Consider the following 62,870-nt stretch of genomic DNA (forward strand, 5'->3'; position numbering starts at 1 on the left):
AAAAATTGGAAGAAGGAAAAAAAAACTAAGAAAATCAAATGCATGCAAACAACAACAAAAAGAGTAAAAATGCTATATTGTGGTTCACAATCAGTTCCCACAGTCCTCTCTCTGAGTATAGATGGCTCTCTTCATTACTGAACAAATTAACTGGTTTGCATCATCTCATTGTTGAAGAGAGCCATGTCCATCAGTATTTATCATCGTATAGTCTTCTTGTTGCCATGTATACCTGGTTCTACTCATTTCACTTAGGATCAGTTCATGTAAGTCTCTCCAGCCTCTCTGAAATCATCCTGTTTGTTATTTCCTACAAAACAATAATATTTCATAACATTCATATACCATAATTTATTCTGCTATTCTCCAACTGATGGGCATCTACTCAGTTTCCAGTTTCTTGCCACTACAAAAAGGGCTGCCACAAACATTTTTGCACATGTGGGTCCCCTTCTGTCCTTTAAAATCTCTTTGGGATATAATCCCAGTAGAAATACTGCTGGATTAAAGGATATGCACAGTTTGATAACTTTTTGAGCATAGTTCCAAATTACTCTCCAGAATGGTTGGATCATTCACAGTGCCACCAACAATGTATCAGTGCCCCAGTTTTCCCATATCCCCTCCAATATTCATCATTATCTTTTTCTGTCATCTTAGCCAATCTGAGAGGTATATAATGGTATCTCAGAGTTGTCTGAATTTGCATTTCTCTTATCAGTAGTGATTTGGAGCACCTTTTCATATGACTAGAAATAGTTTCGATTTCTTCATCTACCAAATGTCTATTCATATCCTTTTACCATTTATCAATTGGAGAATGGCTTGAATTCTTATAATCCAATGACTTGAATTAACTCTCTATATTAATTATTTCTCTCTATATTTGATAATATATATTATATGTAACATATTATGTATAACATGTTATATACATATATATAGTTAATTCTTTATATATTTTAGAAATGAGGCCTTTATCAGAATCTTTTAATGTAAAAAATGTTTTCCCAGTTTATTGCTTTAGGGCAGGATTTCTTAAACTTTTTCCATTCAATTTTTATATGACTCTGAATATACAGGTATGTAAAGCAGGGATACAAATCAAACATTTGCTGATAATAAATTATAATTCCAGGACCCCCACATTCAGTTATGAAACCCCATGTGGGATTGCAAAACACAGTTTAAGAAACTAGAGTCTAATGTACCAGAGAAAAGGGAAAATTAACATTGGAAATGGCGACCAATGACAAGATATTGAATTTGAAAGCTTTTCCAATAGTCAGTCAATTAATAAGCATTATTAAGAGCCCACATTGTGCCTAGTCCTGTGCTAAGTGATGGATATACAAAGAAAGGCAAAAGACAATCCCTGCTTTCAAGCAATGGTCAAGCAATGCAATACTGAACACAACATGTAGACAAATATATACAGGATAAATAAATAGTCCACAGAGGGAAGGCACTAGAATTAAACAGGATTAGGAAAGATTTCCTATAGAAGGTAGAATTTTAGTTGGAACTTGAAGAAAGCCAGAGAAATCAGGAGGTAGAAAAGAAGAAAGAGAATTCCAGAACTGGGGAACAACCAGTGAAAATGCCTGAATTCTGGAGACAGAATGTCTTGTTTGAGGAACACCAAGGAGGCCAGTGCTACTAGGTTACTAGATAGAAGACTATCTTAGGGGACAGAGTAGGGAATAATGGTGGGGTAAGCAGAGGAGAGGCAAAGGTATAAGAAGAGTGAAAAGGTGTGTGATTGGGGCCAGACTTTGAATATTAAAACTAGAATTTCATATTTGATTTAGGAGGTGATAGGGAGCTATTAAAGTGTACTGAATGGGGGTGGGAGTGAGAATAACATTGTTAAACCTGTACTTTGGGAAGATCACTTTGACAGCTTTGACTTGAGGATGGACTGGAGAGAGACTTGTGAGAGGCAAACTAACCCACTGGTTATTACAAAAGACTAGAAATGAGGTAATGAGGACCTGCACCAGAGTGGTGACAGTGTCAAAGTAGAGACATATTGAAGAGCTATTGCAAAAGCAAAATCTATAGGTTTTGGCACAAATTGGACAAACTACTGGATAAAGAGGATAAGAGGAATAAGGAATTTTAAAAGACATCTGTGTTGTAAGACTGAGAAATTGGATGGTGATATCCCTCAATGGCAATAGTTAAATTTGAAAGATTTCTATCTGAAACAAACAGTAGAGAGGGGCAATAATCTGGACCCAAGATTAAAAAGTTCTTACCACCAAAGCTCTTGGCATTGTCAGATGATTCAAGAGTAAGAACTGATAAAAATATTATCAATGGCTATCTCATTAAAGGAAAAGAATTAGCATTTACCTTGCCCTTGAATTCTATAGATTACAGAACCATTTCATTTGACTTGCAGCTAAAATCTTCTTTATGTATTGTATCCCCCATTAAATGGTGAACTCCTTGAGAGCAGGGACTGTCTTCCTTTCCTATTTTTAATCTTATGCACATACTAATCACTTAATAAATGAAGAACAAGCAAACTAACAACAATAACAACAATAAAAAGTGAACATTCTGTATTACATAGTTCTCTCTGGAGGTGGAAAACACTTCCATAAGTCTATTGGACTTGAATCATCTCATTGCTGAAAAGAGTCAGGTCCATCACGGTGATTATCACATAATCTTGTTGTTGTTACATATTGTATATATACAATGTTCTCTTGATTCTGCTTACTTCACTCAGCATCACTTCATGTAATTTTTTCCAGGTTTTTCTGAAATTATCCTGCTCAACATTTCTTAATTTAGAATTTTTAATAGCTTTTTATTTTTCCAAATACATGCAATAATAGTTTTTTAACATTTATCTTTGCAAAACCTTATGTTCCAAATTTTTCTCTCTCCTTCCTCCCAAACCCTCCCAAAGATAGTAAACAATCCAATATAGGTTAAATATGTGTAATTCTGCTATATTTTCATATTTGTCATACTGCACAAGAAAAATCAGATCAAAAAGTGAAAGAAAAAAAATCAGTAAAATATACAAACAAACAATAATAAAAAGTGAAAATACTATGCTTTGATCCACATTCAATCTCCATAGTTCTCTCTCTGGATGCAGATGGCACTTTCTATCATAAGACTATTGGAATTGTCTTGAATTACCTCATTGTTGAAAAGAACCAAGCCTGTCACAGTTGATCAATACAATACTTCTCTTGATTCTACTTGCTTGGCTAAGCATCAGTTCATGCAAGTCTTTCCACAGGTTTTCTGAAATCAGCCTGTTTGTCATTTCTTATAGAACAATAATATTTCATTAGAAGGCACTTAATATTTATCGACTATTGACTAATAGGTAAATGTTTATTCAATACCTATAATATAATCAAGACTGTGCTAGATGCTTTATGTGATTTTTAAAAATATAAGCAGCAGTTCCCTTCTTAAAGAAACATTGTCTAGTTGAGGAGGTAAGATGTGAAATGAGAAAAGAGTGTGAAAAAGTAAAGTCAGAAAAGTAAGAATGAATATAGATGGACTATAGCAAAGATATTTCTTCCAACAGACTCAGGGAACAACACATTGATGGAAAACAGTAGTGGAATGAAATACAGGATGGGTGTGATGTATGATGCACATGTAGCATGAATGTGTCATAGTCCAGGCCTGTCTCAAGCTGGCTTAATGGTTTATGTTTAGTATTATAATGAAATGAAATTTTTGTATATCATCTAACAATTAACAAAAGAGTTTACTTAATCATGCAAGGGAAATTCAGCAAAGATAAACTATGGATTCAGGTAGTGCTGGTAATCTGCCTCTGTATTTGCCATCATGGTAACTTGGTACTAAGGGAAGAGCTTCTGACTTACCAGGTATTGGTTTTTGTACTGAGGATACTAGGAAGTCTTAGTACACTGGATTATGTAAGTCTTGAGGAGACTTTTTTAAAGAAAAGTTTTTAAAGAAAAATTAGCCTGTTTTGCATTGGCTTAGGAAAGCTAATCCTTAGGAAAGTCTGTCTATGTGGCAGAGCCTTGTGGAAAAAGTAGGTCTGCCTATAGAGTAGGTATCCCTAGTAGATAGATACTGTTTCTTTCACACTGTGTGCTACAAAGCACCAAGTGCCTCATCTGAAAGAGGCAGGAGGAGGGGCAATCCCAGTTACATAGAGAACTATATTTTATAGGAAGCTGGTCTTTCCTGGGCTTGGCTGCATCTAGAGTTTATTTCTATTAGTTCAATATGTATGATATTTGTTTGTCTCTCTTGCATGTAGGACTTTCAAATGGGATAAAAATCTGTTTCTTCTCCCCTCTTAAACCTTATCCTTACTAGAACAGAGATGAGGCTCTAATCTTTTTAAAGGGATTAAAACATCTCCTCAAATCTCTACCTGAACAAGCATTAATTATATGAGAGAAGTATTTGACAGTAGCCAGATTTTGTTTATGATTGGACATAAGACATATGTGACAGTGAGAAGTAGAGGAACAAACCTGATTAGAAGGTCAATAGGACAAATGTGCATGGGGCAATTTGAAGACAGAGATCAGATCATCTCTTCTGTACCTTCCTCATCTAATCAAGTAGGAAGTAGGATGGGACATAGACAGTAATTAAGCACAGTTCCACATACCTGTCCTCCAGCTAAATGCTCCTAGAGCCCCAGAGAATGGGGGCAGGGGAACTGTCATCAAGAAATCTGATACAACTTGACTCTGTCACATCTACTTCTTTCCACATAGCACAGGATATAGGGTAAACTCTTCTAGTTTTCTCTTCCCTAAAGTCTGCAAAGCCAACTTAAAAAAAAAAATAATACCTAAGCTATTGAACTCTAGGACATCTATAATCTACTTCCAGAGTTTGACATTGTGATGATAAAAATTATCCCACCTAAAGTAAAAGAGACTAAAGCAGAGCTCTGAGCCAATGGCACTTTATTAAAAGGTCATCTAATGAAGTCAAACTCAGATCTTCCTCACAATCTGAGATGCGTCTTCTTTCCAGGGTTCTATTTTTATATGGCTAGATGTCTAGTCATTAAGAACAGTTATACCAAATAGAATGATTTCATTGATTATCACATGATGCATAAACCAAAATAATATGTCAGCAGGGTCACAAGTTGAATGAAGTAAGGTATATCTCCACATAAGATGAACAGGCTTCTCCTTCATCTGGGCAGGAGGAAATGGTACAAACTATCACAGTTGATGACCCAAGTGGTCATAAGATGGTCATCTGCTCCTATTGGACAAGTGATTGTTCTGGAGATACAAAGATATTTTGGAGTATTTTCCATGCAGTTGTTATTTCTGCCACACTGGGTTTGGTCACCCTCACAAGGCAAAACAAGGATGGAGGGCCTTTACACAAGGCAAAACAAGGATGGAGGGCCTTTAGTTAACTTTCTATAGTTAAGCAAAGTGAACTTAGATCTGTAGCTCACAACTCTCGGACCTCATATACAGAACTTTGATATGATTCTATCAAGTTGATTAATGCCAATTGGAATAGGGTAGGAATTCTTTCAATTGTTTTATTTTGTTGTTTGTCTTTGTTTTCAAAGAGGACCTGACATCAGAGAGGTAATGCCATGACATGCAAGAGAATTGGATTTAAAGGAGGGAAAGTTGTTCAAGGTCACCAGCTTCTTTTCCCTCCAGGGCCATCTGTGTCTGGTGGTCAGTTATAGATCAAGATGACGGGAGATGACCCTGGCTGCAAAGGGAGACCTTAGTCTTTTTAAGTTACGGTATTCAACAGGTCTCAGTTTGAATGAAGAAACACTCATTTTGTAATTAAGGCTAGGTAGCAATTGAAGCAAAGAATCTCTTCTTTCACCTAGTCAAAAAAAAAAAATCTAACTGAATAAAACTGGGAAGAGAAGACCCTCAGGTTTTCTGGTCAAAGCAGAAATGATTGCTATTTCCATTCAATCTGAGTCATTCAGGATCCAAACAATGATCAAATGGGGCTTGGCCTACCTGGAAAGCTGATTAGATCGCCTAGGTGGGGTCAGATAATAGAGAAGGCATCAAGGCAGAAGAGGTTATTTTTAATGTGGAAGGCAATAATAAGTACTTTTTAGATGATGAGGACCATATTGTTACCAGGTAGCATCTTAAATTCAACATGAGCCTAGGGCAATTAGCCTGTCAAATAAAGATGGGACTTCTGGGTTTCATAGTGTGTTCTACCTAGGCACAAAAGAGATCCCTATTTTAGTTCTTTCACTTATTACCTCTGTGATGCTGTACAGATGAATTTTCTTGGGCCTCAGTTTCCTCATTTTAAAAACAGTCTTTTCTAGATCCAAATCTGTAAAATTCTACATATAAAATATAGCTATCCCAAGGACTTTCCTTCATTCTAATCAGATTTATTAGAAGCGATTAGGTAAATTAGAGAAATGTTCATATGCTTCAATACGATTCATTAGCGTCATGGTGCTCCACTCCCCACTAATGGGGTTTAATTATTTCTAGGTTTACTATATATATCACATAGAAATTCTTAGTACCTTACAATAAGCTACATTGTAATCAGTAGACTTTCAATAAATGATTTTTTTTAATGAAGATGGTAACATGTAACAGATAAAATTACAAAGTAATAGTGATATAAAAAATAAATTTCTCATTGTGTGGGACAAAGACCACCAGTTCAAATAAATCAAGGTAAAAGCAGAAAGGAATTTTATCATCATCTCTTAAGAAAGGGCGCCTCCCTCCCAACAAACTGTCAGACAAGGAGAGGCAAGATACAGGAAGCAAAGAATGATTATAGACAGGTCTGGGGTAACACTCCTTGTAGGCTGGACTTTTGCCTAAATTATCTTATATGGGAGTTTTAATGCCAAGGTGGCCCTAACTTAAGTCTCACAAAGAAAAGGGCTGCATGATCCCATTCTTTGTAAACCATATGGTTTGTGGAGAAAGAAACTTGGATCTGGGGCACAGCTTCACTCAATTTTTAGAACATTGTCTCTATCTTGTGAGATAATTTTCACAGTTCACTTCATTCATCATCAACCATATTGAATCTTTCTGATTCTAAAGATCATAGGAGCAAAGATTTAGATCTAGAAGGAATCTCATAAGTCTACTCTATTCTCTCATTTTACAGATAAAAGAAAAAGAGTTAGCCAGAGCATTAATGCTACTTTCCCAAGACAAAACAGTAAGTGGAAGAACAGGAACACAAAACAAGGACTCCTATCTCAATCAACAAGAGTTTATTGAATGCTATGTCAGAGTTTATGGTAGGCTCTGGGGAAACAAATGCAAAAAACAAAACAAAACAAAAACAACAGAAAAGAGTTTTTTTTTTTTTTTGTTTTTTTTTTTTTTTTTTGCTGAAGCAACTAGGGGTAAGTGATTTGGCGAAGGTGACACAGCTAGGAAGTGCTAAGTGTCTGAGGCCAGATTTGAACTTAGTTCCTCCTGACTTCAGGGCTGGTGCTCTATCCACTTTACCACCTAGCTGCCCCTAAAACGGTTTCTGCTCTTAATAAACCTACATTTAAGCGGAGGGAGATAACACATATACAAAAGTAAGTTGGGGGATGACAAGGGATTCATTAGCAGTTAAAGGGATCAGAAAAGGTTTTGTATAGGAGGTGGTTTTAAATTAGCTTTAAAGTAAGGATTCTAAGAAACAGAAAGCAAGAATGAGTGCATTCCAGGCAAGAAAGCAAGTTATTTGGCCCCAAATGTTCTCTAGAAGCCTCTATATTACTCACTGAATGGGATAAACTGAGTGAAGACCTCTCATGGGAATGTGGCTTTGAATTATGCCCTAATTATGATTTGAGACTTTTCAATATCTAGTTGAGCTATAGCTAAAAAGCTACAGGTGTTCTGATTGTCTTAGGTGAACATTTCAGCTCTTGTTTCTTCCCACCTCTTTATTAGCATCTAAGTACTTCTTTTAAAGGTTGTGATGGCTTTAGGAATTCAGGAGAGAATTCTCTCATCCTGAAGAGGGAACCCCAAAACTCTGAAAATCCTTAAAGGAGAAAATCTCCTTCAATTCTACTTCAGTGAGGGGACTCCACCCGGAAGCACAGTTTCATCTTTGTTATCTGGATGGGGTTGGCTCAGTCCTGAAACCTATTGAATTCAATTCAAATTCTATCCCTAGCTGAAACCCAGAGGAGCCAACTTGGGACTCCACCCACGAGCCCCCTTCAGCTTGTAGCCAAAGCCCCTATTATAAAAGAGCCAAACTGAAGCCCTCTCTTTGCAGAGGTTCCAAATATGCCAGCCCTATGCTTGGCACATCAAGGGCCTCTGCCCACTGAAATACTGTTTCTAGTGTCATATTCTCTTTACCCTCACCTATTTCCTTAACCAGACTTTAACCTTACTTCCATCCAATGAAGGAGATGAGGTGAGATCTTTCAAAACAGTTGTGAAAATCGAGTGAGGCTTCATCTACTTCAGAGTTTGAGTAGGCCTGAAGGACTTTGAAGATTGAGTCAAGGACATACCTAAATCCCCTTCCTGCTATCCTCCCATGACATCAGCGTCTGCCTATTTCAGTCAAATATGGGCAACTATGTACTTATTGGTCAAGTTCAATTTCTTGGGTAGTTCCCTCGTTTAGAATGTAAGATCCTCAGCCAATAAGGATGAAGGTCAGTGGTGGGAGGGGGTATTTGTGTTAGGGATTAAAAGTGTTGACCCTGCCCCCAGGGTGCTTCCTTCCTTCTATCACCTGCTTAATGGGTGAGACCTTTCTCACGAGAATGTATAATAAACTTTGTTTTGCTTCTAGAGATCTCTCTAGCTTTTTCTTATTAAATGGTGACCGCTCACCATTTCTGAACCACACACCAATAATAAACTTCTTTTATCAATCTAGGTTTTCGGGTCTGTAAATTCCTTTACAGGAAACTTCTTGTGCTGCCAGAAGGAAGTTTACCCAAACTCCCTACCCTTGAGCTGAATCCACATGGATTGCAGGGGAACTCCATTTGACTTCCTGAACCCCAAACCTGCCACTAGATCTCATTTAATTCCCTGACCACCAGAAACCCTAATTTCATTTGGGTACCCCAAATCTAAACCTCATCAATCCAAGAATATCTGCTTGTACAGCAGCTTTTTAGGGAAATTTGAATTAAGAGTTTGTTATTTTTTCTTTTGTTTCTGCAATAGATTTCCATGTTTAGGGTGTAAACCTAGAACTCCCCCAAACAATGGGAGAAAAGGTTGGGGGTGGGGGTAGGGATGGGATCATGGCTTCTGTGTTTAGGCTCTATTTTATTTTGTGTTTTGCAGTTTGTTTTTTGCACCTATCTACTAACACCTTGTCTGTTAGGAGTTGCTAGTTGCTCTTTTTCTCAAGATCATAATTTTGCTTTTTACTTTGAGAATCTCTGATTTTAATTTGGGTGAGGGTCACTGTCCTACATATTAGCATTTATTAAAATTGGATTACTAACATCAGGGAGGAATAAAAAACCACATTATATTCTGAAAGACTACATTTTGAGTTGAATGGGACTAGATGAAGCTTTATCAAAAAGTTTATGAGATTAGGCCTTAATTATGTGATCCCTATTCTCAGAGGTCTGCAGAGCCAGAAGATCAGATCTGGGGCCTAGGTTGCAGGAAGTCACATGATCTCTAGCCCTAGAGGTCTCTAGAGGCTAAGACCTTAGGGTCAGTGACAGGAAGTGATGTGACCTATAGGAAGCAGACAACATTGATGACCATTGATCAGTGATGGTTACTTTCTTTTAGTCTATCCAATGAAAAGACTTGGGTCTTTTGCTATTTAACCAGCTTTACTGCTTATGGTTTGTCAGGTCAAGGACATGTTAGGTCTCCCAGGTGTGCTTGGGCCTCTCCCTGCAGGGACTAAATAAATGCTTTTTCTTTGTATATGAAGATGTCTCTGATTAGTTAATTTGGGAAAGGGGTCTAGCACCTGTCCCACACGGTTTATGAGAGTTCATCCAGGATCTGTGGCTTCCCAGAGAGATGGCTGGAATTTTGTTTCAAGGAAGGCACCAGATTGGGTTTTCTCGGACCATCCTTGAGATCAGATCCTCAGCCTCTCTCTGTGAAGTATGGGCCTAAGAGAGACATCAAGGTTAGATGAATCAAGGTGAAGAAGTTAAATTAACTCCAAAGCATTTATATACTTTGTATTTTATATCTAAATGCATATTTTACCAATCTATTTTCTTTTTTTTTTTTAGATTTAAATTTTTTTCTTTATTAAAACTTTTTATTTTTCAAAACATATGCATGGACAATTCTTCAGCATTAGCCCTTGCAAAACCTTGTGTTCCAATTTCTCTTCCCCTTCTACCCCTCCCTCCAGATGGCAAGTAGTTCAATACATGTCAAATATGGTAGAAATATATGTTAAATCCAATATATGTATACATATTTATACAATTATTGTGCTGCACAAGAAAAGTCAAATCAAACCAGTAAAAAAAAAAAAGAGAGAAGCAAAGTAAAATGCAAACAAACAACAACAAAAAGAGTAAAAATACTATGTTGGGAACCACACTCAGTTCCCACAGTCATCTCTGGGTGTAGATAGATGGCTCTCTTCATCACTGAACAACTGGAACTGGTCTGAATCATCTCATTGTTGAAGAGAGCCACATCCATCAGAATTAATCATTGTTGAACAGGACCAGGAGATCATTATATACTTCAACAACAATACTATATGATGATCAATTCTGATGGAAGGTTGGAGTTCTTCAACAATGAGATGAACCAAATCAGTTCCAATTGAACAGTAATGAATTGAACCAGCTATACCCAGTGAAAGAACTCTGGGAGATGACTATGAACCACTACATAGAATTTCCAATCCCTCTATTTTTGTCCACCTGCATTTTTTATTTCCTTCACAGGTTAATTGTACACTATTTCAAAGTCTGATTCTTTTCATACAGCAAAATAACTGTATGGACATATATACATATATTGTATTTAACTTATACTTTAACATATTTAACATGTATTGGTCAACTTGACATCTGGGGGAAGGGGTGGAGGGAAGGAGGGGAAAAATTGGAACATATCTTGTTAAAAAAAAAAGCTATAATAATAATAAAAAAAATTAATCATTATTTACTCTTATTGTTGCCATGTATAATGATATCTTGGTTCTGCTCATTTCACTTAGCATCAGTTCATGTAAGTCTCTCCAAGTTTCTCTGAAATCATCCTGCTGGTTGTTTCTTAAAGAACAATAATATTCCATAACATTCATATATCATAACTTATTCAGCCATTCTCCAATTGATGGGCATCCACTCAGTTTCCAGTTTTGCTGAATTATGGGACCCTGCCTAGAGGAAGTATTGAGACCACCTTGACCTTTGATACACAATAAATTTTCTGCCACGTTGCAGAAAAGCCCTTGTTGAGCAAGGAGCATTGATTTGTCATAGTGGGAACAAATATAAGCCAAGGGTCACAGCTTGATGCCTGAACAGGGATGCCTGAATAGGGCCTCTTGCCTGTGATCAAGCTACTGAATTGCTGGATTGGCTGTCCTCCCTTTGATAGATACCATGCATATGCAGTATCCACAAGCTGCTTCTCTGAATGATGATTGGGGATTGCCTCTTGTCCACTCGCTGATCATGCTTGCAAAAATGTATATCAGCAAGGCTGTACTAATAAACTGGAGCTCTTTTCACACCCTATGAGCTTCCTGCCCATTCATCTCACCTCTGAGATCAAAGGGCTCATATGCCATGAGCTCTTAAAAGCCAACCTGTTGGATCAAAGGGTATGCACAGTGTGATAACTTTTTGAGCACAGTTCCAAATTGCTCTCCAGAATGGTTGGATCCATTCACAGTTGCACCAATAATGTATTAGTGTCCTAGTCTTCCCACATCCCCTCCATTATCTTTTCCTGTTATTTTAGCCAATCAGATTACCAATCTATTTTCAAGGAATGTTTATAGTCATCATTTTAAAGAACTTACAAAAGAATGTTGAATTTCAGTTTATATTCTGATACAACCCTAACAAAAACTTGTCTTCTTAGCATCAATTCATGTAAGAGCTCACAATCTAATGGGGGAGAAAACAAGCAAATAACTATGTTCAGAGAAGGAAGGCACTAGAATTAAGAGGGCTTGGAAAAGGATTCCTATATAAGGTGGGATTTTAGCCCAGACTTGAAGGAAGCCAAGGAAGCCAGGAGGTGGAGACAAGTAGGAAAAGCATTCCAGGCATGAGGGACAGCTACTGGAAATCACTGTAATCTGGAGATGGAATATCTTAAGGTACAGAGGAAACCAGTTTCAACCAGTCATTGGATAGCAGGGTATGTTGGCAGGAGGGGACTACTGTAAGATATATGAAGAGGAGATAGGAGTGTGTGTGTGTATGTTTATGAAAAGATTTTCTTTCTTTTTTTTTTTTATTTCTAGTCTCTGCTTTTTCTTTCTTTCTTTCTTTCTTTCTTTCTTTCTTTCTTTCTTTCTTTCTTTCTTTCTTTCTTTCAATAGCTTTTTATTTAGAAGTTATATGCATGGGTAATTTTATAGCCTTGACAATTGCCAAACCTTTTGTTCCAATTTTTCCCCTCCTTTCCCCCACCCCCTTCCCATTTGGCAGGTTGACCAATACATGTTAAATATGTTAAAGTATAAATTAAATACAAAATAAGTATACATGTCCAAATGGTTATTTTGCTGTACAAAAAGAATCAGACTCTGAAATAGTGTACAATTAGCCTGTGAAGGAAATAAAAAATGCAGGCAGACAAAAATAAAGGAATTGGGAATTCTATGTAATGGTTCTTAATCATCTCCCAGAGTTCTTTTGTTGGGTGTAGCTGGTTCAACTCATCCCTGTTCCATTGGAACTGATTTAGTTCATCTCATTGCTGAAAATGGCCAGGTCCATCAGAATTGATCATCATATAATATTGTTGTTGAAGTATATTATGATCTCCTGGTCTAGCTCATTTTATGAAAAGATTTTATCTTTGTAGTGAAAGGAAGCCATTTGAGTTTAAAATGAAGGAAGATCACTTTAACAGCTCTAAGTTGAGGATAACACCTAGACTTTGACTGGAGAATAGACTGGAATAGGGACAGATTGTGTTAGACATGAAGTGATGAAGGCCTGCACTAGTGTGGCAGCAATGTCAGGGGAAAGAAAGGGCATATTTGAAAGATATTATCAAGATTCCCTATCTAGAAAGGGAACCATCGAGGCTGAATGTAGATCAAAAAATAGTATTCTCATCTTTGTTTGCTTTTTGTTTCTAGTAGCTTTTCCCCCTTTTGGTTTGATTTTTCTTGCAAAACATGACAAATATGTTAATATGGTTAAAAGGATTGTACATGTTTAATTATAGCAATAGCTCACTGTCTTGGGGAAAGAGGAGGTAAGAGGAGGAAGAAAAATCTGTAACACAAAGTCTTTTTTTTTTTTTTTTTGACCTTTGGGGATTTTTTTTTAATAACTTTTTATTGACAGAACACATGCCAGGTAATTTTTTTACAACATTATTCCTTGCACTCACTTCTGTTTTGATTTTTCCCCTCCCTCCCTCCACCCCCTCCCCCAGATGGCAAGCAGTCCTATACACGTTAAATAGGTTACAGTAGATCCTGGATACAATATATGTGTGCAGAACCGAACAGTTCTCTTGTTGCTCAGGGAGAATTGGATTTAGAAGGTATAAATAACCCGGGAGGAAGAACAAAAATGCAAGCAGTTTACATTCATTTCCTAGTGTTCTTTCTTTGGGTGTAGCTGCTTCTGTCCATCCTTGATCAATTGACACTAAGTTAGATCTTCTCTTTGTTGAAGAAATCCACTTCCATCAGAATACATCCTCATATAGTATCGTTGTTGAGGTATATAATGATCTCCTGGTTCTGCTCATTTCACTCAGCAGGAGTTCATGTAAGTCTCTCCAAGCCTCTCTATAGTCATCCTGCTGGTCGTTTCTTACAGAACAATAATATTCCATAACATTCATATACCACAATTTACTCAACCATTCTCCAATTGATGGGCATCCATTCATTTTCCAGCTTCTAGCCACTACAAACAGGGCTGCCACAAACATTTTGGCACATACAAGTCCCTTTCCCTTCTTTAGCATCTCTTTGGGGTATAAGCCCAGTAGAAACATTGCTGGATCAAAGGGTATGCACAGTTTGATAACTTTTTGAGCATAGTTCCAAATTGCTCTCCAGAATGGCTGGATGTGTTCACAATTCCACTAACAATGTATCAGTGTCCCTGTTTTCCCACATCCCCTCCAACATTCCGCGTTATCTTTTCCTGTCATTCTGGCCAATCTGACAGGTGTGTAGTGGTATCTCAGAGTTGTCTTAATTTGCATTTCTCTGATCAATAGTGATTTGGAACACTCTTTCATATGAGTGGTAATAGTTTTAATTTCATAACACAAAGACTTACAAAAATGAATGTTCAAAACTATCTTTACATATATTTTGAAAAAATTGAAAAATGTTATAAGGGTAAAAATTAAGTGATTTTGGCAACAGATTGGATAAAAATAAGTGAGAATGAACACATGACATCTAGGTTGTGAATCTGGGTGACTGAACTATAATAGAAATAACACAATGGTAATAAGGAAGTTTGGAAGGGGGTAGGACTTGGGGAAGTTTTGGAAATGTTGAGTTTAAGATGTCTACAAGCCCTCCAATTCAAGATGCCCTAATAGGCAGGTAAAAAATACAAGACTGGAGATCTGCAGGGAGGTTATCACAAGATAAGTAGATTTGAGAATCACCTTCATAGAGATGATAATTAATTCATGAGAGCTGATGAGATCACTAATGAAACAGTATATTGGGAGAAGAGGAGAGGACCCATGACAGAGCCAATCAATAATTAGCAAGGCATTATCTGGAAGATTCAGCAAAGGAAACAGAGGGAACAATTAGATAGACGGGAGAACCAGGAGAAAATAGTATTCCAGAAATCTAGAGAGAAGGGAGTATAAAGAAGACTTACTAGTGTAAAAGACTGCAGAAAAGTTGAAAAGGATGACGACTGAGAGAGAGCAATTTCATTTGAATAATAAACTCTGAAGGCCTAAATGTTAAGAGTTAAGAGGAGAGTGAGAGGAGAAATAGTGGAGGCAACTATTGTAGATGGGCTTTTTCAGGAGTTTAGTCACAAAGGGGAGGAAAGAAATGGGTTGATAACCAGTAGGATGGATGGATCAAATGAGGTTTCTGTTTATTTTTTGAGGATTGGGAAGAAATGAGCAGAATTGTAAGCAATAGGAAAGCAACTTAGTAGACAGGAAGACTAGTGAAAGTTTGGTTAATAAGGCAATCTGCTGGAGGAAATGGGAAGAAATTTCATCACTTGTGCAAATAGGGGGTTTCAGCCTAGCAAACTGCATGTGAGATTAAGGTGAAGGATAGTAGTAGAGGATATCTGAATAACATGAGAAAAAAGAGGGAAAAAGTGGGATCTCTTGACAAATCCCTTCAATTTTTTTCGATAAGAGACAAAGTTCCCCATTGAGAGGATGGGGACGGGGAGAAAGGGAGCCATGAGCAAGTTTGAGAAAGCATGAAAAGGTTGGGAAGACCTCCTTGGTGCAATATCAACTTAATTGTAGTTTAGTCATTTTTTTTTTTTTTTTTCCAGTGGTGTCCAACTCTTCATGATTCCTTTTTGGGGACTTCTTGGGAAAGATAGTAGGATGGTTTAGCCATTTCCTTTTCTAGTGCATTATATAGAAATTTAGGCAGAGTAAAATGACTTTTCCTGAGTCCCGCAGCTAACTAATATCTGCAGCTGCATTTGAATTCAGTTCTTAACCCGATGGGTGGAGGGAGGAGCAATGACTCAGTGCTCAATCCACTTCACCATTTAGCTTCCTAATCAAGGAGGTGTAAAATGATTGACTTTTCCAGTTAGGGTTTTGTAAAATAAATTTATAATGTATTCAATCAGAATGTTTACATGATTTTTTCCCCTTTATCTTCATTCAGCAGAAACAAAACTAGGAGTTAGTAGAAGTAATCCAAGGCTATCTTGCCAGAGCATGAGGTGATATGATAAGGGGACAAGGGAATCCGGAGAAGAGAGTAATACAGAGCTAAACTGATTCACCAATGGCTCAAGCTGGGGAAAGGAGGGGAGTGAAGTTAGTTAATGTACGTGGCAAGTCCTGGGAGAGAACTTCAGGATCAAGATAAAAGTGGAATGTGAATTAGATTGTGATCAGATAAGGGAATTTCAGAATTCAATAATCAAAGTATGAGGGTGGCAGGAGTGAGGGAAGAAAAATTTGAAAGGTGGTTGAACCAGGTGCTGAATTTATTGAAGAAGTTAGGGGAACATCTAGAAGTCTGTAGAAAAGAGCTACCAGAATTTTTATTAGGTGGTAGATACGACCTGAATGAATGTGTAAGGAAAAGTTACTTATGGTAAGGGAAGAATTTGGAAGTGGCAAGAAACTCTCTCATCTAGATAATCAATGTAGGGGTAGGGGGGAAATGAATGTAAGTGAGATCAAGAAAAGTGAATTCTGTGTCTTCAGGAGGGGGCCAGAAAGAAGTTGGAAGGAATGAGAAAGGAAAAGATTTTTAAAGTTGCTGATTTGTTTTTTTCTTTCTTTTTTCTAATCAACTTAACAAGGTTTATCTACTTTTTTTTTCTTCATAAAACCAACTCTTAATTTTATTAATTCATTAGTTTTCTTTTTTTATTAATTTTATTAATCTCTCCTTTGGTTTCAGAATTTCTAATTTGGCATTGAATTGGGAGTTTTAAATCTGTTCTTTTTCTAGTTTTTTTAGTTGCATGCCCAATTCATTGATCTTCTCTGGGAAAGGAAAAGATTAAAGATAAAAGGAAGTTTTTAGTGTGTGAAAGCTTCAGTTGCCAGTTCTAATACCACATCTTAAAACTATCCTCTCTCTTAATGCCAAAACAAAAGATGAGGCTGATCGGGACTGGCACTTGAGCATGTCACTCTAGGTACATTTCTTGACCCAAGTTGGAGAATCAAACCAGGCCTATACCTATCAAACTCTTCCCTTTTCCTTTCCCTTGCCCCTTAAGGATGGCTCCCTCGGAAGTTCCTAGGTTCCTTGCCACAGCAAAGAGGTATTCCAGGGATCCTGGTCTCCAGGAGACCCTCAGCGTCAACTGGTTTCCATGGAGGCAGGGGTGGGAGAAAGGAGGGGGACTTTTAAGTCGGCGGAGTAGGTGAAACAAGGGCGGTGCGCCCAGGATCACAAGAACGCAGGTGACTCCTAGCAAGGACGACACCTCCTAGCCCAGGCAGACTCTCACAATTCATAGCTATGCTCCGTATGCTCCGTCAGTCCCCCAAGTCTATGCGCTCTGCTACAGAGCACGCGCGCGGGTTTTAGGCGCCCTCTTTTCTCAGACCACGGGGAAAGGGGAGGGGGGCGAGGAGATGGCGGCGCCGAGAGGGTGCGCGCGCGCGCGTAGTCGCACGCCCCTAGACCCTATCGTCTTCAGCCTATCTGAAGACTAGCAAGAAGGGTGGGGTCGTCCGATTTGGGGAAATGAAGGCGGGGGGGGGGGGGGGGGGGGGGGGGTTATAAGAGGGTGGGAAATGGGCGTCCCCTCGCTACCTCGGAGTCCGCGCCGTGGACCTGCCGGAAGGGGGGGCCGCCGCCCCCGCCGCCGCGCGCTCTCGAGCCTGGGCGCGCGCGCCCGGTGGAGGGAGGGTCCGGGAAACGATCCTCTTATGCCCTCTGCAACGAGGCCGCCCTCCCCTGCTCCCTTCCGGTTCCGAAGCTGGTTGTCGGTTGAACCCGGTGTATGTGCGGTAACAACATGTCGGCGCCGCTCCCTGCCATAGTGCCCGCAGCCAGGAAGGCAAGCGCCGCGGTGAGTGCTTAGGGGCCGGAGGGGAGCGCGGCGCCCGCGGCGGAGCCCTTCCTCCGGGGTCTCCTCGGCCCGATCCGGGTGGACTTTTCTCCCGAGGGCGCCCCAGTTGCCGGGCGCAGTCCCCCGGGGACTCGGCTGCCCGGGCCCCAGGTGTCTTCTGCATTGCGGAGGCGGGCGGGACTCGGGGACAGCACCCTCTCCCCCGCGCCCACCAGCTTTGCTCTCCCCCACATGGCTACTTATTTCATTAGACCGGGGGTGAGGAGGAAGGAAGTTTTGCTGATTTCTTATTTAATTGCCCTCCCGTGACTTTCAGCGGACTCTGAGCGCACTTTGTGCCCACAACGAGGAAGTGTTGCCTCCCTCCCCCTCCCCCCCCCCCCCCCCCCCCCCCCCCCCCCCCCCCCCCCCCCCGCTCCCCCCCCCCCCCCCCCCCCCCGAGATTTCACCGAAGTTCCCTGTGAGAGCTTCCCCTCACCCCCCACGTTGCTTGTTGCAGCCTCGGGATCAGTCCGCTCTCTTCTCGGGCTCTTGTCTTTTTCCAAAAAATCTAGAGGAATCCGGGAAGGAAATGCTTCTCGTGAGACGTAGGGGTGCTGGTTTGAGGAATGCTCCTCTATTCCGGAGAGTTTAAAAACGCGAGTTGCTGAGAGGAAAGCCCTCTAAGGAATGTGAGGAGGAGAATTCTGCAGTTAGATGCGGAGATCTTTTTGACCCTGAAAACTGTGGTTAATATTTTATGAATGTACCCAGTTTAACATAGAAGCCAGAGAATTTTCTCTGTCGAATAGGTAATTTTGCATTTAAATTTTTTTTTTCTTTTGATGCGCTATATTTATCGCACTTGCAGACATAAATTAATTTTCAATACTCCAAGGATTGGCGTAGTAAGGACCGATTAGGGCCATTTTAGATGAGGCCCACGGAGCTTAATTAATTTGCTGAATGTAAAACAGTAAATTTTCAGAGGAGCTGGGAATAGGATTTTAAAAAGTCATGGTTTTATGCCATAATTAAAAAAAATACAAAAACTGTTGTGTTATTGTGATTCCCTGTGGTTTATTTAGGTGGTGTTTAATTTTAATTTTTGCTGTTTTGTTCTAGGTTATTTTTCTTCATGGATTAGGCGATACGGGGTAGGTACTAAGGAGCAATAGTAATAAAACTAGCTTACAATGTAGCTTGTTACTTTTTAAATATAGGAAACATCTATAGTCAGTGATTATACATTGTGTAAAGTTTGTTAGACGTTTTAATTGAGTAAAGTAACACATAATCCTTTCTTTGAGGCATCTGGTGATGGAGAGGGAAGAATAGTAAGCCTAGAAATGGGAAGATTTAAGTTTAAATTTGGCCTCAACAATTGCTATAGCTGTGTGACCTTAGACCAGTCATTTAACCCCTGTCTGCATTTCCTCACCCATAAAGTGGAAATATCTAATTATTGTAAGGATTAAATGGGATAATGTTTGTAAGTTCTTAGTACAGTGCCAAGGTATTGAATACATATATATGTTATTCCTTTCCCTGTCTTAATTACTTTTTTAGTTATTGGTTATATTTGATAGTTATTCAATTCAACAGTCATTAAATGCTTGAGCTTCAGAGTCTGCTTTTCAGTTTCATAATTTAGTGGAAAGAAGGGGAAAGTGCACAAAATAAGCAATGGAAGGACATGGAAATAGTAAAATTTCTGTGAGGAATTTGAATAATGAGGGGTCACTTGGAAAAAAGCATTTGAGACTTGAAGAAAGGGACAAAAGAGGTGATGTTGTACCCTTTTCAGGCATGAGAATTGGTGTATAGGAGAAAATAGAACTGAAACTAGCCTGGTTTAGGTTGAAATATAGATTATATAAAAGGAGGATGAGCTAAGACTGGAACCAGATAGAGGAGTGGCTTAAATGCCAGAACCAGAAGTTTGTTCCACTGGCAAATGGGAAGCTACTTAACATTTTTATGCAGAGAAGTGACATGATTGTAGTATAATTAACAAGGTTACTCAGATTATTTGAATGTAGATGGTGGCAAATGAGAAGTTACTTAACATTTTTGAGCAGAGAAGTGGCATGACATTGGTACAATTAACAAGGTTACTCAGGTTATTTGAATGCGGATGGTGGATTAGTGAAGGGATAGTCTGGAGGCAAGAATACGAACTAGGAAGAAGGCTGATTAAAAACTTAGGTGTAAGTTAAGAGCATTAACCACAGTGATTGCAGTGTGTATGGAGAAGGGCTACATATTAAGAGTTTGCACAGGTGGAAAGGAACGCGTTTGGTAAATTTATAGGGTTGTGAAAGAAAATTTTAAGATGGCATCAAAGTTACTAAATTAAGCATGGAAGTGCCATTAACAGAAATGAAGGGAGAGGAAAGAGTTTAGGAGAACAGATATAAATTCAGTTTTAGACCATTTGAAGTAATGGTGGGAAATCCATTGGAAAATGCATAGCAGCTAGTTGGAAATGTGATATTCAAGCTATAGGGAAGAGATTGGGATTTGGAAGTCATCTGTCCCCAAAATGGTGATTAAAGGCAGTGCAATAGATTAAGAAGGAAAGACTAAAGACAGGTGAGTTCATCTACATGTAAAGGGCAGGCTAAGGAGAGATCAGAAGGAAACCTTCAGATTAGTGTCATCATGGAAGCCAAGGAAAGGGAATTTTAAAAGAGAGGGATGATTTACTGTTACTACTACAGAAAAATTAAGAGGCTAGAAGGAAAGGCACTTGTATTTAATGATAAAAGAGATTATTTAATACTTTTGGAGATAACAGTTTTGAGTAGACTAATTGTGATAGAAGACTGATAACATCATGTTTGTCTTTTCATCCTTTTTTATCTTGAGGCTTTCGGACTTTAAAAACTTTTCCTGAAAGGAAAAAGGTGTATTAGAAGTGGTCTTTAGAAGAAAGGCTGCTTATTTAGCAGAGGCAATTTTGATCTTGCTAAGATGAATTTCTGAGCAGATAAGAAGATGGTCATAGTAATGGAATGTAGATTTGAAGAGAAGACATTAGAAACAACCTGTGACTAGAGAGATTTTAGAAATAAAATATGTGTCCAAGATTACATACCTAATAAGTGTTTAATTATTTTATGAAATCTTTTGAAACCACATGAGGAATGAGCAACAATTAGACTAGGTAGCAAAACTGCAGTCACTGAACAAAACCAAAAGGGGAAAAAATGAATAAAATTAGAAACTAAGCAGCTTCTTAATCCTAATGTCTAAAATTAAAGGTTTGAATTTTCTAACCTTTTAAGAACCTTTCCAGGTTGAAAAACTCTTGAGGTTTTAAACATTCTGATACTGCTACAAGATTAAGGATTTACATAACCTTTACATTGTCCTTTGCTTTGCTTTAGTAAAAGGTCAGCTGGATTTCTCCCAGCTAGCCAGGCACTGTTATGAAAGTGACAGGCTGCTTTGCCAAAGAGGACCTCCATTGAAAAACTAAATCTAACTAAATTTGGATAGTCAAAACGATGGGAATTTTAAAGATAGAAGGCATTTGCGGTGAAAGGATAGGATTTGGCAACTAATCTGATTTACTGAATAAAAAAATGGCAAAGATAATTCCAAGGTTTTAATCCTTGTTGAAAGTGGTGGTGCTATTAACCAAACTGGGATAAGATAGCTCACAAATTCATAATTAGAATTTCTAGACATTATGAACTGTTTTGTCAACTATAAGATCAATCATGGTCAGTGATTTGAAGAAGGAGGAAGCAGGTTTAATTAATAGCTTAAGGAATGTCTATAGTTTGAAAAAGAAGGCAGAGTCTATCTTTCCTTGGGTAAATCTGGTACATTACAACTTTGCATGGTAGATAGTTTCAGGCAAACCCCTTTCTTTATTATTACTAGAGCAAAAGGAAGACAGAGGAAAGTGGATTTAGCCAAATACTGAAAATGAAATAGTGATTCGTATTGTTAAACCTTTTACTAGTTCTACAGAATAAGCACCATCTAGTAATTTTGGAAGAGGCATCAGACATTGAAATTAGAAAAGGCAAAAGGCTACACTGGGCAATTTTGTAAAGTCTAAACAAAATATACTGACTTTTAATAGACGTAACTTCATTCTTGATTAATATCTAGTGTAAGATTTTTGAGGAAATTTTTAGTTTAAAAATTTAAAATATATGAATTATCTTGTTATCTTCAAAATGAGGCATAATTCTAAAACAATTAACTTCACATAGACTTTTTATGTAGCAGATTACTCATACATGTAAATTGAGGGTAATATAGCATCTATCCCCCAAGGTTGTCAGGATTAAATTAAATAATATTTGTCAAATGTTTTGCAAACCTTAAAATGCTATAAAATACTATATGGAGGCCTGAAGATACTTTTAGCAGGTAAAGCTTGTTTGTTAAATCAATCATGATTTTTAGTGATTTATACTAATGTTTCTTTCCATTGGAATGGGTTACTGAGAACGAACTTGTAAATCTCATAAAAACAATAGCATAATAAAGAACATTTTGTTTACAGAAATCATAGAGACCAGGCTTAGATGATGTAATGCTTAATAAAAATGAAAAATAATAAATGACACATGAAGTCTGCAAATAGATTTACAGATATTCACAACAACCTTGAAGATAGTGTTATCCCCTCACTTTCTTTTTTAAACAAATAAAGGAACTAAGGGAGGCAAGATAAGGGACTTGCCCAGGATCACATAATGAGTGTCTTGAGTTGGGATTTAGAGTTGAGTCTTTCTTATTCCAGGTCTGTCATTCTATCTACCATGCCACATATGTTGCCCAATATACACATATATAATTAATGTTAAACCAGTTCTCATTTTGTTTATTTGGAGGAAAAAAAAAAACATCCTTTAAGCTAAATCTTTATTACTGTGCCAGATACAATTTCTATTTTCAGGAATTGTGTAATATGTTATGAATGGTGAAGTTGTTGGTTGTGTTTGATAAGCAGGATAAAGCAAAGTATTCTAAGTGGAAAGAGCAGCATATAGTTCAGTATTAAAGTACAGTAACATCTCAGTTAACTGAGATGTTTGAGGAATAGTTACAATTAATTGAAATTTGGTTCATTTTTGACCTATTTTGTTGCAAATATTTCTACAAAGTATTATTAGCTTGGTTACCTTTTAAATTACTTTAATGTGATAAAATACTAGTTATATTGTATTTAACATAAATGAACCTGTGGTGTTTCAAGTTCATTATTTTGAAGCTCAGTACTTGAATAAAGCTATAAATGAGAAGCATTACAAGTTTTTACTAGATATCTTGCTGACATTCTTGACTAAATATTTTATGTGAACTTGCTTTCTTAATGTTCCATTTCTCTAAAAAGAAAGTAAAATAAAAATTTTGGATAGCAAGGAACTTTTTGGTTTGGGTTTTAGTTAATTGGGGTTTCAGTGCTTTAAAAGTTCTGCATTTCTATATTATCTATACGCAATCACTAAGAGACTTAAGGGAACCATATTTTGCCTATGTAATTGTCATACTGAATTTTTTTTAAGCATTCAGAAAGAGAAGCCGAGTAGCTTTTCATTAAAGAGTACAAGATATGCACTCTTGAGGACCTGGGTTTAAATCTCTGCTTGTACCATTTATTTCTTTGACCTTGAGTAAATTGCTTTATCTCTTTAGGCCTCAATTTCCTCATCTGCAAAATGTTTTGACTAGGTAATCTCTTAAGACTCCTTCTAACTCTAAATCTTATCATTATATGACTATATATGTTATTATAATATATAGTATATAACTTTTTTTTGTTAGCAACCAGAGTCTAGAGAGAGTTGCTGATGTATAACATTTGGTAATAATAACATTTTTGTGTTATGAGACTAGAATGCTTCATTTTGATGACAATTTGAATTTATATCATGCAGAACATTTTCAAAATCGATTTAAGATTGTTTCTACAATTTATGAGACAAGACTGTAGAGTTAAAAACCTTACAAAAATTGTTAGGATGATAGCTGTTGATCACACAAAACAGAAATTTCACTGTTTATAGTTGTTAAATGCTTTTTTTTAAAAAAAAAATTAGATTGGTGGTTTGCAACCCCTTTTTTTCTTTTTTTTCTTTGATAGTATTTTCTTTTTCCAAAAACATGCAAAGATAGTTTTCAATATTCATCTTTGCAAAAATCTTCTGTTCCAAGTTTTTCTTCCCCTCCTCCCCAAGAAAGCAAGCAATCTGATAAAGGTTAAACACGTTCACTTCTATTAAATATATTTCCATATTCGTTATGAAAAACGACAACAAGCAAACAAACAATAACAACAGAAGTGGCAAAAATGTTATGCTTTGATCCATATTCAGTCTCCGTAGTTCTCTCTGGATGTGGAAAGCTCTTTCCAACAAAAGTCAATTGGAATTGCCTTGAATCACCTCCTTGTTGAAAAGAGCCAAATGTCATAGTTTATCATCACATAGTCTTGTTGTTGCTGTGTACAATGTTCTCTTGGTTATGCTTGCTTTACATAGCATCATTTCATGTAAGTCTTTCTGGGCTTTTCTGAAATGAGCTTGCTCATCATTTCTTATAGAATAATATTCCATTACATTCATACTATAACTTATTCAGCTATTCTCCAACTGATGAGCATCCACTTAGTTTCCAATTCCTTATCATACAAAAAGGGCTGCTATAAACATTTTTGCACATATGGGTCCTTTTCCCTTTTTTATGATTTCTTAAAGATACATACCCAATAGAGACATTATTGGATCAAAGGATGTGCAGTTTGATGATAGCTCTTGGAGCATTGTTCCAAATTGTTCTCCAGAATGGTTTAGATCATTTCACAGTCTCACCAACGATATATTAATGTTTAGTGATCCAGTTTTCCCACATCCCCATCAACATTCATCAATATCTTATCCTTTCATTTTAGCCAAGTAACTTTAAATATATATATATATATATATGTATATATATATTCCCTCAGTTACATTTAAAAGTTTTTTAAACTTTTTTTTTTGAATTTTGATTTCCAAATTCTTTTATCCTTCCTTCTTTCCCCCTTCCTTGAGACAATGAAAGTGATAAATAGTATGCTTCTGTCTGCATTCAGACTCCATTGGTTCTTTCTCTGAAGAGATATAGCATTTTTCATCATGAGATTTTCCATATTGTATTGCTGAGAATAACTAATTCATTGATCATCACACTATATTGTTGTTACTGTGAACAGTGTTCTCCTGGTTTTGCTTATTTTGTATGAGTTTTTATATGTCTTTCCAGGTTTTTCTAAAAGCATCCAACTCATCTTAGAGTATTGTATTCCATTACAATAACATACTACAATTGTTGAACCAATTGCTAGTTGTTAAACATCTTCTCAATTTCCAATTCTTTGCTACCACAAAGAGAGCTGCTATAAAAACATTTTTATACTTATGTATCCCTTTCCCCCTGTTTTGGTCTCTTAGGAATACATGCTTAGTAGTGGCTATCAGGTAAAAGGGTAAGCATAGTTTTTTTTTTTTTTTTTTATAAACACTTTGGGTATAGTTCCAAATTGCTTTTCAAATTGACTGGATCAGTTCATAGCTCCAGTAATGTATTAGTGGCCAATTTTCTCGTATCCTCTCCAAAATTTATAATAGTCAATTGATTAGGGATAAGATGGTCCCTCCGAGTATTGCAACCTTTTGGAATTAATAAAATAGTGTCTTTGTTCACACTTTTTTTTTTTTTAATTTGATGAGGTAGTTGGGATCAAGTGATTTGTCCAGGGTCACACAGCTAAGAAGTGTTAAATGTCTGAGGTCAGATTTGAATTCAGGTCCTCCTGACTTCAGGGCTGGTGTTCTATCCACTGCACCCCCCCCTCCCTTTTTTTTTTTTTTTTTTTTTTTTTTGATGAGGCAATTACTGTTAAGTGACCTGCCTAAAGTCCTATAGCTAATAAGTGTTAAGTGTCTGAGGTCACATTTGAACTCAGGTCCTCCTGACTTCAGGCTGGTGCTCTATCAACTGCCCCATTTAGCTGCCTGGAGATACCTGCTTTTGAAATGATAAACGTTTAGTAACTAAATATATGTAGATTGTTCAAAGAGTATCTTTTTAGACATTTATTGGGACTTAATAAGAGAAACTTCCTCTAGTAATTAAGTAATGAGAAACTTTAATATATGTCTTATAAGTTCATTTGAGTTTTTAAGGTAAGTTTAAACTGCCCATGTTTAAAGGCAAGATTAGATTGAGGAAGAGTGATGGAGGAAAAGAAAGGATTAAATATTTTTTATATAGTACCTACTATATGTTAGGCAAAGGACTTTGAAAAAAAATTATTGCACTAAATACAAAATAAGAAAAAAAAAAGAAAATAAAGGAAAATTAAAAAAAAAAAACCCAATATTGTCATGTAGGTGCAGCACTTTTTACAAATATTATCTCAATTGATCTTCACAACAACCCTCAAAGTAGTTATTATTGTCCCTATTTTACATTTGAGGAAACTGAGGTAAACTGATTTAAGTGATTTGCTCAGGATTATATAGTTATTAAGTGTCTGTGGACACATTTGAACTCAAGTCTCTTAATTGCAGGCCCAGAATCTATCCACTGTTGTCCTTGGCTGCCTCTGCAAGAATATGCTAATATGCCTTTATTCAGTGCTAGATGAAATTTAGGTAGGTAGAAGGTATTTTGTTTATATTAAAAATTGTACTTATAGTGGAGAAGAAAGCCTAAGAATTAAGTTGAATAGAAATAGGCTCAATTTTTAACTGAAATGCATAAGTTAAACCAGTATACTATAATAATAATTACAGATAGCATTTATATTGTGCTTTAGAAATTACATAGTGCTGTACATAATGGTACCTGATTTGAACTTTACAACATCACCATGAAGTGGACACATTTATGTAAACTGAAGCTTAGAGGGGTTAATCAACTCACCACTGGTCATACAGTAGGTTTCTAAGACAAGGTTTGAAATAATGTCTTTTTGATCTCAAATCCAGCATTTTTTGCACTATGACATGCCTCATAATTTTAGAACATTTAAAAAAATTAGTCAAATTTTCTTACTTTCTTAGAGCAGACCACATAGAATATTGTATTTTATTTCTGGATAAGCTAGTGATCCTGGTGACTTTTCATATCTAAAATAAGTGAATTAGAATCTTAGGAGTTTAAAGAGATTTCAGATCCCACCTATCCCTGCCTGAAAAAAAAAAATTTCCTTTAGTGTATTTTATAAGTGGTTATCTAGCCTATGCTTGAAGACCTCCAATAAGGGCAGATTGGGACAACCTACTTCATTTTTGGATAGCTCTAATTATTAGGACCCTTTTATTTAAGACAAAATTAGCTTCTTTGCAACTTCTGTCTATTATCCCTGATTCTACCTTCTAAGATAAGCAGAATTAGTCTTATATCTGTCTTTTCATGTGACATTTTGTCAATTTGTCATCTATTATATTTATCTTGTCTCCTTTTCTATAGGCTAAGCATCCCATTTCTTCAGCTTCTCATCTTAAGACCCTTTTCTGTATTCTGATTTTGTTCTTCAGCCTATCAAGTATTTTCTAAGATGTGGAGTTCACTTGTCCTTTCCCTTCTAAAACTCAAATTCTTTAACTCTGTTCATTTCATTTTGGGTAAAATTTGAAGATAAAACAAAAATCCTAACTTGAAACATCTACTCATTTATAATACTCCTTGGAATACCAAAGTGACTACTTTGACTGCAATTTAAAATCTTTTTTCTGTAGAGCTCTGAGCTTATATAAAAAAAGAACACTGTACTTTTATGGAAAAAAAGTTGTGAAAGGGAGACACGTTTCATAGTTGAATGGCAACATTGGTTAAAAAAAATTGGGCATGATCCAATTAGGATAGGTCAGAAAGCAAATGTGATAGTTAAAGATGGGTTTTGGTTCTGTTTATATGAAACATAATGGATTGTGAAGAATTAATTTTCATTGCTAAGTATTTGAATTGATGAATGATTAGGGAAGAAAGGAATTTACATTTAAAGATAAAAGAGGGAAAGAGATAGGTTCATCAAACAATGTGTGTTGGATTTTTTTTTTTACACTATGCCTTTTCTTTGAGAATTAGCCACAGTTTTAATTTTAATTCATTAAAACGTTGAACTTTTTGTAGTGAACTAATTATTTCAGCTCTTGGAGATATTTAATTTGTCATTTTCTATTACTATTAGATAAATTTTTTTTTCCTGGAATTTTTTTGATTTCCCCCCCCCTCCCCTTATTGAAAAGTGTTGAATTGGAATTGGCATTTATTTTAAAAAAAATATTGAAAATAACAGAAATGCTTATAGTAGTGTAATCTTGAAAATGTTACTATATTATTAGATATTTTATGATACTATAACCTTTTTTGTCAGAGTTTATCCTAATAGTACTCTTGTAACAAATGGAAGTTTATAGGTAAAATAGAATGTAAGATAATTCTGTTGGAGAAACTGAGACTGAAGAGATGAGACTATGAGAGGGAAAGAAAAGAGAGGAGGGGAAGAAAGAAAGTGGGGGTGGGGTAGCAGACATCACAACTTCATGAGAAACATACATAAAAAGCAGGGCTTATTACCAGAAAAATGAACATACATATGGAATCCTTTGCAAGTACCAGGAGTTCACAATCCTAACAGAAGCCTGCATATTATAAGATTATTACAAAGAAAAGGAAGATAGAAAATAATCCCTTCCTAAATGGAAGTGGCATGGCTGGAGGAAAAAAGCTCTTCCAGAGTTGTTCAGTTTTATAATATTGTTTTTATAGTATAAATTGTTCTGTTCATTCTATATCAGTTCATATATCATAAGTTCAGATATCTCTGACACTATTCCTTTTATTTCTCATGGCATAGTCATATCCTTTATATTCATAAGCTATAATTTGTTGAGCAATTCTCCCCTAGTTTGGCACCTCTTAAATTTCCAGTTCTTTGCCTCCACAAAAAGAACTGATATAATTTTTTTATATCCTTTTCAATTTTGAGGGTAAAATTTCTTGATGGGTATTAATTTAGTATTATTGTTGAGTCAAAGAATCTGCACAATTCAGCAGCTTTTTGGGCAGACTTAATTTATATCTCCCATAGTGCATTAATATATGTGTTTTCAACACTGGTTTCAACATTGCCATTTTCTTTTTGATCAACTTTATCATTCTGATGGTTGTTTGAATTTCTCCCTTTGAAAACTGCCATTAAATATTCTTAGGAACGTTTATTAATTGGGATCATATACCATGATTTATTCAGCCATTTCCCTGTTGATTCCCACCTGATTTCTAGTTCTTTTTTCTTTTATTTGCTTCTTTGGGATTATGAAGCTTAAAGTTTTGCAAAGTGCTTTACAAATATTGATTTTTATTTAGTACATTAAGAAAATCACCTTGAGATGAAGCTGCATTTCTCAGGAATTAACTAAAAGGTGAATCTAAGGAGATTTTATTATGTTGCTATAAAGATGGTGATAGTAAAGCAGATAATCATTTTGTGGATGGATGAATATATATGTAGAGTATTGAGAAGAGATAGAGTATTTGTTAAGGTGGAAGATGAGACTGAAGTAAATGTGTTAGTAATGTTGAAAAGATAAGGATGACTTTAGGAAGTCTATATTTCTTTAAATGGTGAAGCTCCAAGACATCCTTGAGATGCTGACTCTAAGCAAAAGAATGAATTTGGGACCATAACCTTAACACAGTATACCAAGAAGCATGTCAGTTTGTTAGCTCCAATGACTTGGAGTATTTTGTATCCTGGCTAGGATTCTTAGTTAGATTCTTGGAAACAAGAGGTCCTAGCTTTACTTAAATATCACTTCATCTTTTGAAGAAAGTTACTCTTATTTTCTTATTTGTTCATTTAGGCAATAGGTGTTAATGGAATGCCTGCTGTGTATATTATGTGGTGATTTTAATGAGATTTTTAAGGAGTTTTTAAAGTGCTATTGAGATTTACTTACATACTGGTAGTTTGACCATATTTAGTGTATTTGCCATGTTCATTGGTTCCTACAGATTTTATAAAGCTTATTAAGTAAAATTAATGTAAAGTAAAAATAATAACTATCCTAATTCAGAGAACCAAGAACATTTATTAAGAGGCTGGAATGTGTCAGACACTGTACTTGGCATTGGGGATACAAAGATAGGTAGAGATTTCTGGAATTTCTCAAAATAATGAAGTAATCACAAAATTTCAGAGTAGAACAGTTACAATTCAACCCATAACTGAACAAGGATCCTTTGGTGTAGCTTACCTGCTTAGTTCCTATTTACCTTTGCTCAAAGGCATGAGGAGAAACTAGTGTCCTAGGGAGGCCCTTGCAACTTGCTGATGACCTTGTAGGAACTTTTTCCTGCCATCAAACTTGAGTATTTCTCTTTTCAACATCTCGTTCTTCTCGGGACAAGTAGAGATGAAGCTTTATTTCTTTTCCATAGGACAACCTTTTAAATACAATCAAGACATCTCTTTTAGTTTTCCCTAAATTCTGAGTCTTTTCTCTATCAGACTCAGTATCCAAAAAAAATCGAAGACCAGCCTGTGAAAAAGCTTATAATTTTATGTCATTTAAAAAACTTCCTAGTATAGTTAAAGGTCAGCATTCAAGATCATTATGAATGCTGAGAGTTAATCTTAATAGCTGAGGATTGCCCTTTATAAAACTATGGTTTTCTTACCTTTTTTTGTGCCATGGATCACTTTGTCAGTCTGGTAAAATCTATATATCCCTAATTTGAATAATGTTTTTTAAATTTCATATAGAACTTAGTGAGAATAAAGGTGGTTTCTTTTTTCGCATTCAAATTCCTGGATCCCCTGAAATTTGTCCTTGTATCCCTCAGATTAAAAATCTACTTTACTACTTTAAATATACATGCTTTCTCCAGGAAAAGTCAGGAATAAGGGATGTTCCTTTAAAAACAAAGTAGGAAATTTTTATTATTTTTCTGAATTATGAAAATAGTGTTAAGTGAATTGTACTCATTGTCTTTGGATATAGGAGATTACTTGAGGGAAAACATTTAAGATGAGAGCATTAGATTTGGCAAAAGTCTCATTGACTTTTGGCAAATCAAACTATGCCTCATTTTTCTCATTTGTAAAATGAGATTAGTACTTTTTTTTAGCACTAGGTGATTGAGGATCAGATAAAAAAATGTCCCTCTCCTGCAACTTTTAAGTTGCCTCCTGCTGCCTCTAACTTTAAATTAAATTAACTCTTATGCCTAGCTCTTCATATTCTGAATCCAACCTACCTTTCTAATATTCTTTCATATTATTCCTTTTTATGATTTCTACTATTCCCCAAGACAACATTAATTCGTTTATCTTCATGAATTCGCACAAAATTATCTTTTGTGCTTAGGAAATATTTTCATTTCTTCCTTTCATAGTCTTCTGTGCCTCTAATTTCATAAAACCTACTCTGTCTCTCCCTTCTCATAATGCTAAAGATATTTTTCCCTAAAATTACCTTGCATCATACTTCTATGTACATGCATTTTCTAGTTAAAATATAAGCTCCTTGAAGAAAGATTTTTGTCTTTGTATTCCTAATACTTCCCACAGTATTTCCCATGTAATTTTTTATTTGAATATAATTGAATTGAATCTATGTAAATATGTCTTAGAAAATATTAAATCTATAAAAATGTAAGGCATTAGTATATAGTGATGATGTTTTGGATGCTGTAATCTTTTATAGTGCTCTATTAATCTATGGGGGAAAAACCTGATATTCATGTTGACAGTGTGATGTAGGACCTAAGGGATGTCGTCATCTTAGAGTTGTTAAGACCTGGGTTCAAGTGTCTTTGGTACCTACATTGATTTGTATGATTGTGGGTAAGTCATTTACCCCCTCAGTACCCCAAGCAACTTGATAACTTGTAACAGCACTACAGTTTGGTGAACTTCAATTATAGAGGGGATTTTCTGGATTTTCTCAATGGGAATTTCAAATATTTATACAATTATGGGTCTGGACAAAAAGATCTTTATAGCAATAATTTTGTGTGTGTGTGTGTGTGTGTGTGTGTGTGTATACACACATATGTTACTTTTTAAGAGTTAAGAATATTTGTTCATAAGACAGTTTAAAAAAGTATTGTGCTGTTTCCGATTTGACATTTAACATAAAACATTGTTTATCAGATGGCATTATTCACATAACTTTATATTTTCTTCGTCAGGCATGGATGGGCAGAAGCTTTTGCAGGTATCAGAAGTTCACATATTAAATATATTTGTCCACATGCGTAAGTATTTTTGCTTAATTTTTTTTTGGTTTGTTTTTGCTTTTTTGATAATTCTAGGAAAGGTTGGAATGGTTTGATCAGAACCAAAAAAAAAAAAAAAAGAAAAGAAAAGAAAAAGAAAAAAGAAAACCTAGAGCGTGTTCTTTATCCTTGCCCATAAATTTAAGATTCATTTTGCTATGTAACCATAAGTTGAAGTGGATGAAAGTGCTACTTTTCCAAAAATGTATTTTGAAGACAATATTTTAATTCTTTTAAGGGTATTAAACACAATACTATAATACTTTAATTGTGTCCTTATATAATTCTATTATTGTACAAAGAATTGTTTTGAAAACTGAAATGATATTGCTGTTGTCTTACTAGGAAATGGAAAAATGATCATTAGCTTGGAAAATCACATTAAAAATAAGGATGCAGTAATTATTTAAACTCAACTTGAGTTCCCTTCAGTTTTTTATCTTGTAAGCTTCTTGAAGGCAGGAAACATGTTTTTATTATATTTATGTCTTTTTCTCCCATTGACATTTAAAGAATAAATATGTAGAAATCCAAAAATACCCATGGTTTGTCTTGTTTTGATTTACAAGTCAGTTTTTTACAACAAAGAATCCTAAAAAGGGTGCTGTCAAGCTTATCTTCATATTTAAGGATTTTTGTACAGTTCCTTAGGGTTGAGATTGGACCTTACAGAAAACCTGATTAAATCTGACTATTTGGCAGGAAGGCAAATTTGAACTTCTGAGTAAAGAAAGGCAGCATAGAGCAGAGCAAATTAAACTTCTTCCACTCAATCCCTTTTTTGTCTGAGAAATTTTTATGTAATCCTAGATATATATAAACATATGAATTAGGTATTCAAATCAAACATTTACTGATAATTAATTTTCTGACCCCATTTAAGCGGTCTCGAACCACAATTTAGGAAATTGGAACTTGTTATAGTAGGAAGATCACTAAGTTTAGAGACAGAGGACGTGAGTTTAATTTTTCTTCTATTGTTTACTCTCCTTGTGACCTTAAAGAGTTACTTTACCTAAGTTTTGGTTGCTTATATAGAATGAGGTGAGAGAGTTGAAGCATCTAAGGTCCCTTCCAGCTCTCCATCTATACTCCTATTAATTTTTGTGATTTTTATTTCATTGAAGTATATATATAGTGATTATAAGGGTATTAACACTTGGATACATAGTCTCGGTAGAGAGTACTTAAAGAAAATAAAAGATCATTTGCAGCTAGCATATTCTTATGAACTGCTTGAAAATTTATTTTCAACTATAGTAAACATATTCCCTATAATTGCTTACATTTTTGTTTTGTTAGGCAAGATGTTTATAAATTCAATTTATCTGAATTATCTCAGATTTAAAATTTATGGAGATGGAATTAATCAATTATTACTATATTTTGTATATATTTGAAGGATATTTGTTGATTGAAGAATGCTCTGTTCACATATTGGTTTCCATGTAATCCCAGTTCCTAAGAGATCTAAAAATAAACATTCTCTCATGTTTCAGTTTTACTCATAAAAATCCCTTTATAAGATTTTATTAATGACATTCAGTGTTCGTGCTTATGCATTTTTGAGCCTTTTGGTACAAATACACTCTAAATCCAAGATATTTAAACTTGGGTTATGGACCTCTTTGGTAGTCTGATGAAACTTAAGACTTCAGAATAATATTTTTAAATACATAAAATAAAAGTTGGTGAGATCAATAGTAGATCCCTTGAAACCTATCTGTGGAGCCCTGGGTTAAGAATTTTTGAGATAAGAAGAAATGTCTGTGAAGACTTGATTAAATCCATAAAAGAGGTCTGAGATTTTATTAGAATTAATTTTTTCTTATTCTATACTAACAGATATCAATATTGTTCACAAATTAACTTTTTCCAGTTCATTTTTTAATTTTATTTTTCAATTAAATGTTTATTTTTTTCTCCTACCTTCATTAAACAACAAAAATAAGCCCATGTAAAAAATAAATCTGTCCAGGCAAAACAAATTCCCACTATTATCCATGCTCCAAAACATATATCATTCCTCATTTTGAATTTATCACTTGTGTCTTCAGAGGGAGGTAGCATAGTTCATCATCAATTCCCCTAGAATTACAGTTGTTTGTTTCAATAATCAGGATTTTAAGCCTTTTGAAATTGTATTTTTACAGTGTTGTTTTCATTTAATAAATTGTTCATTTCGTTCTTCATTTTCATACAAACATTGCAGATTTCTAGAGTTAATTTTTTTTTTAAAGCTGGGCATTATTGTTACTAGTATAAAAATAGACTTCCCCAAAAAGTATTATTTGAAAAGAGACTGGGTATGGTGGTGCATGCCTGTAATCCCCTCTGCTGGGGAGGGTGAGACTAGTAAATCTCTGGAGTTGCAATGGCCTATGATGGGCTATTGACAGTTAGTGTCAGCTCAATGTGGAGATCATTAGTTAGGAGGGGACAGGGTTTCTTAAGGAGAGGAGAATCTCTCCAAGTCCTGGGCTCATCAGCAATAGGACCAAGCCTGTGATTAGCTCCCATGCATTCCAATCTGGTAGAGTTGAAGAGGTCCACTCTTTAAAAAAAAGAAAAAAAGACCTTAAAAGTAACAGAGGAAATGGAAAATATAAATGAATAACTATGATTCTTTATTGTACAGTGTAGGCCATAAGTAACTCATTGTAATTGATGAAATTAATAATGTTTCAAGCTGTATATTGAAATTTTTGTTTTAATGTTGTTGTTTTTCCTTCTTCCTTCACCATCCTCCAATAAAAGACCAGTTATGCCTGTTACCCTAAATATGAACATGGCTATGCCTTCTTGGTAAGTATGTATAAAAATATATATGTATAAATATGTATGTATAAAAATGTATACTTATAAATAATAATGTATATGTATAAAAAACTTGACTTTTTATTTCAGTAGTATGATATAGTAGATAGAGAACTTGAAGAACTTTGTTCAAGTCCCAGCTCTTAAAACGTATCTTATAGGTTGTGTGACCATGGGTCTTGACCTCTCAGTGTTCCAAGCAACTCTTTTAAGTTGCAGAGAAAGTACCAGTTTGCATTGATAGAGCAAGTTCCTCACCAGGAAGAACAATCTTCTTGTCTACTTCTTTGTGACCCTGTGGAATATACATAGCATGAAAGGCACATATCTCCTTTCCCGTCTCTTGAATTTTGTCCAGGTTCAACGTTCATTGTTTTCATGATACTATTATCTTATTTTCTATCATCCTTTTTATCTTTTACCTTCATTCTCTCCCAAAATTGAGATCTTTTCCCATGAGCCCCATCTTCTCATTACATAGCTTGAGTATTTAAGTTTCAGCTTTATTATTTAATCTTCCAGTAAATAATCTGAATTAATTTTAAGTACTGACTGATTTGATCTCCTTGTTGTCCAAGATTCTCAGACATCATCTTCAGCACCACAAGTAAAAGTGTCAATTCTGCAGCACTCAGCTTCCCTTATGGTGCAACTCTCACAACTCATTGCTACTGGAAAAAGCATAGCTTGTGATTATATAAACCTATGTAAAAGGTGATGCCTCTGCTTTTTAGCATGCTGAAAATTTTGATGTATTTGGCATAGTTGTCCATCCAAAGAGCAAGCATCTTTTAATTTCATGGCTACATTGTCTGCACAGTGGTCATTGAGCCCAAGAATATAAAATCTAATGCTGCTTCTATTTTTTCTTTGTTTGCCAGGAAGTGATGAGACCATTTGCCAAGATCTTAGTTTTTTAGATGTTTAATTTCAACTCAGCTTTTACACTCTGCTTTTTTTGCTCTCATCAAGAAACTTCCTAATTCATCTTTACTTTCTGCCATCAGAGTATTATCTTCAAATCTGAGATTGTTGATAATTCTCCCTACACTATGGATAGGAAAACAAAGTGTAGGGAGTGTTCTACCAGAAGAATTGGTGAATAGATTTGTTTTTAGTTATATCTTTTTGATTTTCTAATTTTTTAATAAAAATGCACAATTTTGTGCTTTAGATTATTCTGCAGTCAGATCTGCTACTGTTATCTTCCCTCTACTCTTTTGTTTTAACTCTAGAGAGAGGTAAATCTCTCTTGCCAGTTTTTATTGCTTAGTTGTCTGTTTTCTGTTTCGTAACAGTTTGGAGTATTCAACATGGAGATTTGACACTAGCTAGTAGATACTGATCCATACCTTAGCATTTCCCCAAAGTAGTAAATTCATACCAAAAGAAACTCAAACACATTCTTATAGGAATACATATGAGAGAAGGACTAGAGTTAACTTTGATAGAAGTCTTGTTGCTTTAGGCACTGTTGGTCTCCTTTTTCCCCTTCAATTTATCATTTCATATGTTTTAGTCACAAAAGATAAAATAAAAGAGTTCTTTCCCTCAAAGAGCTAACAATCTGAAAGTTAGAGACAAAATACTCTTATCTAAAAATAATTTTTGGAGAAGGGAGAAGAACATACTAACAGCTAGGTAATTAAGAAAGGCTTTGAAAGACAGTGGTGCTTGTTGACCCTTAAAAAAAAATTAGAAAGTTTTAAAATACAGAGGTGAGGAGGGTGTACATATTGTGTATTCCAATCCAGAATCATGGAGATGGAAGAGTAAGAAGGCTAGTTTGCTTATATTCCAGGGTACATGAAGAAAAATAACATATAATAAGACTTAGACACATTGGAGCCAAGTTGTGAAATGTCAGGAGGAACTTATTATTATTATTATTATTATTAATATTTTTGCTGAGGCTATTGGGGTTAAATGACTTGCCCAACACAGCTAGGAAGTGTTAAGTGTCTGAGGCCAGGTTTGAATTCATATCCTCCTGACTTCAGAGCTGGTACTCTATCCACTGTGCTACCCCAAGACCTAAAATTAGGAAAATTATTTTGGCAGCTGTGAAGAGAGACTTGGATTAGAAAGACCAGTAGTCTTTTGTACTATTATACTATTCCAGGCTATATAGGATTAAGCCTGGACTGGTGCAGTAATCATGTAAATAGAAATAAAGGGTGTTGATGTGAGAGATGAAGATTTGCTAACTAATGGATATGTTGGATAAGTATGGCTGAGAGTGTGATGTCAAACTTAAAAATCTGTGGGACTAGAAGGATTGCAATACTCATTAGTTTTCCTCTACACATGATTGTGAAATACATAATCTTTTTACTACTGTATCATTATAGTTTGTTTAGTCATTTAGAATTTATTTTGATATTTGACATTTCCTTATAGTCACTTTTATAATAAAATGTCTCTTATCACCCATACATTAAAATAATTCAGTTCCTCAAAAGATTTAATAACATAAGACTGTCAAACAACCATCTAATATTAGACATCAATGAGGTGTAAAACTGGGAAATATGTGCTTTCCAAAATACTTAGCACTCTGAGGGGAGGGTCCAGCTCAAGGAGAATGGAGGAGTCCTCCAGATACTCTTACCATTGACGTGTTATTTTCATAAAGTCCCAAAACTCTGCATTCCTTCTTGATTCTTTATTCCTTCAAAGAAATAGAGCCTCACCATCTATCTACAGAGTAAAGCTCAAGAGGATGAAAAATGTATGTTGCCCAGATTACATGTATGAACAAGTTACAGAGTTTGTTCATAAGTCTGCATGGTTGATATAGTGATAAGTGGACAGGAGGTAATTGGGTCAGCTGTGGGACATGCTGATTCTGAAGTCAGAAGACCTGAGTTAAAATCTGGTCTCACTAGCTACCACTTAATCTCTGTTTTCCCTCAGCTTTTTTGCCTGTAAAATGTGGAGTTGTAAAGGGTTGTAAAGATTAAATGAGTTAATATTTGTAAAATGCTTAGCACAGTACCTCACACATAGCAAGTGCTGTATAAATGTTAGTTGCTATTATTATTTTATTGAAGCAGATAGTGTAGTTATGCCTAACATTGAATAAATGAGAAAGTTAGGTGGATTGCCTTTGAGAGACTGTAGATTTCCTTTACTGGCTCCAATTTTCTCATGAAAACAAAGGCCCATTTTAAAAACACTCTACCACTATTGCTATATTTTAGACACAAACTGTAATTGCTCTCAAGGAGTGCCATGTAGAGGGTAAACTATAGAGACATTTGATAAATGTGAGTAATATGTAACATAGAGAATCATTGAGGAGCTCAATGTAAGAATAAGAGAAATCCATTCAGTAATTGTATATTAGGAATAAAAGGTGGATTAATCAAATGGCAGGAGAAAGGACTGACTACTGTGCAGCCAGAGGATTCCACAGTTTCCCTTATATGCCCAACAGTTAGGGTATTCCACACTGCTGAGTTCTGAACTTTTATGGGAAGATATGAACTGGAGTCACACAAGATGGACAGGGATGAAAGGTTGTATCAATAGAAGGAACTATTTCATAGATATATATATCACACATCCATGACATAGATGAGGTATAATTTAGAAAGTATCACTTCTGTGTGAGAATCAGCCAGGAGACTCATTATCTTTTAATTATTTAGGTAATACTTTATTTCTATGGAAATAAGTTTGTATTTTTGTTTATATGGTCCTTTTTTGGTAGGTTATTGAATCATTTTTTAATCATGTGAGATTCTTCATAACCCCATTTGTTGTGTTCTAGTTTGCTATTACCTCCTTCAGCTCATTTTACTTATAAGGAAACCGAGGGAAATCGAATTAAGTGAGTTGTCAAGGGTCACACAGCTGATTAGTGTCAGGCTATAATTTGAACTCAAGAAGAGAAATCTTCCTGACTCTAGGTAGTCAATTTATCTCCTGAGCCACCTAGCTACCCATTAGTTGGTTGATTAACTAGACATTTATGATATTAACTGGAATATTTTTTCTTAGTTATTCTTTCTGAATTTTACTAGAAATAAAGAGAAAAAATAGTGAATTTCTATATTTTCTTATGTAATCAAAGCTTTTAGTTTTCATTTTTTCATTATTCTTTTCTAAGAAAATTGATATATGCAAACAAAGATAATTGAGACTATTAGCAGATCACTTAAATTTACTTCATTGAGTTTAAACAACTCTGAGACTTTAAATTTGCAAAGGAGATGCTTGTTTATATTAATAATGAGTTTTCTCATTTGGATGTCTCCTATGCCAGTGAAATCACCTGTATCGCCTGTCATAGTACAGCTAGCCATTTTGTCCTGTGTTAATTAATTGTCTAATTATTAAACAATTGTCTAAATAATTGTGACTGCAATGGATATTCTTGTTCTTATGTTATTTGGGGACATAACTTTCTGTTTGACTATTACAAATAATGCTTTTTTTAAATTTTAAATGCTTTTTTTATGCTTATATTTTAAAAATCATAAGTGAGTGTCAATATTTTTTTCAAGACTTATTCCTAGGGACAGTACTTTTTTTTTTTTTTTTTTTTTGAGAATAGTATGTTCTTCCTGCCAGGGGATTTTTGTTGAAAATATAAGAGAAGAAACAAGCTTTTACTTAAGATATGTTATAGTAGATCATCTGCTTAAATAGTTTCACAGTTGAATGAAAACTCCAGGAAGTACAAAATCCTGTTCTGAATATAACAGAATTCAGGTTTTTTTTTTTTTTTTTTAAATGATAATAGCTTTATATTTTTCAAAATGCATGCAAAGGTAATTTTCAACATTACATCCTTACAAAACCTTGTGCTCCAAATCTTTTATTTCCCTCCTCACCTCCCCCCTTCCCTAGACAGCAATTCAGTATAACTTAAATATGTACAATTCCTTTTTTTTTTTTTTTTTAAATAGTGGCTTTTTATTTTCAAAATACAAGAAAAAATGGTTTTCAACGTTCACCCTTGAAAAACTATGTTCCATTATCCATTGTGAGCCATCAAAACTAATCATCCATAATTTTGTTGTTGTGTACAATATTCTCTTGGTTCTATTCACATGATTTAGCCATCAGTTCATTAAGTTTCTCCAGGCCTTTCTGAAATCAGTCTGCTGATCATTTCTTATAGAACAATATTTCATTATATTCATATACTATAACTACTTCAATCATTCCCCAACTGATGGGCATTCACTTAGTTTCTAGTTCCTTGCCATTACAAAAAGAGTAGCTACAAACATTTTTGCATATGTGGGTGCCTTTGCCTTTTTTATAATCTCTTTGGGATACAGACCTAGTAGAGACACACTGTTAGATGAAAGGGTATGCACAGTTTGGTAGCACTTTAGGTATAGTTCCAAATTGTTCTCCAGAATGATTGGATCAGTTCAACTCTACCAATAATTCAATAGTGTTTCAGTTTTCTTAACATCCCCTCCAACATTTATCATTATCTTTTCCTGTCATCTGAGCCAATCTGAAATATGTAAAGTGGTACCTGAGTTATCTTAATTTGCATTTCTCTACTTGATAGTGATTTAGAGCATTTTTTCATAAGACTAGAAATATCTTTAATTTCTTCATCTGAAAATTGTCTGTTCATATTCTTTGACCATTTATCATTTGGAGAATGGCTTGTATTATACATTTGAGTCAATTCTCTATATATTTTAGAAATGAGGTCTTATCAGAACTCTTGGATGTAAATTTTTTTCCCCACTTTTCTGCTTTTCTTCTAATCTTGGTTGCATTAGTTTTGTTTGTACAAATTTAAAATTTTAATCAAAATTATTCATTTTGCATTTCATGATGTATTCTAGTTCTTCTTTGGCCATAAGTTGTTCTTATCTCCCCAGATCTGAGAAGTAAACTATCCCTTGTCCTCCTAATTTGCTTATAGTATCACCCTTTAATGAACTCATTTCCATCTTAACTTGGTATAGGGTATTAATGTGTTGGTACGTGCCTAATTTCTGCGAAAATTTTCCAATTTTCCCAGCAATTTTTGTCAGTGAGTTCTTATCCCAGAAGCTGGAGTCTTTAGATTTATCAAACACCAGATTACTACTGTCATTGTCTATTGTGTCTTGTGAACCTAACCTTTTCCACTGATCAACTTTTTTTTTTTTTTTTTTTTTGAGTCAGTATCAAATGCTTTTGGTATCTGCTGCTTTACAATAATTTTTAGATCTGGTACAGCTAGGCCACCTTTATTTATTTATTTATTTATATTAGTTTTCTTGAAATTCTTGACCAGAATGAATTTAGTTACTATTTTTTTTCTAGCTCTGTAAAATAATTTCTTGGCAGTTTTATTGGTAAGGCATTGAAGAATAAGTAGATTAATTAAGGTAGAATTGTCATTTTTATTCTATTAGTTTGGCCTATCCATGAGCACATGATATTCTTTCAGTTGTTTAGATGTAACTTTATTTGTGTGAAAAGTGTTTTGCAAGTGTGTTCATGTAGTTTCTGACTTTGTCTTGGCAGGTAGACCTCCAAATATTTTATATTATCTATAGTTATTTTTAATGGAATTTCTTTCTGTCTCTTGATGCTGGACTTTTTTGGTAACATTTAAAAATGCTGATGATTTATGTGGGTTTATTTTATATTCTGCAACTTTTCTAAAATTGTTAATTGTTTCTAGTAGTTTTTAAGTCAATTCTTTAATATATCATCATATCATCTGCAAAGAGTTTCCTCATTACCTACTTTATTTCCTTCAATTTTTCAATTACTTTTTCTTTTGTTAAAGCTAATATTTCTAATTCAAGTTTGAATAGTAATGGTGATAGCGAGCAACTTTGTTTCACCCTTGATCTTATTAGGAAGAATTCAGGTTTAAAAGCTCTTCTTCAACAAAGTATGTTCCATATTTGCCAGTTATACAAGATTGCTTGAAAGATATAACAATAGAAAGAAATCTATTGATTCCCTTTTATCAATATGAAGTGAAACATGTTACTTGATTGGAAGAGAATATTACATAATTCCAATTTTTCCTTTAAAATGTTCTTATCAGTTAAATTTACTTTTTTCTCTTAGTTAAAAACTTCTGTACTCAAAATTCCATTATGTTAATTTATTTTATTTTTTTTAATGATGAAATACTTCATTAAAGAAAATAAAATAACATAGAATTCCCATAATTATCACCTTTCAAATTGAGCACATGTGGGATTAATTAAATTGATCAGGAAACTAGAGAGATTGCCAGAGATGCCCTTTCTTTAGGATAGTCATTAGAGCCAGTATTTTGGTATGATTGAGAGAACTTTCAATTTAGAGAGTTTGACAACCTTTTTGGGGTCGCTAAATTGAACAAATGACTTAATCTATTAGGGACATTTTACTCATCTGCAAAATAAAATGGTTAAATTAATGAGAATCTATAAGGCCACTTTAGGCTCCAGTGATCTATTTCTTTTATTATTATTACTAGTTATAACTTAAGTATCGAGGATGTAGATCATGTTCTTACTTTGTCAGTTTCTGTCCACCATAAATTTGGTACAGTATACTTATAAGTATAATATTCCTAAAATTTAACATTTCTATATTTATTAATGTTAAATATTATTTTTTAGGTTTGATATTATTGGTCTTTCTCCTGACTCACAGGAGGATGAGCAGGGAATAAAACAAGCTGCAGAAAATAGTAAGTTCATAAATACTGTATTATATAAAATACAAGCTTATTAAATGCTCTTGGCTCTGGAAAAACAAATGCAAAATGAAATAATCTTGTTCTTAAGGAACTCACATTCTATTAAAAAAATTCAATATGTTTACAAAAGAATAAATACATAAATACAAATATTTACAGGAAAAAAGAATCCACCAGTGATATGTAGGTATCTCTTTACAATTGCGTGAATCAGGAAAGTCCTCTGGAACAATTTCTTAACCTTTTTTGGTCATGGAATTCCAAGCCCTTTTGGCTGTCTGGTAAAGCTGTGGACTCCTCAGAATGATGTTTTTAAATCCATAAAATAAAATACAAAAGATTACAAAGGAAATTATATTGAAGTGTATTGTTATAAAAATATATTTTTAAAAAGTTTACTGATTCCAGATTAAGATCCTTCTCCCTTCGAAAGAGATTGCCGCACTGGACTTTGAGATCAATCTTAAATTCAGTAGCTGGGTTTTCAGTAACAAAAATTATATGTGTTAATTAGCCTTAAAAAGGGAATGGTACAACTTCCATCTGATGCATGCTTTATATTCAAATCTACTATTATTGTATTTCTATCAACACTTCTAAAATCTTGGAAACTTCTGAATCTTTGAAATTTGGAAACCTTTGTAGAGGAGGAAGATTTTCATGTTAGATTAGAAATACGCAAGAAGAAATAAATGCTTTTAAAAGATGAAAACAATAGCATCTCTTGAGATTTAAAAAAATGGCCTTAATAAAATCCTTTAAATCAGTGAATTGAGAACATATTGGATATTCTAGTGTTTTAACTATTAAAAAAAATTAATCAGAAATTTATATTGAAACCAAAACTCTAAATTTAGAAATATTTCTCAGAAAATATTAACATATCATATTGTTAAATTGTTGAATGAAGTTTATGCCAAATTATTGATTTCAAAGTATTGGTGATACAGTGTGCATGGCTTTTGGGGGATATAAGGGAGATATAATGTTTACTCTGGATATAAGTTGATTTTAATTTTTGCAATTGATATTTATTGCATTGAAAATCCATAAAATAAGATGTGCTTCTATGATTAAAATATTTTCTCATATCCAAGTGCTTTTGGTCAGATCTCCAAAATTAATTGAAATTGAAAATATTTGACAATTAAAATCTATTGATAATTCTAGAAATATGCCATGTATTATATTTTAAAATATAGGCAAGTACCTATCAACTTAATTGTTTGAATCTTGGGGGAATATGTTTTCCAAATTCATTGTAATGCAAAAGCATTTATTACAGGTCAATTATATGCAAAGTTTTTGATAATACAAAGATGAATTGGAAATATTACATCCTGAAGGATCTTATATTCTATAATTTGTACATGATAATTTGAAAAGGTAGGGAGTGACTAGGTTTTCAGGTCAACTAATAAAACATTTAAATTCATGATATACCTGAAGTACTATAGATTATATAGCAGATGTTTTTGAATGAGAATATGGAGTTTCACTTTGAGATTCTAGATAAGGCAGTTTTGCAATAACATGACATGAGTGTTCTCACAAAGCATTGCTGTGCATAATTTTTCAGTAAAAGCCACACAAGTTATAGAGAAAATATAGAAAGATAGGAACATAAAACATTTCAGCATGGTTATATACATATTACATGATTAAGAAACACAAATACTACAGTATTGTGGCTCTGGACTACTGCTTGACTATACATCTGACTGCAGGAGCAAGTTGGGCAGATCACAATTCTGGACCTTCCAGAGGCTGTAGGAGAATTGAGTGGGACTTATGGCAAGAGGGATGAGGACTAGCCCTTTCTGTTCCCCAGAAGATACAGTTAAATAAAACATTTTACTTTGACAAAGACCTGAAGTTTTGCTTTTAGAAGTGGAAATCAGAAGAGGCTTAAAATGTTATTAATCAAAATATTTCCTAATATGCCAGTCCCATTGGAAAAAAAAATTCAATTTTTGAATATACATTTATAGTAAAACTGACTGTATATACCTTCCTAGTTCATCTTTCTTCTCCTGCCACTCCCCTCCTCTTCACCCTTGGGATTAGAGATTTTCTTTTCCTTTCTTTCCACCTACTGACCAATGGGAATTGGGTACCATTGTGTCTCAAGGGCAATTGGTAGTGGTTTCAGTGGTGTCCAAAAATTCAGAGGAATTTAAAAAGTACTAGAAAATTTAGGGTTCAGGATGATTAAAATAAAGAGGACCATAGAACATTCCTTCTTGCCTTCCTGCCATCAAATATACTGCAAGAGGAGAATCAGAGATGAATTGGATGGGAGTATATTCCAGGTGTCGAGAGGGAGACCCCAAAATGTAAGAGAAGAGTCTAGGTCATTTGATTGATGCAGCTAATTCCAGTGTAACCCTCACAGCAAGAAATGGTTAAAAACAAGTAACAAAAACTTTACAGAAATGAAAAAGCTCATGCTTGATTTTTATGTAAATCACTTTATTGATGAAGAATTATTCCTTTGTTATTATGTTAACAAAATGAATAAGTATAACTATATCATAAATTGAAGAGGTAACTAGCACCGGAGAAGTTATCAGCATGAAAATGACTTAAAATATTCCCTGAAATTTTAGATGCTTGAGTTTCAGAGAAGGGTAATAGGAACCTGTGTGTATCAGCCATAAAGAACTGAAAGAAAATTTGTTCATTTTTATATAACTTTGAAATGTCATTGATTTTATTGCTGTAGGTCCTAAGTACAGCTTATATAGTATTTGTGCTTTTGTCCTTATTGAAAAAATAAATCACCCTCTAGTCAACTTCTATTAATTAACCTTGCTAAACTTAATGGATAATATTTGTATGATAAACATGTACCAGAGCTTACATTCCAAAGCATGTTATCTTTATTTTTTTATTTTTATTTTTATTTTTTATTTAATAGCCTTTTATTTACAGGATATATGCATGGGTAACTTTACATCATAGCATGTTATCTTTAACAATCCAGCTTATTTCCATAACATAAAAAGATCTCATAATAAGATGTTAGCAATAGTATACGGTATTACTCTATTGCAAATTATATAATATTTGGCAAATGGACACAAATTAGATTTTGCCTTTAAAATAATTCATTTTTCTTATTTGAAATAATTGTTAGCACTCATTAATATTACTGGTGGGGTCCACATGCAAAAATAAGATGAGCATTTTGAGGGGAAAATAGCTTATTTAGCACTTTGCTTAAAGCCCTATCCTTAAGTTATATTAAAATTAAATTTAGAAATTTTGCTGATTAACTTTTACTTTTATTTACAGTTAAGGCTTTAATAGATCAAGAAGTGAAGAATGGAATTCCATCTCATAGGATTGTTTTGGGAGGGTTTTCTCAGGTAAGATACAAATTGGAAAGAGACTTTACCTTTTCATCAGAACTTAATATTATTTAATTTTTTCCAATTACATGTAAAGGTAATTTTCAGCATTCATTTTTAATATAATTTTGAGTTCCATATTTTTTTTCTCTTCCTCTCCTCTTCCTTCCCTGATTTGGCAAGCAATTTGATGTGATTCTTATGCAGTCATTCTAAACATTTCCCACATTAATCATGTTGTGAAAGAAGAAACAGATTTTCTGACTATGAGGTGAAATCTCAAGAGCAGTTTTGATTTGCTTGTCTCTTATTAGTGATTTTAAGTATTCTTTCATATGGTTATTAAAGGTTTGCAATTCTTTTGAAAACTTCATATCTTTAAATTTTCTATTGGAGAATTGCCTTTGATCCTATATATTTCTTTTATTTATCTCTATAGTTTAGGGTATCAGACCCTCATTGGAGATTTGATATAAAAATATTTCTCCCAGCTAACCGTGTATCCTTATTTTAATTGCTTTAGACTTGTCTCACATACTTGTTTTATGATTTGGGGTAAGGTATGCATGCGTTATAGATTATATAGGTACTATTTTGTGCAAGGGCAGCTAGTTTCCTGAGTGCAGATCTGGCCTTCGACATTTAGTAGATGTGTGAACCTGAGCAAGTTATTTAATCTTGTTTGCCTCAGTTTCATCTGTAAACGAACTGGGGAGAGAAATGAAAAACACTAATATCTTTGCCAAGAAAACTCCAAATAGGGTCACACCTAATTTTTTAAAAATTAGAATTTGCTGTAGATGTTTTTTCTCTTATAGATGAGTTTTTCCAGAAGCTCCTGATTTCAGATGACATATTCTTTGCACTGATACTGGTTTGAGCATTCACACTGTAAAAAATGTGGAGCACTTTGATTATTGATTCGTTTTTCCTGAACATTAATCTGGGGCAAGGATTCTACTTTTTTTTTTAAATTATAGTTTTTTATTGACAGAACATATGCATGGGTAATTTTTCAACAATGACCCTTGCAAACACTTCTGTTCCAACTTTTCCTTCCCTTTACCCCCCCCTCCCCTAGATGGAAGTCTCATATATGTTAAACATGTTAAAGTATATCTTAAATACAGTATATGTATATATATTTATACAGTAATCTTGTTGCACAAGAAAAATCGGATTTAGAAAGGTAAAAATAACCTGGGAAGAAAAACAAAATGCAAGCAAACAACAACAGAAAGAGTGTAAATGTAATGTGTGTCATTTCCCAGTGTTCTTTTGCTGGGTGTAGCTGGTTCTGTTCATCACTGATCAATTGGAATTGAATTGGTTCCTCTCATTGCCAAAGATAACCACTTCCTTCAGAATTGATCCTCATATAGTATTGTTGTTGAAGTGTATAATGATCTCCTGGTTCTCCTCATTTCACTCAGCATCAGTTCATGTAAGTCTCTACAAACCTTTCTGAAATCATCCTGCTGGTCATTTCTTACAGAACAATAAGATAGGGATTTTACTTTGGAAAACTTCAGTGATTAAGAAATTTTTCCTTATGTTAAGTCTGAATCTGACTCTGCCAATTATTCCTGATTCTATCTGGTAGGATCAAATAGAACAAGTCTAATCAAATCTAATCCTTTTCCATGGTCACCCCTTCATATACTTGAGACCAGCTATTCTATCCCTCCTGACTATTCTGATTTCCACACTAAATATACCAGGTGCCTACAACTAATCTTTGTGTGGCATGGACGCCTTTATCATCTTCTTGTGGACACTTTATAGCTTAAAATGAGATGCTTAGGACTGAACACAATATTGCATATGTAATCTGAACAAAGGAACGAATACAGGGCATTTTCATCTCGTATTATAAGATTTAATTAGCCTTTTTGGCCTACATGTCACGAAGTTGAATTATCCTTGTCTTTGTACTTTTTGCAAATTGGATCAGGAGACATATCATGCTTTTATTGAAGATAATTGCTAAAAATCTTAAATTGTACAAATCCAACAACAACTTCCTGGGGCCCTCTGTTAGAACTGTTGCCAGACTGTTTTATTGTGGCCATTCAATTAGTTTCAGATCACTTAATTATACCATTTTCTAATAGCTTTTTATTTTGTCCACAAAAATAGTATGAAAGATTTTGTGAAATATTTTATTAAAATGTAGATAAGCTGCATTTGCAGCATTCTCCTGATGTCTAGCAATCTATTAAAAGTCAAAAAAAAAAAAAAAAAAAAAAAAAAAAAAAAGGAAATGGGATTAATCTAGTTAGACATTTTTTGATGATTATTATTTGTGTTCTCTAATAGCTATTTCCTTTTCTACATGTTCCTTAACTATTCTTCTAATAATCTAGAAAAATAACCAGGAATAATTAGATTCCTCGATTATAAATTGCCATCTCTGTTTTCATTTGGAGGAAATAGGGATAACATTTATCCTTCATTCTTGAAGTAACTTCCATATTCTCTACAATATTTCAGAGATTCACAGTGACTCAGCAATTACATCTAAGTACATTAAAATAAATATCATTTTGGTTCTGACTCTTTCCTCACTTTTCTTGTGTACTTGTGTATCAATTGCTATTCGGCATTTTTGTTTTGTTCTTTCCAGTCAAGGATCATTATATATGACAGAGAAAAACAAAGGAGTTGTATTAAGTCTAGGCCACTTTTCCAACTGATGAATTGCAATTTGTCAGTATCTCTTAAAGCATAGTGAATTGTCAGGTTCTAATCTAGTACTACAACTGTGATCTAGGATATTGTGCTATAAAACTTTTATTTTACTTATTTCAGATTTCATTATTTTTCATTTTGTTAAAATGATTTAAGATTACTTTAGCTTTTTTGGATGACTTATTGTCTAAATGAAGAGAATAGTGATTAGTGCTTTTAAAAATAATAGTTTGTTTTTACAAAATTTTCTTTTGAAAAATATACAGCTTAGATTTAAAATTTTGTTATGATACAAACACAGTGAAATTTTGTGGATTCTAATAAGGATTCTACTTTGGAAAACTTCAGTGATTAAGAAATTTTTCCTTATGTTAAGTCGGAATCTGACTCTGTCAATTACTCCTGATTCTATCTGGTAGGGTCAAATAGAACAAGTTTAATCAAATCTAATCTTTTGTGTGAGATTGAATAAAATATAGTATGAGCAGAGCATATGTATGTATATATGTTTGTGTATATGTGTGTTTACATATGTATACACATAAATACACACACATATTTACATATACATATAATTTAAAATTGTGGCAATTTAATAGTAAAACTAGTATGAGTTATTGAGTTCTAGTATGTTATTTCATGTTATTTCATGAGTTATTTATTTCAAATAAAGAAATATCTTTCTATTTCATTATAACATAACATACTTTAATACAAATGAGTAGTAAGTTTGTTAGAATTTTTTTAGACCTTCATTATGTAATCTTATGTCATAAATATTGTTAGAGCAGACATTATTCACAATCTTGAATAAATCCTTGAATCCTGAGTTTCAAAAATTAAATATATTTTAAACTGTGCTCCTTATTTCATGCATAAAATAGTGGAAATTTTCAAATGAGGAAATGCTTTTCACTTTTACTCTGTGAGAATCATATATATTATACCTAAATCCATAGGTTCAGAATTAGTAATATTTGAGAGTGTGTGAGATTTTGTTGTATTTGAAATATTAAATCACAAATGATTTGCAGGTAGAGAATTTAATTAGAATATGAATTTATTAGTTAGTGTTTTGTTATTTTATGAAAGGAAATATAGTAGTATGTGCTACTGTGTACTATTATCCTTAACAGTTCTTGCACTTTTGATTTTGTTGATGAAATCAGTAATTTTTTTTTCCTGAGGCAATTGGGGTTAAATGACTTGTCTATGGTCACACAGACAAGAAGTGTTAAGTCTCTGAGGTCAAATTTGAACTCAGGTCAGGTCCTCTTGACGTCAGGGCTGGTGCTCTATCCACTGGGCCACCTAGTTGCCCCTAAATCTGTTATTTTTTAAAGAGAAAATTCCTTATAAGCTGATAGACAGCAAAACTTATGTTCATTAACACTAATTTTGATATCTCCTTTTGTACAGGGAGGAGCTTTGTCTTTGTATACTGCTCTTACAACACAGCAAAAATTGGCTGGTGTTATAGCTCTCAGCTGTTGGCTTCCACTTCGATCTTCATTTTCACAGGTAATATGCTTAATAAATGTAACTGACCATATGAAATTATTAAGTATATAATGCTTGTAAAAGGATCATTAGTGCCCTTGAGGATTTTCCTCTAATGTTGCATTTAGTACTAGCATTTAAGTATACGTTATTATGGAACACCATATTTGAGTGTTGGGATTATCCTACTGTCTCTCCATACACATACATAATACCATTTTACTAGAATAAAAAGCACATTCCATATCTTAAAGAAACTTTTTTTAACTTTAAAGAAATCAAAATTGGCAATTATTAACAAAAATTAAATGTATAACTAAGAATAAACAATAGCCATAATTGAAAAGGTAAGCTCAGAATCAGAGAATTAGATCGGACCCCAGTGACCAAATACTAGGGATTGGCAAACTATGGTTCATGGGCCAAATCTGGTCTACTACTTTTTGTTGGTCAGAGAGCCAAGAATGGGTTTTTACATTTTTTAATACAATGAAATTTTACCTAAAATAAATTTTTAAATATAATAAAACCTTTAAAATGTAAGAGCAGTTTTCATTTGCAGCCTATATTAGTGGGCCATAGTTTGCTGAACCTTTATCTAGTTAAACTCATCCGAAAGAATTTCTATTATAATATGCATACTAAATGCTTATCAAGTCACAGATGGAAGATAGGGAAAGTCACTTTCTCTTAGGGTAGACCATTTCTTCTTTCTGTCTAAATTTATACAATTAGGTGACAGAGAGTTATTGAAGAATTTGAGAAGCTGAACAAATTGGCTATATCTCTGCATAAAGGCAGTGATGTGAAGATAATAAGTCGAGAGAAATTGGAGGCCAAGAGAGTGAATAGTAAAATAAGAGTCCTTTGGCAGTTAATGACAATATACAAGAAATAGCAGAGACTTGGCTTGGCTAACTAAAATTCTAGGTGTTTTTTCTCTTTTTCTACATTCTAAGCCTTAATTACTTGATTCCTGACAAAAGAATGATTTGTTATCTGTATGTGTTTTGCTTCCAAATTTATATGTTGATTTTGAAAGTATTTTTTGTAAACATTTTATTCAAATGTATAGTAAAATATGTATGTACTTTTTTTTTTCTGGCTCTGCTTATCTTTTTATCAGGTCATAGAATTCTGCTTAACTTTATCAGGTCACAAAATTCCATCTTCTTTGTATTCATTATATTTATTGTTTCTTATATTACAACAATATTACATTATATTTATGTACCACAACTTATTTAGCCATTTGCCTGCTGATGAGCATTTATTTTGTTTCTATTTCTTTGCCTTTACAAAAAGTACTACTATAAATATTGGTGTATAGGGATAGAGAACCTTTCTTTTTTATCCTTGACCTTCTTTATATAGGACTAGCAGTTTAATTTTTGGGGAAGAATATATGGACATTTTAGTTATTTTTTTGGAATAATTCCAAATTGGTTTCTGGAGTAGTTGGACTACTCCAATGGTGCTTTAAAATATGTCAACTTTCTGTAGCCCTTTCAGTATTGACTCTTCCTGTCCTTTGTGATTTGTGCCAAATGGCTAGAGTAATTTTGATTTGAATTTCTTTTATGTTAGTGATAAAGAACATTCTTTCATGTGATTGTTAAAATTTATGCTATTATCAAGAACTTTTTTTTTTCAAAATTCTTTGACCTTTTGGGTTTTTTAAAGTTCTTTTTTAACTTGTTTAGAACTCCTAAAAAAGAGAATAGCCATTGAGGTGGGAAAACAGTTGTAAGAACACACAGAACAAGTATAATAATTGCTGTATATGAACATATGTTGTTTGGTAAATTTTAGACATGATATGTGTGTAAATAACATCCATTTCATTTTTTTTTTCTTATAAAATACTTAATACCCATATGTATTTATCTTAGTTATCTGACAGTGCCATATACATTTGGACATTACCAAGTCAAATAACTTTTTTTGATCTTCTTACAGGGTCCTATAAATGGGGTTAATAAAGATATTTCTATTCTCCAGTGTCATGGAGACTGTGACCCTTTGGTTCCTCATATGTTTGGTTCTCTCACTGTTGAAAAGCTAAAAACACTGGTAAATCCTTCTAATGTAAGCTTCCGTACCTATGAAGGCATGATGCACAGTTCATGTAATCAGGTAAATGTTGGTTTTACTGCTCTGCAAATTATTTTTTTCTCTGGGGTGATCACTTTAAAGAAGTGACTTGGAGAGAAAGGGAAAAGGGAGAAAATTTGGAACTCAACATCATACAAAAATGAATGTTGAAAACTATCTTTACATGTAATTAGAAAAAAAAAATATTAAGTTAAAAAAAAAAAGACAAGAAGAAACAGCTCCTGGCACTTATTTTCCTGTGACTTTTATAGCGCTGGGGAGGCTTTCAGTGTATTTATGTTAAATCAAAAGTTACTACAGCTTTATTCTTTATTAGCATATTCTATAAAGGAAAAATACATTTTTCATTAATTTGCTATTCAGTGGCCCATTGAATATAACATAAGCTCTGGTAGTTCTTATTAAGCAGGAAGGGGCTTCAGGCATGGTAGAAAGATAAAAAATGATATACAAATAGATGGCAATTGAAGATTTTTTTTTTAATTAAAGCTTTTTATTTTCAAAATATATACATGGATAATTTTCATCATTCATCTCATACAAAATCCTGTGTTCCAAATTAAAGAATTTTAATATATTTTTTGTGGAAACTTCATTTGTGTAGTATGAGACTAAGAAAAGTAGAGATTCACTGTAACCACTTACTGTATGAAATTTTTTTTCCCCAAGATATTTTTTTTTTAATATATTTCAGTTAGAATTTTTTCTGAAATTTACATATCTGCTTACTTAATAAATCATTTTGTTCTCAACAGGAAATGTTGGATGTCAAGCAATTCGTTGATAGACTCCTACCTCCAGTTGACTGATATCATTTAAGAGGCCTTCTTTAGAAGTACACCAGCATCATTATAGTCGAGAATAAACCTTTTCACATGCCCAGTCCTGAAACTTTACTTCTACTATTGCAGTGTTACTACCAATTTGCAAATACATGCCAATGATACAGATGAAATAATGTCTCTTCTTGGGAAAATTATGGTCTTTCAAGTTTCTATACATATATTTGTATGATATATGTTATAAAATATATAAGTATTATAATAAATGAGGCAGCTGGATTTTCTCTAAATGTAATCAGCATACTAAGATAAAACACTGCAGTTTGATTTTTTTGATTAAAATGTTCAAAAAAAGTGTTAGTATGCTCAGTGAAAATTTGTTCAGGTATAAATGAGCAGTTAAAATATAATCACTTTATGCGTGCTGTGACTTAGTATAAGGATTTGCTCCAAAACTGCTTAGTCACCATGCATCTTCTGTATTTTTATATATGTATTCATATATATGTGTGTGTAATCCATAATAAGAATGAGATGGTATTACATTATCCTTGGGAATAAGGGATAATGTTTTTTAAGTGTCAATGTGTAAGTAATATTGTGCTCTTCCATCTTAATGGCCCTTGTATTTAGGACCTTTTATTCATATTTACATGGCCTGGGACATCATCAGGGTTCAATTCTGAAAATTCCTTGATGAACTTCAAATTGAAAATAACTCTCAAATTTGTTATGAATATGAGCAGATGTTTAATTTCAATTATTTTTCATGGGCAATTCATGGATAGAGGAATGCTTGGATTTCTGTAGATTAACGGATTTGGATTTGAGTTTACATGTTTTATAGATATATTCTAAACTAAGCACTGTGGAAAATTAATTAGCCATTATCAGGATTTGCTTCCCCCCCCCTTTTGTTAATTGAGGAATGTGAGATTCTGACTTTTTCAAATGTCTTTTTAGAATTAATTTTTGTGCAAACAAAAAAAATAGATTTTTATACAGACAAAAATCTCAGATTACTTGGAAAATTATTGAGAGACGAATTTGTTAATGTACCAATAGGGCTGTATAACTAGTCAGAACCCTATAACTAAGCATTCTGTTATTAGAATACTTTAAGACATAGCAGAAAAGTATGCTTGGGGTTTTAGAACTGTTAGTAATTGTTCTGCTGTATTGCTATGTTATCAGTGCATCTTCATTAAATAGGTGCTAATTGACACATAATGGATATAATTTAGTAATGTACTGTATAGAATGTTAATAATGAAACCATAAGTTTAAGGTCTGGGCTTTAAAATTTAAAACAATCATTTACTGAATCACTTTTATTTTGGAGAATATAAATTGTTTTAGTTGGCATGAAAATCAATGAGATGTTACTTTATTTATGGTAAGAAATCTCTTATATTCCGTTGAAATGTTTTGCTGTAGATGGGAAGATGTACATCTTTTTCACAGTTTCTATCAACGTGAAATAAAGTTTAAAGCTGACATTTTTTGTGAATGCTCTTAAAAGTATTTTCTTTACACTGTCTCAACATTTATGTTCACATTTCGATGGGTCTCTTCCAAAGAGAGGGAAAATTACAATCTCATGGAATTATTGTTGTTACATTTTTTTCCCCTGTTTTAGGCAGTGAATCAGAATATCATACTCCTTATTAATAATCTTTCCTTTATTGTTTTGTTTGTCCCTTTCCTTTTAGGAACCATAGCAAAATAGTTTAATTTTGTTTTCATTTCCTGGGTTTTTAGATGTTTTAAGTATTGGGAGTATTTAGACCTTCTTTATTCCTTTTTGCTTACTTTCACTGATAACTCTTACATCATTAACATAGCCGGTTATCCACAAACACCTACCTTTATTTTCAGTCTTTAGTTTGGCATCGTTATTTAACTTTATTTTTGGAAGGGATCTCTTTAAATATTTAGCCAGATAAGTTATAATTGGTCAATTTATACCTACTTCAGGGATCCCTTCTGGAAAAATACTTATATAACCTCTACTTGAGTACTTACAGTAATGAAAATCTTACTATTTTGCAATTTCATTCCACTATTGGATATTTTGGATTTTTTTTTTAATGGTTTGTAATTTGCCTCCCTGTGCTTTCCATTTGTTTATCATTATTATGTCCTATGGAGCAAACAGGAAGAAATTTCATTTTTCTTTTTTCTTTCTTTCTTTTTTTTTTTTTTGCTAAGGCAATTGGGGTTAAGTGATTTTGCCTAGGGTCACATAGTTAGGAAATGTTAAGTGTTTGAGGCCTGATTTGAACTCTCCACTGGGACTTCAGGGCTGGTACTTTATCCACTGTCACCTAGCTGCCCAATTTCATTTTCCTAAATGCTAGATGTTAAAATATTTGAATATCCCTTTCCCTTGACTGTTTGTAGGTTCAACATATTTTGTTTCTTCACACTTCTATATTATATAATTAATATGTTATGATTACCAAAACCTCTCATTAGTTAAACTACTCTTCTGAAGAAGCATTTTAGTTTATTGGCCCTCTTGAAATGTCATATACAAAGTGACTCAAGCACTTCAGATTTATCTAATCAGCACAGATATCATGGTACCATTACTTTATATTATTTGTATATCATATTGCTTTTATTGAGAGGCACTGTAATGATGTAAATAGAATTGATCTGGCAAGAGGAAAATAATAGGTTGAAGTTTTACCTCTGGCATGTATAGGCAGTGTAACATGGGGTAAGTCACTTAATTTCTTAGTTTTGTAAGATATTCTTCATGAGTCTTGAAAAGTTGCAAGGAGTGCTAAAATCTTCATTGGTAGAGGAAGTTTACTTCTCTGGGAATTTGCTATCCCATTGAAATCACAGATCCTATAATTTAGATCTCAAATAGAACTTGTGATCACATAAAAATTCCATGCTTTCAAGTTTTTAGAGTTGATTTTGTGGACTAAAACATAAGGTTTTAACAAAGTTTTTTGTTTGTTTGTTTGTTTTTTTGGGCCTATAGGATTTTGAATCTTACTTTCTGCTTTCTGTTATATTAGTCATCCTTCCAAATTTGTTATCGGGAGAGTTGATAATCATACCTTCTATATTCATTCAAGTGGTTGCTAAAAATTTTGTACAGATCAAGATTAGGTAAAAGAGCATTGTGGTTTGCCACTAGAGACTTTATTTGGGTTGTCATTGACTCACTGACAAAACACTATATAATTGTTTAGTTTTCTATGAATTTCTCACCCATTTCATCTAACCCACATTTTATGTATCATTCATTAAAGATTTCAGAAGAAATGTCAAATTCTTATTCTTGCATCTACTAATGCCTTTAAAAAAAAATGTGGTTAATCTATCATGATTTGTTTTTATTTTGGTTTCTAAATAAGTCCTACATATTTGTTAACATTCAAAAGCCAAATGTTTAATAATTCAATCTAGAATTTTAAAACGATCTATGTTTTAGTTTTCCATATTTGTTTTCATACTTTGTCACTAATGGGTGGCATAGTAGATAGGGCTGGCCTTGGAAACAGGAAGGTTTGCGTTTAATTTCCATTTCTAATACTTAATTGTCAGACTGGCCACTCTATAGGTAACTCCACCACCTCATGTAATCACCCCTCCCGATAATTTTCTAAGAATGCAAATTCAGTAACTAAATTGGTATAGTAGGAATTCCTCAACAATTCCTTATAGTAATGAAGTCCTAGATCTGGTCCTTATTCTTATATGTGTTTTGTTGGATCATTAACATTTTTTTTTCATTAGCTAAATCCTAACTTTTCTGTTTAAAAAAAAATGTCATGGTCTTCTGGTAGGCCAATAATATTTAAATTTTCTCTTTTGGATTTATTTTCCAGGTCAGCTGTTTTGCCAATGAGGTGTAGTTAACATTTTCTTTTGTTTTTTTCATTCTTTTTAGTTTGAGTGATTTTTTTGCTGTCTCACAAAGTTCATTAGTTTCCATTTGCCCTGTTCTAGTTTTTAATAAGATTTTCTTCAGTTATCTTTTTTCCATTTGGTTTATTCTACTGTTTTAAGTTGTAGTTTTCTTTTCATGCGTACCTCTCATTTCCTCTCTCATTTTTTCTTCTACCTCTCTCATTTGCCTTCTGATGGCTTATGAGCATTGCCAAGAAGCCTTTTTGGGCTTGAGACCAATTTATCTTGCTCTTTGAGATTTCTTCTGTGCACTTTCAGTTCTTGTCTTGAGTGTGTTTTGGTCTTTCCTGTCACGGTTCTTTTTTGTTTCTTTCTCATTTTCTTTCTTTTTCTTTTGGTATTTCTTTTTTTTTTTTTTTTTTTTTACTTTTAAGGTAGAACTCTGCTCTTGGGTTAAAGGTGGCATGGTCCCAACCTTCCTGTGCAGTGACCAAGCTTCCTGTGTACTGACCTAAGCTACCTGTGCAGCTCTGAGCCTTGGCTTTGAGCACAAGCCCCCTTGTGTTTGACTTCTGGACTCGTGCTCTATCTACTGTGCCATCTAGCTTCCCGGAGACTGACATTTTTTTGAAATTTTCCTATCTTGAGGGCTGGAGAGGGGTTTAATTCCATCAAACTGTTCAAAGGCTTGACTTCATGTAGTTTTTGAGGGAAACTGAGAGAGCTTGAGCAGTTTCCTGACTTTACTCTGCCATTTTAGCTCCACCCCCTCCATAGAAAAATAATGTATATCTTTTTTTTAAAATCCACAATAAAAAATTCTATAGTATTTTCTTTTTACCCCATGTTCTTTGTCCACTGTTTCAATGAAGTTGTCTAAAAAGTAATTGTTTTCTCATTAACTTTACAACACTGTAAATGTTATATAGATTCTTACATACTTTTTTTTTTTTACTATTTCCTTTTTTAAAAACATTTTTAAAAAATAGTGATTTTTTTTTTCTTTTCCCCATTATTTCCCCCAAGATTTTCATAAATGTTAGGAATATTGATGAGTAGTTGAAGCACAAACTGATTTTGCATGTTGAATAAAACATATCTATATATACATATATAAATATATACACACAGACTTGTAACACCATTGCTCCTTTTCAGAATTCTTCATATATCCTCTGGCTTTTAAGATAGGAAGGTTGCAAAGGAGAGGATGAAATTATGCTTTTGGTGTAGCATGTGGAATAATTTCCCTTAAACAGTTCTCTCATGGATTTTATTTTATTTTATTTATTTTTTTTTTTTTTGATTTTTGCTATGTTTTGATGATTTTTTTTTTTTTTTTTTAATTTAATAGCCTTTTATTTACAGGATATATACATGGGTAACTTTACAGCATTAACAATTGCCAAACCTCTTGTTCCAATTTTCACCTCTTACCCCCACCCCTCCCTAAATGGCAGGATGACCAGTAGATGTTAAATATATTAAAATATAACTTAGATACATAATAAGTATACATGACCAAAACATTATTTTGCTGTACAAAAGATCAGACTCTGAAATATTGTACAATTAGCTTGTGAAGGAAATCAAAAATGCAGGTGTGCATAAATATAGGGATTGGAATTCAATGTAATGGTTTTAGTCATCCCCAGAGTTCTTTTCTGGGTATAGCTGGTTCAGTTCATTACTGCTCCATTAGAAATGATTTGGTTGATCTTGTTGCTGAGGATGGCCTGATCCATCAGAACTGGTCATCATCTAGTATTGTTGTTAAGTATATAATGATCTCCTGTTCCTGCTCATTTCACTCAGCATCAGTTAGGTAAGTCTCTCCAGGCCTTTCTGAAATCATCCTGTTGGTCATTTCTTACAGAACAGTAATATTCCATAATTTTCATATACCACAATTTATTCAGCCATTCTCCAACTGATGGACATCCATTCAGTTTCAGTTTCTAGCCACTACAAAAGGGCTGCCACAAACATTCGTGCACATACAGGTCCCTTTCCCTTCTTTATAATCTCTTTGGGATATAATCCCAGTAGTAACACTGCTGGATCAAAGGGTATGCACAGTTTGATAACTTTTGAGCATAGTTCAAACTACTCTCAAAATGGTTGGATTCGTTCACAACTCCACCAACAATGAATCAATGTCCCAGTTTTCCATCATCCCCTCCAACAATCATCATTATTTTTTCCTGTCATTTTAGCCAATCTGACAGGTGTGTAGTAGTATCTTAGAATTGTCTTAATTTGCATTTCTCTGATTAATAATGACTTGGAGCATCTTTTCATATGACTAGAAATAGTTTTAATTTCTTCATCTGAAATTGTCTGTTCATATCCTTGACCATTTTTCAATTGGAGAATGAGCGATTTTTATAAATTAGAGTTAATTCTCTATATATTTTGGAAATGAGGCCTTTATCAGAACCTTTGACTGTAAAAATATTTTCCCAGTTTATTGCTTCCCTCTAATCTTGTCTGCATTAGATTTGTTTGTACAAAAACTTTTCAGTTTGGTATAATCAAAATTTTCTATTTTGTGGTCAGTAATGATCTCTAGTTCTGCTTTGGTCATAAAGACCTTCCCCTTCCACAGGTCTGAGATGTAAACTATCCTATGTTCCTCTAATTTATTAATGATTTCATTCTTTATACCTAGGTCATGAACCCATTTTGACCTTATCTTGGTGTCTGAGCGTTAAGTATGGATCAATGCCTAGTTTCTGCCATATTAGTTTCCAATTTTCCCAGCAATTTTTATCAAACAGTAAGTTCTTATCCCAAAAGCTGGGATCTTTGGGTTTGTCAAAGACTAGGTTGCTATATTTGTTGACTGTTTTATCCCTTGAACCTAATCTATTCCACTGATCAACTAATCTATTCCTTAGCCAATACCAAATAGTTTTGGTAACTGCTGCTCTATAATATAATTTTAGATCTAGGTACAGCTAAGCCACCATCATTTGATTTTTTTCATTAATTCCTTGAGAATTCTTGACCTTTTGTTTTCCATATGAACTTTGTTGTTATTTTTCTAGGTCATTAAAATAGTTTTTGGGAGTCTGATTGGTATAGCGTAAATAAATAGATTAGTTTAGGTAATATTGTCATCTTTATTATATTTGCTAGCCCTATCCAAGAGCATTTAATATTTTCAATTGGTTAGATCAGACTTAATTTGTGTGAAAAGTGGTCTGTAATTTTGCTCATAAAGTTTCTGATTTTCCCTTGGCAGATAGATTCCTAAATATTTTATATTATCAGTAGTTACTTTAAATGGAATTTCTCTTTGTAACTCTGACTGTTGGTATTTTAGTGATATATAAGAATGCTGATGACTTATGTGGGTTTATTTTATAACCAACAACTTTGCTAAAGTTGTGGATTATTTCTAATAACTTTTTAGCAGAATCTCTGGGGTTCTCTAAGTATACCATCATGTCATCGGCAAAGAGTGATAATTTGGCTTCCTCATTGCCTATTCTTATTCCTTTAATCTCTTTCTCAGCTCTTATTGCTATAGCTAGCGTTTCTAATACAATATTAAATAATAGCTGGTGATAGTGAGGCAGCCTTGTTTCCTCCAGATCTTATTGGGAATGGTTGCAGTTTGTCTCCATTACATATGATGCTTACTGATGGTTTTAAATAGATGCTGCTGATTATTTTAAGGAAAAGTCCATTTATTCCTATACTCTCAAGTGTTTTTAATAGGAATGGATGTTGGATTTTATCAAATGCTTTTTCTGCATCTATTGAGATGATCATATGGTTTTTGTTAATTTGGTTATTGACATGACCAATTATATTGATAGTTTTCCTAATATTGAACCAGCCCTGCATTCCTGGTATAAATCCTACTTGATCATAGTGTATTATCTTGGAGATGATTTTCTGTAGTCTTTTTGCTAATATCTTATTTAAGATTTTAGCATCAATATTCATTAGGGAGATTGGTCTATAATTTTCTTTCTCTGTTTTCAGCCTACCTGGTTTAGGTATCAGTACCATGTCTGTGTCATAGAAGGAATTTGGTAGGACTCCTTCATTCCCTATTTTATCAAATAATTTATATAGCATTAGGGGCCAATTGTTCTTTAAATGTTTGGTAAAATTCACATATAAATCCATCTGGTCCTGGGGATTTTTCTTAGGGAGTTGTTTAATTGCCTGTTCTATTTCTTTTCTGAAATGGGACTATTCAAACAATTTACTTCCTCCTCTTTAGTCTGGGAAGTCTATATTTTTGGAGGTAGTCATCCATTTCACTTAGGTTATCAAATTTATTGGCATAAAGTTGAGCAAAATAATTCCTTATTATTTCTCTAATTTCCTCTTCCTTGGTGGAAAGTTCTCCCTTTTCATTTTAAGACTACTAATTTCATTTCCTCCCTCCTTTTCTAATCAGATTTACCAAAGGCTTATCTATTTTATTGGCTTTTCATAGAACCAACTCTTAGTTTTATTAATTAGTTCAATAGATTTTTACTTTCAATATTTTTAATTTCTCCTTTTAATTTTAGAATTTCCAATTTAGTATTTGATTGGGGTTTTAATTTGGTCTTTTTAGTTTTTTAGTTTGCAAGCCCAATTCATTAATCTTTTCTTTCTCTGTTTTATTCAAGTAAGCCTCTAAGGATATAAAATTCCCTCTTATTACGCTTTGGCTGCATCCACAAATTTTGGTATGATGTCTCATCATTGTCATTATCTTAGTGAAATTATTAATTGTATCTATAATTTGCTGCTTCACCCAATCATTCTTTAAGATGAGATTGTTTAGTTTCCAATTACTTTTTGGTCTATTTCCCCCTAATTTTTTGTTGAATGTAGTTTTTATTGCATCATGATCTGAAAAGAAAGCATTTACTATTTCTGCTTTCTTGCATTTAATTTAAGGTCTTTATGTCCTAATATATGGTCAATTTTTGAATAGGTTCCATGAACTGCTGAGGAAGAAAGTATATTCCTTCTATCTCCATTCAATTTTCTCCAAAGATCCAACATACCTAATTTTTCTAATATTCTGTTTACTTCTTTAATTTCTTTCTTATTTGTTTTGTGGTTTGATTTGTCTAATTCTGAGAGTGCAAGGTTGAGATCTCCTACTATTACAGTTTTGTTGTCTATTTCTTCTTGCAACTCTCTTAACTTCTCCTTTAGGAAGTTGAGTGCCATACCACTTGGTGCATATATGTTTAATATTGATATTGCTTTGTTGTTTATGCTACGTTTTGCAGGATGTAGTTTCCTTCCTTATCTCTTTTAATTAGATCAATTTTTACTTTTGCTTGATCTGAGATAAGGATGGCTACCCTAACTTTTGACTTCACCTGAAGCATAATAGATTTTGCTCAGCCTTTTACCTTTACTCTATATGTATCCCCTGCTTTAAATGTGTTTCTTGTAAACAACATATTGTAGGGTTCTGACTTTTGATCCAGTCTGCTATCTGCCTCCTCTTTATGGGGGAGTTCATCCCATTCACATTTACGGTTAGAATTACTAAATCTGTATTTCCTGCCATCCTAATAACCCCAGATTGTGCTTTACTTATTCTTGCCTCCCCCAGCCCTCTTTCCCCCTTTTTAAACTTATGTACCCCTCTTGTATCACGATACTTATCCTCTTTATAATCCCTCCCTCCCCCTTTGGTCTTTCCCCTTCCTTCCCTTATTACTCTTTTTCTTTTCCTTTTCCTCTCCCACGTTTTTAATGAGGCGAGAGAATTTTCTCTAAAACAAATGTCAATTATTTTTCCTTTGAGCAACTCTGATGAGAGTAAGATTCACACAATGTTCCTCCCCCTCTCTAAATTCCCTCAGATATGATAAGTTTCCTTAGCCTCTTTGTGGGATGTGGTTTCCCTCTTTTTATCCCTCCTTCCCACCTTATTC

General features: G+C 33.9%; 1 protein-coding gene across 4 annotated transcripts; it reads left to right on the forward strand.

Annotated features, from left to right (window-relative positions):
• Window positions 1-17,188: 17,188 nt before the first annotated feature.
• Window positions 17,189-54,587, forward strand: LYPLA1 (lysophospholipase 1). 4 transcript variants are annotated; one of them, XM_031946397.1, is made up of 10 exons: window positions 17,196-17,264; window positions 18,983-19,014; window positions 26,437-26,520; window positions 32,072-32,137; window positions 34,916-34,963; window positions 42,568-42,638; window positions 45,945-46,018; window positions 50,111-50,212; window positions 52,151-52,327; window positions 53,062-54,587. In XM_031946397.1, exons 3-10 carry the CDS (start codon window positions 26,510-26,512, stop codon window positions 53,113-53,115), a joined length of 603 nt encoding a protein of 200 aa, XP_031802257.1. In that variant the 5' UTR covers window positions 17,196-17,264; window positions 18,983-19,014; window positions 26,437-26,509; the 3' UTR covers window positions 53,116-54,587. The 4 variants fall into 4 exon arrangements, with proteins under 4 accessions (XP_031802259.1, XP_031802257.1, XP_031802255.1 ...); XM_031946398.1 differs by lacking the exon at window positions 17,196-17,264 and adding an exon at window positions 17,845-17,878; XM_031946399.1 differs by lacking the exon at window positions 26,437-26,520 and having other exon boundaries at window positions 17,189-17,264.
• The last annotated feature ends 8,283 nt before the right edge of the window (window positions 54,588-62,870 follow it).

The sequence above is a fragment of the Sarcophilus harrisii genome, chromosome 1 (genome assembly GCF_902635505.1).
Source record: "Sarcophilus harrisii chromosome 1, mSarHar1.11, whole genome shotgun sequence".
In the NCBI taxonomy this organism is placed as follows: Eukaryota; Metazoa; Chordata; class Mammalia; order Dasyuromorphia; family Dasyuridae; genus Sarcophilus; species Sarcophilus harrisii.

Excerpts from the sequence above, each read along its gene's own strand:
- LYPLA1 (XM_031946395.1), top strand. The coding sequence starts at position 17,810 with ATGTGCGGTAACAACATGTCGGCGCCGCTCCCTGCCATAGTGCCCGCA. Across the intron at positions 17,879-18,982 it reads CCAGGAAGGCAAGCGCCGCG|GTTATTTTTCTTCATGGATT; the intron begins GTGAGTGCTTAG and ends GTTTTGTTCTAG. Across the intron at positions 32,138-34,915 it reads AAATATATTTGTCCACATGC|ACCAGTTATGCCTGTTACCC; the intron begins GTAAGTATTTTT and ends CTCCAATAAAAG.